This window comes from Primulina tabacum, chromosome 3 (genome assembly GCF_025594145.1).
Source record: "Primulina tabacum isolate GXHZ01 chromosome 3, ASM2559414v2, whole genome shotgun sequence".
NCBI classification, from domain to species: Eukaryota; Viridiplantae; Streptophyta; class Magnoliopsida; order Lamiales; family Gesneriaceae; genus Primulina; species Primulina tabacum.
Window position 1 is genome coordinate 27,417,125 of NC_134552.1, and position 72,089 is coordinate 27,489,213.

Consider the following 72,089-nt stretch of genomic DNA (forward strand, 5'->3'; position numbering starts at 1 on the left):
AGTGACTCTAATTTATATCTATCTATTTGATCTAGCTATTATTTTTTGGCCCTTTCTAAATTCAACTTACAAATTTTTGCTCGATTAATTACTCTAATTTTTCTCAATTTCCCCCCTTCTAAATTGAATTTTTTGGCTTCGTGCCTGGTTTTAATAAAATAAGCATATATAATTATATATCATCTAACCTAAGAGGCATCCAAACCCAAAATCCAGACCTAGATAAGAAACGTCTCCTACTTAAAATATTACTAGGATTTTTTTAAAAAAACTCATTCTCGAAAATTTGGTCTCTATGCATGCATGCAATAGTATCTGAAAATTTCACATTTTAAAATAAAAATAATCAACTAACAGATAAAAATACTACGATTTAAAAATAGATAAATCATCACCCTATTCTTACGTTTAAAATAATGCAAATATGAAACATGTGAAAATCCTGTCAAACCCCAACATAATAAAAAGACATAGCATGAAAATATCCAAAAATACCTCCATCTCATAAGCATGATGTGCGAAAAATACGGTCATCGGGTTCGTGTGCGCACAACCAACTCTGTCTACTCAGTTTTCGGCACCTCTAATCTCCTGATCAATAGGCTCACATGTATCATTCACACCTAGTGAGTCTAAATACTCAACACACCTGTAAAGTTATAACGAGTACGTATACATAACATGCAACAATGAAAATTATTGTAATAAAAATATATTTCATGATCTTAAAAGCGTAAACATGAACATAATAAATCATACGTGTTAAAACATGTTTCAACATCTCATCATATACATGTTCATTTTATTTAATTGAATTTTGTTCCTTAGTTGTGACTTTCGTATCAGCTCTATCGTATCAAATATATTCGAAGGATCCATCTACGTATAACTGTGATACCCGGCGACGGAGACATCAGTGACACTATTACCCATCCACTGAGCCTTGGCCTTACACCTCATCGTATACATATACATATTACTCACAACCAACTCTCTTCCTTTAAAACGTGTCATCATTTTCGTCACTTATCAAAATCATGCATATACATAATTTTCCTTAAAATCAAGCATGTAACATATTTTTTTTCATAATTACATAAAAAGTCATACTCATGATAGCATAAACATTTAAAACATGAAAAATCGTGTTTAGGGCGCTGTCAGGACTGCTAACTCGAACCGGGTGCAAAAAATTACCATTTTGCCCCTCGAAACCCTAATTGACCATTTTACCCCTAGACCTCAAAGTTTCGACCAGAATCTTACCAAAATCCTCAAAACACCTCAAAACATATTAATAAGTATTTCTTAGACGTAAACTCGAGCCTGTTTCAATACTTATATGATTCGTTTTAAAACTTTGACTGGGTCTCGGTTTTAACCCGAAACCTAACCAAATTTTTCCCAACTTAAACCGTTAATCGAACCTATACGACCAGCTACTAATCCAATAATTTCAGACCCTAGGACCTTCTAGCCACGCTTGAAAGTTGCTGGAAATTTCCAGCGCACCTACCATGAAACCGTAGCTTTACCCTAGCCGCAATTTTTCGACTCTAGCCCAAACCGACAAGGACCAGCTCCGAGCCAACCCTTCCTAGACCACCCTTAGACCCTCCTGGACCTACATGACCCAAATTTATAGCCCCATGAACGCTGCAAGACGTGAACGCCCGAGAGTCACCAAAGAAGACTCCACCCGCATCCAACCTACTCTCAACTCGATCGATCGATTTCGTGGCCAGGTGCAACAGCTTTCGAGCCATCCTAAGCTACGTCTTAGACCCACCACGGTCTGGTTCAGGACTTGGATCGTCCCTTGCACTGTAGGCTCAGTCACATCAGCCGATCATCCCTCAACCGAGCCATACACCCAAGGAAAACGTTCGGCCCTCTCAATACCTCGCACCCTAACCGACTCCAGCACTTAGGTCCCTCAATCCCTTGACAAGTTCAGCCCTCTAGCAACACCAAACGGCAGCCCCCTTGCACATTAATAACAAAAAAGTGAGTATGAGTCAAGAAAATGCATATTTCATATCAAACCTTTGCAAAAACGATACCACACGATGAATCAAAGCATTCTACATGGAAATACATGCACAATAGCATATAAATTGTGTAAATGATGAGAAAAAGAGATACATGGCGGGCCTTAAAGTCTATGTGCTCAACAACTTGAAGATAAGCGCGTAGGGCTTGCACCAGAGAGGCGGGGAAGAAGCTTTCTTGAAAACCTAGGGAGAAAAGTCGAGGTGCTGCTGTATTTTCTTTCGAAAAGCTGCGGAATGAGAGGGAGGGGCCGGCCGTGGGGTAGGTTTAGGGTTAAGGTTTGATGGGGTAGAGTTTAAGTAGAAAATTAACGCACTAATGGGTCCATAATTAAAATTTAATAAGGTTAAAAGGGTTTTGGGCCCATTAAGCACTAAAATAAACCCATCAATCCCAATAGCACTCCCAAAAAATATTTTGTTTTGGTATGTTTTTAAAATTATTGTCCGAACCCTCAACAAGTGTTCCGAATCTTTAAAATTTCCATACCAGTTTAAAATACGACTCGGCGAGTAAAAATACCCGACCGAGACCCATTTTCAAAATTCTCCCTTAAAGACGCCATATATTAAATAATTAAAATATTTATTTAATAATAACATTTTTTTTCTGATTATTCCCGATCTCTGTTACTCGTACAGGCGCGAAATGCAACTTAAAACCTCAATGCATGAAAATTTTATATAACAATGAAATATACATTTATGTTGGAAACTTAATTTCGGTGGTTTGACAAACTAAAAGATTAAATCTATTGAACTAACTGATCACGTCTTGACAGTTGTCTAACTGAAGATTAATGTGCAGATTATCGAAGGCAACTGAAGCCAGCTGAGCTGAAATTACAACTGACTGATCAGTTGGAAACTGATCAGTTGAGCAGAACTGAACTTTCGAAGACAACTGACTGATCAGTTGGAAACTAATCAGTTGATATATTTAGTTATGAGCTTACCAGCGAGTGCCTATCAGCTGTACACGTCATCAGTTGAAAAGGACATTCAACCGACAATAGTACAAAGCAGACTGTGACTCGTAGTGGAACGCCGCATTTTTGAGACTACACTGTACGAATGTCAGAAGTATTTTGACGTGGCAATCAACGGATATAAAGATTCAAATTATATTTAATGTTACCGTTGGAAGGAAACCTATAAATAGGCGAGAAGAGCAGTTGAGAAACAACTCTTATCAATACGATTCACCTATTCTCTCAAGCTTGCTGTTACTCTGCTAAATTTATTACTCTCATTTGAGATTCAAAAAGCTCACACTTATCATAATTATTCGTAGCATTTGAGGCTACTTTTCGAGCTTACTAGCACAAACTATTGTATTATTTATTTGATCTAAGTTAGATCAGTCGTGCTAAGTCCAGTCGAAGAACTGTGAAAATTGTTGTTAAACTAAGAGTTTCAGTTTTGGCAGTGTTAAGTCTAAACTGAAGTGGGTCTATACTAGTTTTGTATTGATCAAAATCTTTTAGTGCATATCTTATCCTTGTGATAGAATGGGTGACGTAGGAGTTATTCAATCTCCGAACATCCATAAATCTTTGCGTTATTATTTCAGTAAGTTATTCTATCTTTCAGTCAGTTTATTTCCGCAACTATATTCAGTTAAACTGATTTTCATCGACTGACAAGATTCCTAAGTTTTAGTTTATCACAAAACTGATACTTCATTCGAAAAGGTTATGAAAATCGTGAGTGTTTATTCAACCCCCCTCCCCTTCTAAACACTTTTATACCTATTAACCGATCCTATCAAGTGGTATCAGAGCAGTTGAATCTTGTCTCAGAATATTCTTACTTATAACTGTTCAATATGTCTTCATTCAACAAGATACCGATGTTTTCCAAAGAAGACTTTGACGAGTGGAAAATAAGAATGCAGGCTCATTTAGCTGCACAAGATGATGACATGTGGTATGTCATCACTGATGGTCCCATGAATATTCTGAAAGCAAGAACTGCAGTTGCCATTACAGACGGGTCACCTCATCGAATAGAAAAGCCTGGAGATGAATGGACAACTGAGGACAAAAGGAAAGCCAATCTAGACAACGTGGACAAGGACATCTTATAAAAACACTTGACAAAGTCACGTTCAGCAAAATCAAAATATGCAAAACGGCCAAAGAGATATGGGAAAAACTTATCCAGCTGTGTGAAGGAAATGAACAAACCAAGGAGAACAAGCTATCAGTTGATGTTCAAAAATTTGATAATATTAAGATGAAAGCTGGAGAAGGGGAACCTTCTACTCCAGCTGCCACAACGGATTTAACTGCTGTGAGACAGGAACAAACTGGTTCAACTGACAGATCTGCTGATCAACTTAGCAATGATGTCATGTCATTGTTTGTCAAAAAATTTGGAAGGTTTATGAGGAAGAATTAAGGAAACTTTCAAAAGCAATACTAGAAGAACCAATCCAAAGAAGAATCCTATGTTTGCTACAACTGTGGCAAATCAGGTCATTTTATAGCAGACTATCCTAAGTCAAAGGACAGTTGAGGATCAATTGAAAAAGCAAAGAAGCCCTATGAGCACAGGAGAAGGACTAAGGATGACAAGAGATCATCCAAAAAGAAGCATGAAGTGCTCCTGGATGAGGAGAGCAAGTCAAAGTGGGCTGAAACTGACAGTGATGAGTCAGAACCAGAAAGCCCAAGCAGCTCAAGTGATGATGAAGAGGAAGTCAAGTGCTTGATGGCAGATGATGCTGAACTGGATTCAGCAAGTGAACAGGTATTTGACTTTAGCTCCACTAATTTCACTCGTGAGGAACTCATTACCACATTGCATGACATGGTAAATGAGTATCATAAACTTGCTCGATCATTTTAAAATGTCAAAGCTGAGCAAAATGATCCCAATGATAACAAAACTGAAGCTGATAAGTCAGTTGAAGTGTTAAATTTAAAAGGGGAGATTGCAAAGCAAAATGCTGAACTGATCGAGAACCCATTCAAGTTTGGAACAAGTCTTCAGTTACATTAACTGAAATGCAGAAGGCTCAGAAATCAGTTGCTGATAAAACTGGTTTAGGTTTTAACAGTCATGTTTCAAACTCTGCAAGTGATACTCAGCCAAGGTTCAATAATAACAAAGGAAATTACATTACCTTTGCAAAATCAACCATGGTAAATGAACATTCAGAACCAAGTAAACCAACTGTTCAATCTACTGAAAGTAAGAACAAAGGCAAACGATATGGTATTGGATATAGCTCAGAGAGTTCAACTGATACAAGAAACAGGTCTCCTAAACGATTCAGTTACAAATATCAGTACTCAAGGAATGGCTATTACAATTATCAGAACTGTAAGCCAGTTCAAAAACGGTATCAAAAGAATAGTCAGTTGAATAAGGAAATAATTCATACTGTTTCATCCTCATATCACACACACTGCTAAAAATTCGAGAAAAACCATTTGGAACACAGCAACTGGGAAATCAGTTAGATTGATTCAAGTCTGGGTTCCTAAAGGACTAATCAGTTTAGGACCCAAATAAATATGGGTACCAAGATTATATACTGTGTGTGATTGCAGGTAACAGGTACAACAAAAGAATCAACTTGGTATCTAGACAGTGGATGTTCGCGACATATGACAGGAGATGCAAATTTGTTATCTCAACTGATCAAGTATACTGGACCAAACATCAGTTTTGGAGGTAAAACTATGGGTAAGGGTAAGCTTATCCATGGTAACTTTACAATTAAAGATGTTTTACTTGTTGAGAATTTGAAGTATAACTTGATTAGCATTAGTCAGTTATGCGACAATAATTTCTCAGTTCAGTTTGATAGACACGCGTGTTCAGTTAGAGACTCAACTGATGAGGTCACACTAACTGGAAATCGTTGTGGTAATACTTACAAAGTCAGTTAGACTGAACAACCTTATGCACCAGTTTGGTTTATTGCTTCCAAATCTTCTAAAAACTGATTGTGGCATAAGAGAATAAACCACTTAAATTTTAAATCTATTGCCTATCTGAGTAACCACGATCTTGTAACTACTTTGCCCAAAATAGATTTTTCAAAAGATAAAATTTGTTCAGCATGTCAGTTTGGAAAACAATTAAAATCTTCATTCAAAAACCAAGGTTGTAAATCATCTTCCCGATGCTTAGAACTGTTGCACATGGATCTTTTTGGTCCAATACCAGTCATGAATTTAGGGAGAATGAAATACACCCTAGTAGTTGTGGATGACTTTTCAAGATTTACTTGGGTAATTTTTCTCAAATCAAAAGACTAAACTGCTGCACAACTGATTAAGCTCTTCAAAAGACTTTTAAATGAAAAATCAGTTGGGATTGATATAATAAGGTCTGACAGAGGGACTGAATTCATCAATCAAAATCTTTCTACTTTTCTAGAAAATACTGGAATCAAGCATGAGCTCTCAGCAGCTAGAACACCTCAGCAAAATGGTGTAGCTGAGATAAGAAATCGGACCCTCAAAGAAGCTGCTAGAACAATGCTTGTTGATTCTGGTATTTCTCAAAGGTTTTGGGCTGAAGAAGTAAACACTGCGTGTTATACTCAGAACAGATCAATGATTAATAAGAATCATGTGAAAACACTATATGAGATCTGGCATGGAAGAAAAAGTGTGGTTTCCTATTTCAAAATATTTGGCTGCAGATGTTTTATTCTTGATAATAGTAAAAATAATTTAAAAGCCTTTGATGCTAAATCTGCAGAGGGAATATTTCTTGGATATTCTTCAGTTAGCAAAGCATATAGAGTTTTTAATAAAAATTCTGTAAATGTTGAAGAATCTATCCATGTTGTTTTTAATGAAACTGTATTAACTGATAAGCCAACTGATCCAATTGAGCTAGTTAATTGATTTACAGAGATCAGTTTGGAGGATGAAGATGAAGAAGAAAATCATATCAATCAAAACATCCATCAGACACCTGAACCAGAAATCTTAGATCAATCAGTTGAACAGGAACCTACTCCTGATAATCAGTTGGTGGAGCAAACAGATGATATTCAGTTACCAACTGAAACAGCTCCAACTGAAACTGAAAACATTAAGTTGCCAACAGAAGCAGTTGCTGATATGGAAACAACACATAATGAGCTCAGATGGAAGAAATCACATCCACCAGAATTGGTGATAGGTAATCCATCTAACATGGTAAGAACAAGAAATCAAATGCTTAAATTGTTTATTCATTCTGCTTTTGTCTCACAACTGGAACCAAAGAAAGCTGATGAAGCTCTTGCTGATCATAACTGGATAAATGCAATGCAAGAAGAGCTAAATCAGTTTACCCATAACAATATATGGGACTTAGTTCCAAGACCAGTTTGTAAAACAATTATAGGTACAAAATGGGTATTCAGAAATAAACTGAACGAAGATGGTTCAGTTGCACGCAACAAAGCAAGATTGGTAGCACAAGGATATAGGCAGGAAGAAGGAATTGATTATGATGAAACGTATGCACCAGTTGCAAGACTTGAAGCAATCAGAATATTCCTTGCCTATTCATCATTCAAGAACTTCAAAGTCTATCAAATTGATGTAAAAAGTGCATTTCTGAATGGTCAGTTGCAAGAAGAAGTGTATGTTGAATAACCTCCAGGTTTTATCAATCACTCTTTTCTTGATCATGTCTATCATTTGAACAAAGCTTTATATGGTCTTAAACAAGCTCCTAGAGCTTGGTATGAGACACTTTCAAATTCGTAACTGGTCATGATTTTACTGTTGGATCAGTTGACAAGACCTTGTTAAAATTTTCTAAAAATGATCATATTTTACTAGTGCAAATTTATATTGATGATATCATATTTGGGTCAACTAACCCCAAATTATGTGAGAAATTTGCAAAGTTAATGCATGACAAATTTGAGATGAGCATGATGGGTGAACTGACATTTTTCCTTGGTATGCAAGTGAAACAACTGGAAACTGGTATCTTTATCAGTCAGACCAAATACATGAAGGAATTGCTCAAGAAATTTGGCATGGAAACTTGTTCAGCTGCAAGCACTCCCATGAGTTCATCAGTTAAAATGGACAATAATCAAAGGGGAATATCAGTTGAGACGTCACTCTACAGAGGTTTAATAGGTTCATTATTGTACCTAACTGCTAGTCGTCCTGATATTGTGTTTGCTGTTTACATGTGTGCTAGATTTCAAGCAAATCCTAAGCAATCGCATTTTACTGTTGCCAAAAGAATTTTAAAATATTTAAAAGGCACTCAAAATGTGGGATTATGGTACGCTAAAGACTATTATTTCAATTTAGTTGGATATTCAGATGCAGATTATGCAGGATGTAAGATAGATCGTAAAAGCACCAGTGGATCGTGTCAGTTTCTAGGAGACAGACTGATCTCTTGGTTCAGCAAGAAGAAACATCCATAGCCACTTCCACAAGTGAAGAAGAATACCTTGCTGCTGGAAGCTGCTGTGCCCAACTGCTCTAGATTCAGCAACAACTGAAAGATTATGGAGTTGATGCTAAAGAATCTCCCATATTTTGTGACAATACAAGTACAATTGCAATTACATATAATCTAGTTCTTCACTCAAGGAATAAGCACATTGATGTCAGACATCACTTCATCAGAGATCATGCTATGAAGAAGGCTATCGGACTGGAATATGTTTCAACTGAACAACAAGCCGCTGACATCTTCACCAAACCATTGGCTGAGACTAAGTTTTCTCACTTTCGCAATATACTTGGTTTAATTGATTTATCTTAATCAGTTTTATTGATGTTTTGTCAGTTGTTGTTCATTCAGTTTGTTATTTAAATGATTATCAATTGATTTCAGTTAACTCACTCATCATTTCACATGTTCAATTCTTTAACTGTTTGAGTCATTTATTAGTTATGATATTAAGTTAGTTCTCCGTCTATCAACTTATGGCAGTTATTAATTAATCAGTTATTTATCAACTTATGTAATGTAAGTGCAGTTCTTGCAGAAAGTAAAGAAACAACAATGAAGCAAAAACAGGATTTTATTAAGCTTCAAATTGAATCCATACAACATTACTCAGTTGCCTCCCTATAGCTTCTTGCCAATCAATTAACCAATTTACAAGTTCTTGGCTATGGAATTCTCTGACAAATTCAAAATTAGAGACCTTCTCAAGCTGATGTCATTCTTTCCACAGCATCACATGCCACAGAACTATATCAGTGACAAGCTGTGAAACGTGTCGGACTTTAAAACGCCTGAAATACTTTCTGGCTACAGCTCTTTGTTGAGTAGAAGGAACTGGACCGTGTCTCCGAATAGACTGAAGTTTGTGAACTTTAATCCAAGAAGACATCACCTTCAACCAAACGAACTCTTGAATATATTTCTTCACATCTTCCAGTTCTCATGCCCTTTGTGTCAAAAAGTGATGATTGCTGCTACAAGCATCTGAAATGATTGAACCAGACTCACTGGACAAACAAGACTCACTCGACATATTGAATTGTTATAATCTAACATTGTTTTCATCTTACTTATAGACATGTCTCATTTCAAATTGAAGAAGATGAAGAGACTCAAGTGAACCGAACCTTCTTTTGACTCAAACAGACTGAGTTTCTCTTACCCTTACTTTTAATTATATGCATTTATTAAGGGTGAATTTTGATTTGAAAAGTTAACTGAGAAGACAATGGTCAATTGGTCCTCAACTGAACTGACTAAGTTCTCAACTGGTCATTCAGCTGCTGACCTAACTGATCTTCTCCTTATGTTAACTGATAAATCGAATAATATTCTATATAAATGATGTGATTATTTTTCGAAGCATTAAATGATGTCTTTCAATGAATAATATTTTGAAACGTGGACCCACGTAATCCATTAGTAATTTACACACGTTTTTACCACACGTATACACGTTTTTAATTCAAAACTTCCTGGACTGACACGTGTCCAATAATTTGAACAGTCACTTACATATGTACAATACCCCGCTTCATTTCAGTTTTTTTTACGCGCACATTCAAGCATCCAGAGCAAAATTCTACTCAAGCAAATTTGTTTCGCAGATTTCAAGCTATTCAAATGGCCAACCAAATTCCTGCTCATATGATGAACGCAATGGCGATTGATTTTGACTCTATCTTCATCGTGAAAGACGAAGAAGTCAAAAATGTCTTTCTGGAACTGGAAGCAGCTGGTTTGAAACCATTCTTGGGATTATCTTCTCAAGAAATTTACACCAAAGAGATTCAGGATATATACTCCAGCGGCTATGTTACACAAGACGGCAGCATATCATCTACTGTAAATGTTCAGTTGCTGATCATTGAGGAGGAGTTCTTCTGCAACCTCTTCCAACTGCCTACTGATGGGCTAATCAAACTTTCTGAAGTGAAGGCCTCCGTTATTGAGGAGATGCAAACTACCCTTTCTGCTGATGATCGGAAAATCAAGGTTTCTTATCCAAAGAAAGAACTAAAGCCAGAAGTGCAACTGCTAGCTGATATTGTAGCAAAGGGACTTTTGGCAAAGGCTGGATCCTTTGCTGCTCTGACTTTGGAGAAGTTTCAGGCCATGACTGCTATCATGGCTGAACGGAAGATGAACTGGAGAAACATCATATTCAACATCCTGAGAAACATGTTCCAATCTTCCAAGCAGTCAAAAGGTTTTGTTGTGCAGCTCAGCCATGTGCTGAATGTGAAAGGGGTGATAACTGATGATTCTGAGAAATCATCAAAACTGAAGATTTTCAATGCCAAGAATGTCCAGCCTCCCAAGAAAAAATTGGACATGACTCCTGAGAAGTTTATTGAAGTCAAGAAGGAAATTGGGATGAAAGGAGCTCCCAAGTCAGTCAAGAAGGCTCGGAAGGAGACTTAGAAGAAGACAATCAAGCGCAAACTGATTGTCAGTGAAACTGATTTTGAGAGGACTCCATCTCCCAAGGTCGTCAAAAAGCCAAGGACCTTGAAGACCAAGCCAGTTGCTGCAGTTGGAACCATCCAAACTGAAAGACTGTTGCAGTCAGGAGCTCAACGGCCTATCAAGGTTGTTCCTTTGAAAACAGTCCCAACTGAACCCTCAACTGACGACCAGTTGCCTCTATTTGCAATCCTACCAAAGAAGAAGTTCACCGAATCTGGTGACAAGAAGAAACTTGCTGGAGTTAAGGCTCCACTGATCACTATTTCTGGGTACTCTTCCCTACCTCCTCTCAGACCTAAGGGAATAGTGATCAAAGAGAAGATCGACGCAACAACAACAGGGTTGAGCATTCCCCATATCCTAACTGACTCCAAGGGCAAAGGGAAGATGCAAGAAGAACCCAGACCATCTAATGCGATTCAAACTCACATTGATCTCATCTGGCAAGAGATCAATGAATTTGCTGCAAACAAACTCAAAACCTACAATGAGTTGGTGAGATTCAGGACTGAAGTATTTTCCAAACAGCTTCAGTCGAAGTCTAAACTGAAGAAGTATATTGATCTGGAGGCTGTTGTTCTAAGAGTAGTCAAAGCTTCCACAATTGTTCAGGCTCTGGAACGAAAGAGTTATTTCTTCGATCAGTTGAGAGCCAAGAAGCTTCAAAAGACAGTTGCTGAGTTGCGACAGAATTTTGATCATACAAGTCCAACAGCATTAAACGATACAGCTGTTCATAATCAACTGGACTCGGATCTTCTCTGTTTGCATATGCAAATCAAAAATTGGGAAACGGATCAAGAACTGATCATTCCAGCGGCTTCAAAAGATTTACCAAGTGCAGAAGATCCAGCTGAAGTTGGTTCAAAAGCCACCCAAAGGCTCAGCTACTGAAGCTACTCTACAAGCAGCTGAACCCTCCACATCAGTTGCTCAACCATCTTCATCTTCAGCAACTCAATCATCGAATGCTGATCCAACGCCATATTCTGAAGCTGAATTATCTCTGGCCAATCTCGATGAGGTCATCAAATCAATAACCTCAGACATTCAGCTGAACAATTCAAAATCAGTCGAAGATGTGGTTGTGACTGAAGAACCAGCTATTCAAGCTGTCAATTTTGAAGAAACGGCCGAGGAGCCTATTTTTGAACAAACTAGAGAACCAGTTCAGTTACCAGCTGTGACTGAATTAGAAGTTTTAGAACAAACTGAACAGGCAGTACCTCAACCAACTGAAGAGGCTCAGCTGCATTAAGTCCCAACTGAAAAAATACAAGCTGAAGAGCCAGTTCTACAACCAACTGAAGAACCAGTTGTTGAACCAACCGAAGAACCTTCTAATACTTCCGCTCTTCTAACTGTCTCGTCTCTTCCCCAGGACCCTCCAACTGAAGATATTTCAGAAATAGCTGCGCATGAAACAGAACCAACTGACAGTGCAATGGTTGTATTTACTCAACCAAAAAAGGGAACAGATTCCTGAAACTTCTTGAGCCATGTCTCCTAGAATTTCAGCCACTGATGCTCTATTTGAAGAACTTCAAACCGTTCAGTCAAACCTAGTCAGTATGATGAATGCTATTTCTGCAATACAGTCTACTCAGCTCGCACACACTTTGAAGCTCAACTCGACCAATGAGTTTACTACGAACAGGTTGAATCTACTCAATCAAAGTGTGACTTCTCTATACCTCCAGATGGAAGAAATAAAGAAAGACAGACTGTCGACTGAATCCCATTTCCAAACTCAAGCTTTAGTCGGCAGACTTTTTGACTTTCTGGAGAGTAAAGTCACTAAGAAATTTGATATGCTGCAGAATATTGTGATCAATGCCATATCAGATATTGCAGCAGATGTTCGTATATTAACAAAGAAAGTGGATGTGCTTGAAAAAAAGGGGAAATTATTCGAGGAGACGGAAGAAGACAAAGGGAAAAAGAAGATATGAAGATCAATTGACTGACTTTAGTTAATGGTTGAAGATCTGAAGATTCTTTATTCTTTATTCTTTGTACGAATCTGTACTTATTATTTGTACGAATGTGTACATCAGATAGTTATTTTATCTACAATGAAATCGAAGTTTATCTTTAGTTCAGTTGATCAGTTCATATCTTATAAGTTTTGTCAAACACCAAAAAGGGGAAAATTATTGGAAACTTAATTTCGCTGGTTTGACAAACTAAAAGATTAAATCTATTGAACTAACTGATCACGTATTGACAGTTGCCTAACTGAAGATTAATGTGCAGATTATCGAAGGCAACTTGAAGCCAGCTGAACTGAAATTACAACTGGCTGATCAGTTGGAAACTGATCAGTTGAGCAGAACTGAACTTTCGAAGACAACTGACTGATCAGTTGGAAACTAATCAATTGATATATTCAGTTATGAGCTTACCAGTGAGTGCCTATCAGCTGATCCTTCAGCTGTACACGTCATCAGTTGAAAAGGACATTCAACCGACAATAGTACAAAGCAGGTTGTGACTCATAGTGGAACGCCGCATTTCAGAGACTACAGTGTACGAATGTCAGAAGTATTTTGACGTGGCAATCAACGGATATAAAGATTCAAATTATATTTAATGTTACCGTTGGAAGGAAACCTATAAATAGGCGAGAAGAGCAGTTGAGAAACAACTCTTATCAATACGATTCACCTATTCTCTCAAGCTTGCTGTTACTCTGTTAAATTTATTACTCTCATTTGAGATTCAAAAAGCTCACACTTATCAGAATTATTCATAGCATTTGAGGCTACTTTTCGAGCTTACTAGCACAAACTATTGTATTATTTATTTGATCTAAGTTAGATCAGTCGTGCTAAGTCCAGTCGAAGAACTGTGAAAATTGTTGTTAAACTAAGAGTTTTAGTTTTGCCAGTGTTAAGTCCAAACTGAAGTGGTCTGTACAAGTTTAGTATTGATCAAAGTCTTTTAGTGCATATCCCATCGTTGTGATAGAAGGGGTGACGTATAAGTTATTCAATCTCCGAACATCCATAAATCTTTGCGTTATTATTTCAGTAATTTATTCTATCTTTCAGTCAGTTTATTTCCGCAACTATATTCAGTTAAACTAATTTTCATCGACTGACAAGATTCCTAAGTTTCAATTTATCACAAAACCGATACTTCATTCGAAAAGTTTATAAAAATCGTGAGTGTTTATTCAACCCCCTTCTAAAACACTTTTCTACCTATTAACTGATCTTATCACTATCCATGCAATACTCATGCAATAAATGCATAAAAATCATTAAACACATATTTTAAATAAAACCTTATATTGCACGCGGTCAGGTTACGTATTTCAAATTTCCTAGACCTTACGAGATAGATCTCTCACAATCCCTGGTCATCACCCCAATTCAAGGAAAAAAGTTCCACAAGGATTTGTTTTTGGCCTGAAAGCACTATTCATCAGCTTTTTTTTGTCCCACTTTTGTAATAGAGTTAAAGAACGAATATATAAAAAAGACAACATACATACGATAAGTCATTATATTGTCATTTATGTACTAAATATTAAATGAGAGCCATGACTTATAGAAATAATTACTTATGATCATTTGGTACAGAAGAATGTATACTTATTTACTCCAACAAACATTATGTAGCAAGATAGTATAAAATTTTGATATATATACAAGCATAAATATATTAAAATTCGGTAATCATTAAATTATGTAAATTAAAAGAAAAAATCAGATAAATTTTCCTCAAAAAAATTTACAATTCTCATCATATAACTTGCATTATTTCTATTTTTTTCATGTCATCAGACAATTTACAATTGTAGTACACTTCATCTGATTACTGACGTGTTACCTGAACTTGATGACGCATTGATCTCACATCATCACTCCGGTGAAAAGTGATTCAAATCGGGAGAAAAAATGCAAGTTAGTAGCCTAACAATGTGAATTGACGATATCATAATCAAAAATAAAAAGACGTGCAAACTGTTGGGACATCGTATTCTCGCACCCAAGACGCAGCGGAAATTTAAAATATTTTTGCTTGGGCGTCGTGTGTTTAAAACATTCATATGATGTTTAGAATTATACATTTGCGTTCTAAACACTTGGACTTTAAACTATTACGATTTTTACACGGAGATAGTCTTTCTTGTAAATTCCTACGAGCGGCTCTCCTTCTTGATCGTCTAATTAGTTCCACGATCAGATACTGTTTTCCTCGTTTGATTTGCACTAGAAAATTCAAACGATTTGTGCGTTGAGACTGTAGTTTTTGAATTTCCAAAATTCGGAGACGAAGCGGCGCAGCGGTGGAAGAAGAAAAGGAGGCCGAAATTAGTTTTCCCCAAAACCTTGTGTTGGCCGAGAATTGCAAGAATGATGGAGAGAAATTTTCAAGTGAGAATCCTAATTGATTCTTAATTAATAAATATGGATTCTTAATCCATATTTATGCAAATCTAATTTGCTCATTCTTGCAAAATTTTCTTCGAACTCTTTTTTTTTTGTTGGCCAAGAGTTTTTTTCTTCATAAAGATGTGAAGATTTTGTTTTTAATCTTAATTGATTCTTAATCAATTATTATGGAAATTAATTAACTCAATAATCCAAGAATCAAATGACTTGATTTCTTCCCATTCAAGCTTGGCCGTGACTTTGCAATTGGGGAAGAAAAATTTTCATGATATTTAAATTCCCATTTTATTAATATATAATATATTTATCAACTTTTGATAATACATGATATATTAATACCATATATACATATATTTCATTCACCACAAAAATTGTATGTATACATTTATTAATTAAATTAAATAATCATTATTTAATTTATATAATTAACTCACATGTTAATTCAATTCTAGACTCCTCTGGAATATGTATGGGAATTTGTACACGTTAGCAGCCACTACTACTAGTACAATCATTTAATGAGTAAATTCTCAATCCACTAAATAAATGATTTCGATCTCATTATAACCCGATCGACGATCCGAGAGCGCCAATGTGTCAAGGATACAAATCTTGTTCATATAATGAAAAATGAAAGTTTCGAAGATCAAAATTTTCATTTACCATATTGGGCAGCAGCTAATTTTAGTTAACTCCTTCACAAAACAGGCAGTTACACTCTCCTTCCTTAATTAGCAATCATGATAACTTCCATTTCTTCCATCCTGTTGAATTAGCTCATAAACTCCTTTATAAGCTTTCTGTTTGATCTCCATCAAACTATAGTCGCAAAATTCCAACACCTTGAAATTTGACTATCTCAACAGGAACACAGAATCCGATACTTGTGTGACCCTCAATGGTTCAGGGATACAACTAGCCGTGGGTTCACATCTCCATGTGATTCAAAATAACATTTATTTTTATTCGGGTTTACCCTAGTTAACCTCATTCTTTTCATCCAACTCCTTGATCAAGAATGTCAGAACTCATTTTTGATTGCACCCATCGGATCATGGTAAGAGCGTCTAGTGGCATCGCTCCATGATCCCCTGGGTATTAATGATAGTGCCTAACCTTTAGTCATGGTTATCATATAGTACGGTCCCTTCAACACATATATCCCGATCGAATCTGCAACTATTGGTATATCGAGAGTTGCATATGAATTCAATAACGATGCGATTTAACTTTGAGTACTAATAGTGGCATGGTATGTGTAACTAGGAAAACACCTTTTCCTACAGCACATTTGTTGCTCTGGCCAGAGACTCCTTGTACTATTAACTTATCAGATTACATAAGATATCTTCACCCGTAGGCAAACAGTGAATCCCCGACTACAATGCATTTGCTCCTACGTATTTTGAAACTACACCCAACTTCACCACATGATGACCCTCGATGGAGTCGGTAAACGGATCAAAGTGCATGCTAGTACGTTAGCCCCAACATTGTCCCGGGTCAAAGGACTAATAGTGTACAACCATAACTACGGACTATTCCACTCGATAATTGAGAACCACTTGGACAGTTCGAAGGAGGGTTGTTCAGTGCATCATCACATGATCACCTATCTGTGTGAATGGACATCTCCATGCCATTGCCAATGAAACATGACGTTTACATCACAGATGCTAGTCTCAAGCTCGAGCGACCTTTATCCTTGTTTTAGACGGCTGATTCGACTAAGAACCTGTTTAGAATATATAATACACTTCATAATGAGTTTCATGATCTTACATTACGACACAGAGCTCATGGTACTTATTGTATATTCAGGGACTTTATCTATGGAGCTTTCATGGGTATACAGATAAAGTATAATGTTATAATCGAATAAAATCGTAAAATATTATTAAAATAAAGATTGTTTTACATTAGAGTCAATAAAGCCCGAGCCACAAGTTGGCTTGCCGGGCACCTACTCTAATAATCTCTCACTTGCCCTATAGCCAACTACCCATAGATCTTAGACCCATTGCTTCGCGATGCTTCTAAAACAATGGTCTTGGCAGGGGCTTCGTCAGTGGATCAGCAACGTTATCTACGGAGGCGACTGTCTCTACCGAAATGTCTCCTCTTCCTACTATCTCCCGGATTATGTGGAACTTCCTCATTATATGTTTGGATCGCTGATGAGACCTCGGTTCCTTTGCTTGCGCAACGGCACCGGTATTGTCACAGTAGACCGGGACTGGATAAACTAATTGAGGAATGACACCCAACTCTTGGATGAAATTCCTCATCCAAACACCCTCTTTTGCTGCAGCCGATGCAGCTATGTATTCGGTCTCAGTGGTTGAATCCGCTTTGTTGTCTTGCTTGGAACTCTTCCAAGAGACAGCACCACAATTGAGCTTGAATACAAATCCAGAGGTCAATTTCGAATCATCCACATCTGATTGGAAGCTAGAATCAGTGTAGCATTCCAATTTTAGTTATCCACTCCCGTATACCAAGAACAAATTCTTAGTTTTCTCAAGTACTTAAGAATGTCCTCACTGCTTTCCAATGCAGTAGACTGGGACTCGACTGATATATGCTTGCAACACTCAGTGCATATGCAATATCAGGTCGAGTAGATATCATACCATACATAATACTGCCTATGGCAGACGCATATGGAATGCGGCTCATGGTTTCCATCTCTTCATCAGTCTTAGGGCACATAGACTTGGATAGATTCACACCATGAGACATTAAGAGATATCCTCTCTTGGACTCCTCCATAGAGAATATCTTCAATATGGTATCGATATATGTGGATTGGGTGAGCCCTAGCATTCTCTTTAATCTATCCCATAGATCTGTATTCCTAATAAATATGATGCTTCACTCATATCCTTCATGGAAAACTTACCAGCTAACCATATTTTAGTTGATTGCAACATCCACATATCATTTCCAATGAGTAGTATGTCATCAACATAAAGTACTAGGAATGTCACTGCACTCCCACGAAGCTTCTTGTATACACAAGGTTCCTCAGGATTTTTGGCAAAATCAAACTCTTTGATAGTGTTGTCAAATCTGATATTCCAGCTCCTTGATGCCCTTTTGAGACCATAAATAGATCTCTGAAGTTTGCATACTTTATGCTCACTTCCTACCTTCTCATCTGCTCCAAGTTTCCTTTTGTAAATCCATTTGCATCCTATGAGAACAATTCCCTCATGTGGATCTACTAAGGACCATACTTGGTTCGAATATATGGTGTCCATCTCGGACTGAATGGCTTCAAGCCATCTAGATGAATCGGTATCAGACAATGCTTCCGTGAAATTTCTTGGATCATATCCAGGAATGGGCTCATCTTAGCCCTCTTCAAGAAGCAGGCTCAACCTATTAGGCGGTCCTGGGATCTTTTCGGATCTCCTAGGAGCTTGTGTTTCTTTGATTGGCTGTTGGGGTGTGGATTCTACTACTTGTGTAGTGGGTGGTTTTCGAATCTCATCGAGTTTTATCATCCTGCATTTTCTATCTAATAGAAACTCCTTCTCTAAGAAGGTGACATTCTTTGAAACAAACACCTTTGTTTCACTAAGATAATAATATCCAACAGAGTTCTTTAGATATCCCATAAAGTAGCACAAATTGATATTACTAACCAATTTGTCTCCCACTGCCTGCTTCACGTAAGCAGGGCATCCCCATATTCTTAGATAAGAATATTTGGGTGGTTTTCCAGTCCATATCTCATATGGACTTTTGTTTTTACGAATTACCTCCCACTATTTTGACATTTTCAACACCCTCTGATGAAAAACGAGAAATCCAATTTCCTTAGTGAGTACACAAGGCCAAATCGCAAAATTATGATCCCGAATAATATCAGCCAATCATAATTTCCAAAAGGTAGAGCCCAATTGCAACTCCTTGCAACCCTTATGTAATTTTGCGTCACGTTTGAGGAGGGTCCAATAATATGATCTCATTTCTCTTCACGTGTCGAGCCCGGCCCATCAATGTTGAACCTTAATGGACGGTCGCCATGAGATCTCCCAATAATATGAGCCGAAGTCATGGGAGTTCCACGTAGTTCACATCGAATATGTCAGTGGAAGTCACAGCTTTCCGGCGTCCAGGCCTCCCCAATAATATGAGTCAGACACTGATCGCGGGTAGCGTTCATCATGCAACCACCGTTGATGGAAGGCAAGGAATTATTAAACTTTCTTTTATTATCCTTTTAATGAGCTTGATTTAAATTTTTGATCTCATCCAAAATGAGGGATTTTAATTTTAAAAATTTGTCTCATCATTAATTTTAAAACTCGTGTCATGATTGTTTGTATGATTGACGAATTCATGCAACTCTTGTCATTATATTAATAATAACGCACATACTGATTATTTATAATATATCACATATACATCATAAATAATCAAGGATGATCGATAACCGAGAGCTAATTGATCAGTACGAGCCACATACGGATCCATGTCCATAACCTAGGTAAATGCAGGGATGCAAATGCAATATTACATAAGCTTCCAATATTTTACATGTCTTCGATCTTCAAAACTCCTTCCGAGGATCTGGCCCACCATCTTCAAATCTTGATATCCCATTAATTCTAATATTTACATTAAATATACATGGCACACTGGGATACAAACTTAGGGGGTGGGAACGGACCATAAACCAGGTCCATTTTTAATTATCAAATAATCAAATATTACAACATGTAAAAATATCCTAACATACACCTAGTACATTAGTCATGGCTCTCGATCACCTTTTTACCATATAATATCATATATTATATAAATCCGATAGTATCACATATTATAAATAAATCGTGTATCTCGTAAATTATCACTAACCGCCATAATTATCAAATTAAATAAACTCAAATAATTAAATTTTTTGTAAAACACCTTTTACCATAAATAATTAAAATCATATTTCAATTATTTATTTTGTAAGAAATTGATTTTATCAAAATTATTGTAGTGATAAAATCGTCCGTATTTTCATAAAATATTAATTTAACCCAAAATTTTAAAAAATCAGAAAATTGTCCCTGGCCCTAACAATTCAAGCCCACGACACAGCGCGGTGCCCGAGACGTTCCCGGGCACCCGCCTGTGCCGCCCGCCCGCTGTCTGATCCGAATGGGCTGTGGCGCACAGCCGCGCGGACAGACGCGCAGGAAGTGCATGCGCCGCGCGCCTGCCGTGCGGCGCCGCGCGCGTCTGCCCAGAACAGTTCCGGGTAGACCAGATTTTTTTTTTCAAAAATAATTTTTAGGGGCGTTTTTCATAAAAAAATTCTTACGCGATTAGTTATAATAAACTCAACACAATTTAATTAAAACACACAATTGAGAATTACCGGCTCTGATACCACTGTTGGGACATCGTATTCTCGCATCCAAGACGCAGCGAAAGTTTAAAATATTTTTGCTTGGGCGTCGTGTGTTCAAAACATTCATAGGATGTTTAGAATTATACATTTGAGTTCTAAACGCTTGGACTCCAAACTATTCTGGTTTTACGCGGAGATAGTCCTTCTTGTAAATTCCTACGAATGGCTCTCCTCATTTGATCTTCTAATTAGGTCTACGATCAGATACTGTTTTCCTCGTTTGATTTGCACTAGAAAATCCAAACTATTTGTGCGTTGAGACTGTAGTTTCCGAATTTTCAAAATCTGGAGACGAAGCGGCGCAGCGATGGAAGAAGAAAGGGAGGCCGAAATTAGTTTTCCCCAAAACCTTGTGTTGGCCTAGAATTGCAAGAATGATGGAGAGAAATTTTCAAGTGAGAATCCTAATTGATTCTTAATTAATAAATATGGATTCTTAATCCATATTTATGCAAATCTAATTTGCTCATTCTTGCAAAATTTTCTTCGAACTCTTTTTTTTTGTTGGCCAAGAGTTTTTTTTCTTCATAAAGATGTGAAGATTTTGTTTTTAATCTAATTGATTCTTAATCAATTATTATGGAAATTAATTAACTCAATAATCCAAGAATCAAATGACTTGATTTCTTCCCATTCAAGCTTGGCCGTGACTTTGCAATTGGGGAAGAAAATTTTCATGATATTTAAATTCCCATTTTATTAATATATAATATATTTATCAACTTTTGATAATACATGATATATTAATACCATATATACATATATTTCATTCACCATAAAAAATGTATGTATACATTTATTAATTAAATTAAATAATCATTATTTAATTTATATAATTAACTCACATGTTAATTCAATTCTAGACTGCTCTAGAATATGTATGAGAATTTGTACATATTAGCAGCCACTACTACTAGTACAATCATTTAATGAGTAAATTCTTAATCCACTAAATAAATGATTTCGATCTCATTATAACCCCGATCGACGATCCGAGAGCGCCAATGTGTCAAGGATACAAATCTTGTTCATATAATGAAAAATGAAAGTTTCGAATATCAAAATTTTCATTTACCATATTGGGCAGCTGTCAGTTTTAGTGAACTTCTTCACAAAACAGACAGTTACACTCTCTTTCCTTAATTTGAAATCATGCTAACTTCCATTTCTTCCATCATGAGGAATCAGCTCATAAACTCCTTTATAAGCTTCCTGTTTGATCTCCATCAAACTATAGTCGTCAAATTCCAACACCTTGAAATTTGACTATCTCAACGGGAACACAGAATCCGATTCTTGTGTGACCCCACTACAAGAAAAATGCCATACGACAACGGTTAAAAAACCGTTGTCGTCGCTACTTAACAACTGTTTATACATGAATTCCGTCGCTAATATTTTAGGTAAAATAAAAAAAATAATAATAATTTAAAAAATCTGTGTTGTGAATTGGTACAATCGTGTAAGAGATAAAAAAAATTTAAGTGTCGTGAAGTGATAAAATCGTGTAAGAGATAAAAATTTTAATTGTTTTGAAGTGGTAAAATCGTGTAAGAGATAAAAATTTTAAGTGTTGTGAAGTTGTAAAATCGTGTAAGTAAGAAAAATTTTAAGTGTTGTGAAGTGAAGTGGAAGAAAATGGAGCGAATTTGTAGGTATTTATAGAGAGTGGTGGAAGAAAATGGAGGGAATTTTAGGAGGTATCGAATTTTTGAAATTAGCGACGATTCTCCTAAAACCGTCACTAATGTTAGCGACGGTTATAGCTAAATCGTCGCTAATTTCAAATTAGCGACGGTTTTACTTGATTCTGTTGCTAATGTTAGTGACGATTGAAATTAAACTGTCGCTAATTTGAAATTAGCGACGTTTTAGATATAACTGTCGCTAACATTAGCGACGGTTATAGGAAAATCGTCGTTAAATACCGTTGTGTTTTATTCTAAACTTACGCTAATCGATAAACTGTTGTCATAAACGTTCAAAGACAACGATTTTACAGAACCGTTGTCATTGACCCTAAAAACCGTTGTCTTTGACCCCCAAAAGACAACGGTTTTATAAAAATCGTTGTCTTTTGCTTAAAAAATGATCCACAACAACGGTTTTAACTAAAATCGTTGTGGAATAACATTTATTCTTATTTGGGTTTACCCTAGTTAACCTCATTCTTTTTATCAACTCTTTGATCAAGAATGTCAAACTCATTTATGATTGCACTCATCGGATCATGGTAAGAGCGTCTAGTAGCATCGCCCCATGATCCCCTAGGTATCACTGATAGTGCCTACAAGAGCCTTTAGTCATGGTTAGCGTACAGTACGGTCCCTTCAACACATATATCCCGATCGAATCTGCAACTATTGGTATATCGAGAGTTGCATATGAATTCGATAACGATACGATTTATCTTTGAGTACTAATAGTGGCATGGTATGTGCAACTAGAAAAACACCTTTTCCTACAGCACATTTCTTGCTCTGGTCAGAGACTCATTGCACTATTAACTCATCAGATCACATAGGATATCTTCACCCGTAGGCGAACGGTGAATCCCCGACTACAATGCATTTGCTCCTACGTATTTCGAAACTACACCCAACCTCGCCATTTGATGACCCTCGATGGAGTCGGTAAACGGATCAAAGTGCATGCTAGTACGTATAACCCCTACATTGTCCCCGGTCAAAGGACTAATGGTGTACAACCATAACTGCGGATTATTCCACTCGATAAGTGAGAACCACTTGGATAGTCCGAGGGAGGGTTGTTCAGTGCATCATCACATGATCACTCATTTGTGTGAATGGACATCTCCATGCTCTTGCCAATGAAACATGACGTTTACACCACATATGCTAGTCTCAAGCTTGAGCGACCTTTATCCTTGTTTTAGGCGGCTGATTCGACTAGGAACCTGTTTAGAATATACAACACACTTCCTAATGAGTTTCATGATCTTATGTTGTGACGCAGACCTCATGGTACCTATTGTATATTCTAGGATTATAATGCAGCTTGCATGGATATACAGATAAAGTATAATGTCATAATCGAATAAAATCGTAAAATATTATTAAAATAAAGATTGTTTTACATTAGAGTCAATAAAGTTCGAGCCACAAATTGGCTTGCCGGGCACCTACCACAAACTACATTATCAAATATATAATTTCTCCGGATAATGGTGCATTTATTAAAAAAAAAAAAATTTACACGGATATCCAATTATTATTATTATTATTATTATTATTATAAGAACTAGTTAATCAAAAAGAAAAAAAAAGAGAAAGATGGAGGGAGTGGAAACAAACAAAAGGCTTACTCAACCCCCACAAGTATAAAATACTCTTACTTGACAAAGACAGGAGGGGGTTTCTTCAAACCTCTTCCCAGAAAGCAAACACAGTTCTGAAAGCTTCAACAAAGGCTCCGTTCAATTAGGTGCGCAAACAAATTAGAAAGGTCTGAAAGAAACAAGAAATGAATTTGGGAAAAAACCTTGCTACGAAAGCGAGAGATCTACCGGGAAAAAGCTTTGTTTTCTTGTTATATATCAAGGGTTGAGAGTGATTTTTGGTGCAGAATTTCATCTAAATTATTTTCGGATTTTAGTGTGACAAATTATGATGGCTGGAAACCCTAACTGGTGGAGCATGAATAGCATGCATCCACAATTTTCTTCTCAATTTGTATTTGGTTCCAGTCCTAATTCACTTTCTTCAAACCCTTCTGAATCTGATCATCATACTTACCATCACCAAGATTTCCCCGCTCGTTCATGGAGCCAACTTCTTCTGTAAGTTTCTGTCTTCTCTCACACACAAATAAATAATTCCGTCACAAACCCTTTGTTCTTTATCAGATTGTTTTGGTATAAATTAAATATGTTTATCAAATTGGTATTCTGTTGTTTAATTATCATATCCATAGTTAACTTCAATTCTTAGCTGCTTTTGGCTTCTGTCTACCTTTTTTTTACTTGCTTATCAAACTGTTTGTTCTGCTTCGTTAATTTATATCTCTTAATTTATCTAATCAAAGCTTAAGTTTAACAGCTTTTTATATGTGAATCTTAGCAGCCTTATATCCACACATATACATGCATGCTGACAGTATATATATATATATACTTTTCGCTAATAGATTGTAGTTTTTATGAGATCATTTACTCTATTCTTTTCGCTAAAATATTTGATTTTATGCGTAATTAAACATTTTATTATCAGAGGTGGCTTGGCTGTTGATGAAGAAGAAAGCAGGTTTGGTAGTTTTCACCAACATAGTAAGCTGGAAGAGAATTGGTATCAAGACCTGCGAGATTTGAATCTGAACCCGAGTTATACTAGGGATTCTGTTGTCGATATCAAGCAAGATCATGATTTAGATTATGATCATCACCATCAATTTCAAGCCAACAGATCATCTCAGCCCTCCGATGTTCATTCTAGTTGGCCGAATCAACTCTTGCCAGTCTCTTCTCCCACTTCTTGTACCACAAATTTGAGACACAGATCGCTGAATTTCTCCGGCGGAAAGGCCTCGGCCACTGGCGCCGCCGAACGGAAGAATCATCTGCATAATCAGGAGCATTCGTATGAGGTAAACGACGAAGAATTTCAAATCCAAGAATTTTAGAAATTATTATAAAAATCATAAAGGGGAATGGGGAATTAATCATTTTCTATGATGAGACTTTAATTATTAATGTATTGTTACTTTATTGGTTTTTCTTGGCATGCAATTATAAGCTGAATTCATGATTGAAAATGTGCTCGAAATAAAACCAAACATTTTTTAAAAAAATTATGTTCTTTTTAAACAAATTATTTATTTAACTCTGATTTTGAGATACTCAGATTCTTTTTCATGATTTAATCCGTTGATTAATAATTTTTTTATTGGATTAAAAGTGCAACGACAGTGGGAATGGTGGGGTACCAAAGAAAGCTAGGGTTCAGCAGTCGTCACCTCAACCAGCTCTGAAGGTGAGGAATATTCTTTCTTTTACAAATTAAATCAAATAATTATACAAATATAGTTCCATTTCATAATATTGTCTGCGATAACATGGAAATTACAAATTTTGTTCGATATATTTGTTCGTAATTTTGCTCTTTTTATATTATCAAATTTAAGTCATAATCCTCTATCTTTGTTTGTCTACAATTTTGGTAACTTTTTTGAGATGAAGCTCATCGGACACTGATGTGGTCTCGTGTTTAAAATTTCATATCTGTCGCTCCAAAAAAAAATTGAATAAAAATTGAAATATACAAGACTAAAAAATCAATTTCGATAATATAGAATTCCAAAATTGTAAATAAGGAAACATACATGACGAAAAATGAAATTTTTGGATGATAATTTAATAAATAGATATCAATGAATGAATTGTTAATTTAGAAAAATAAATGAATATATTATCATAGTGACAAATTAAGAATATTCCAATCAACACTAAAATTCCCAGAAACAGTTTATACCCATTTTGCCTCGCATTTTTTTCTTTTCACTGGAAACCAGATTTAATAGTGAAATTACATTTCAAATAATTAAATCACATGATTTTTCACAGCATTTATTTGGTGCAGCTGAGAAAAGAGAAGTTAGGAGATAGAATTTCAGCTCTTCACCAAATTGTTTCCCCCTTCGGAAAGGTATGCAAAAACTATGAAATCTCTAGCTATTGATAAGATATTTAAAAAAAAAAAAACTACAGAAACTGCAGTAGTTGGTAATGACATAGTAAAGATTATTAATTTACCCTAATTAAAATGTTAAAGTATTAAATATTTTAAATTTTAAATTGAGTCATCAGATCTAATATCAAATTAATACAAAGTTAATATATAGAAAATTTAAATTGACCACTGGGAGGCCATACATTTGGTTCCGCAACTAGTCGTCAGGTTTAAGTGCATACTGAATAAACTACTATATATGATTATAGCACGAGAGTAACGTAGATTTTGGAAATTTTAAAACATAAAACCCATAAATAAATTAAAATGGGTAAAACTAAAAGACCGATATTTATTTATTTTAAGTAACAGAGATTTAAGAAATTTTTAAACATAAAACCCATAATTAAATGAAATGGATTGAATTAAAAGAAAATTATTATTTTTTTAAGGAAAAAAAATAATTCACTTTATTTATAGCTCTCCCATGCATAATTATCTTTTGAAAATAAAAAAAGTAGAGTTTGATAAAAATAGCTTTGAAGGTGTAATGGGATGTTTCTCTTTTGTAGACTGATACCGCTTCTGTCTTGTCAGAAGCCATTCGCCACATTATATTCCTTCAGGCTCGAATTCAGGTCATTTTCTTTCTGATTTTATATCATTCTTCTAAACATAATTTAAATATTATTTCATTATTACTAACACCATTAAATTTCATGATACATAAATACAAATTATTTCATATTTAAGATATTTCAATCGTTATGAAAAAACCAATTACATTTTTTACAAATATCCCAATTCCCATCAACTTTTAAAATTTTATTAAAAACATATTTTTGAATTTTTTTCCTAGAAATTCTTGATTTATTTTCCTTTCCCATTTTAATTTACTTCATAAAATGAATAAGAGGAAATTCAAATAAATACTTTAAGGAGTGAAAGGAAAGCAGAGAGTTGGTGTGAAACGCAAAGAGATAATTATTCTTTTCTTAAATAAAAGTAGTTTAATTTTATTTTTAATTGTTTAAATATAATTGTATAATTTATTATATGTACTAAATTACGCACTTCTTTACTTTTTTTATATTAAAAAAACCCAGTTTGTTCTAATAAATATATAATGAAATTAAGGCACAGAGCGGGCCATACACGAGAATTCCACTGCACAATAGTAGCACACGCGCAATTTTAGTTTCGCATTTTCCAATGTAAGACCAAAATGTTTACAGGGAAATGTGAATTGAATAATCTATTTTTATTACCAAAAATAAGACTGTAAATTTAATTTTTCAAGAAAATTAAATATTTCTCCAGGTTCAAGAAAAGAATACTTTTCCCCACGAAGAACATGGTCAGGTATGCTTTGTTGGATCCATAAATTCATATACCCTTGTCTTTTAATTAGTAATTAATTTATAAAATCAATATATTTTTTTTATGTTTTTAATAAAAAGGAAAAATAGTCTAAGAAAAAGCGAATATTAATACATTTTAATACAATGTATTATCAACTATAAAATAGCAATATCTCACAGACAACTAAAAAGGAATTAATCCTTAATTTACCCTACTTCTTCAGGGGATATACTATAATATAGTTAATTAAACTTGGTTTTGAGGTTTGGTGTAATTATAATCCAATGAATATTACATTTCTTCTCTGTCTAACATAAAAATCTATTTTAGTGCAAGTTTTATAGCAAACACAATATTCATCCGAGCCTTTTTACTTGAAATCTTACACCAATTTTTTTTACATACATTATTTCCCATCGTGTATTTAATATCTATTTATAAATTTTAAAATATAATTATTTTTAATATTTGTATGATATAAAAAAATATTATATTTATCAATTTTTATTTATTAAAAAAAGAATAAAAAGTTTTTGAAAAAATAAAACTTTTGCCCCAAAGGTTTTTTTTGGAGCAAAAGATAGGGCCCCATTGGGGCTATCCACCCTGCACCAAAATGACAGGGTTGGAGAATGGAGATGCCCTATGACAGTTTCAGACTAGGGTTTGTTTTCCTTTTTAATGGAAAAAAAAAATGTTTTCTTGTTTGTTGTAAGATTTTTCATTTTTTTCTCTCGAGTCATTGAGTATTAATATTTATTTAAACTCGATATCCTTATTTCCACCTTTTTCTATAATAAATGTAATTTAGTAAATGGTAGGATAGTTCTTGATAGTAAATTTTGGATAATAGCCAAAATGATCTCGTAAGATTTTTCGTTTTTTATTTTGGTGATGCAAATATTTTATTTTGAGTTTTGGTCCGACAAATTAAGTTGTTTATTGATTTTTACTTTTTAGTCATATTTTTATGGAATGCTAACGAATAAAATATCTTCTAACGGTATATAAAATGTATTGTTTCACACACATGCTCTACCTCTGCTCACCTTAGACTGATCAACAAACTAAAAGAAAATTTAGTAAGAAAAATATTCAAAAACTAAATAAAATTTTATGCGTAATATATTTCAGACCATATGTATAAATGGATTAACGGTTCCATTCAAACTAATCTTATTTTAAATCATTAACTACCAAGCAGAACTCCAATGGTTCCCGACGAGTACTCAAGGACTTGAGAAGTAGAGGTCTTTGCTTGGTACCGATATTTTACACTCAACATGTGGGAAACGACAATGACGGAGTCGATTGCTCGGCTCCTCCGCCGGCTCTTGGCAGAGCCTTTTGAATCCTGTGGGAACAATATGTCGCCTCCACAGCCACCACAATCTTAGGAGTCATGTTAGGTTTCGTGTTGCTGTAACATCAAAAACAGTCATTCTCTAAAACTCAAGGAGAGAATGACTGTCACTGATGCTATCTGCTCGTGTATTCATGTTGGAAGCTTGTTCCTAGGAGAATGAGATCCAATGAATTTAAATCAAGATATTATGACTCGTTTTTATTATTAATTGATATTATTATGAGTTTAATTTTCATATGATTGAATGGAATATGTAACAGTTTGTTGTTTACTTTATGGGGAAAAATTGCGATTTAGTTTAGTTTTGTAAGTTAACTTTTTTTAGATTTAGTCCAGTAATTTATTAACGTTTAATTTTTATCCAGTAACTTGGATTTTTTTCAAAAAATAACTTTTGGTCCAGTAACTTATCATTTTTTTTTGGTCAACTAACTGTTCAGATTTTTGGTCCTGGTAGAATAATTTCTTAGTTTAGACTATTTTGATCTATCTACCATTGGAAAGTTCAATTTTCGTCAAAAAATGCTAGTTTTAATGTCTCTAAAGGTGACGTGGCAAAAAATTTGTGGATTTCTTTATTTTGAAGGGAAATCAATTTACTTGGAAGCAACTTAACATACAAAGTCAAACAAATCAATTTTTTTTAAAGTTCTGTCCATTCCACCAGTAAAAGATCAACGGCTATGACACTAAAATATGCTTTAACCACCGACCAATCAACGTTTTTTTTTACGAAAACTGAATATTTTTGTGACAGATGACCAAAGTTCAGAAGTTATTGTACCAAAACCAAAATTCAAAAGTTAATGGATTAAAAAAAAAACAAATAAGTTACTGAACCCAAAAAAATATATCCTTTTTTTTTTGGTTTTTGTCTTTTTTCTCCGTTCGAAAACACAAAATATGATTAACATTACTTATTTGGTATTGATGCTCTCTTATGTGAGTCATGTTGCGAGAATGAAACATATTTACACATATTAAAATTTACTTAAGGAAAAATAAAAGAATAAAGTTTTTTCCTCGTATTTTGAAATATTGAGTCTTTTTGTTCATGCTTTCCCTTAATTTTTACTTCGATGAATTTTAATTTGTGTAACAGACTAAAATGTGTTTTATTCACGCCATATAAGCCACGTATAAGAGAAACAATGCCAAATAGCATATTCGATATGTTTAGTGGCTTCCACTGAAAAAAGATCAAAACTGGAAAAAAAAAAAAAAGGCAAAAACAAAAATCAAATAACATGATAAACACCAAACTTTGACAAGTTATCAGCCAAAAATCCAAAACAAACCAATTTACATGACTAAAATCACATTTATGCATTTACTTATTTATCATTTTTGTCGAGCATAAACTTAAAATTTCTACAATGTAATTTCAAAAAAATAAAAATAATTTTACAATGTTTTTGTCGGATTACCCCGCACTGACCCGCCACACAATTTAATTGAGTTGTTCAACCCATTTAAAGGCGGGTCTAGATGGGCCAATAACGCGGGTCGTAGCCCGAGACGGGCTTGAGTTGGCCTGCGAGCCTTGAAAGAAAATTAATTTTTTTTTTTTTTTTTACATTATGAATTTATGATGATATATGTATTTTTAACTGAAAGTTGTGAATATATTGTATTAATTACTTTGTAGAAATGTAGCCGTGTGAATTTAATAATTAGAAATTTTATTGATATTTTTCTAAATATTTATTTATTTATTTAATGAAAATTTTAATTAATTATAAAGATTTTTTATTTTTCTTTATGTATTTTTATTTTTTGAAGACTGACCCGCAGGCAGCCTAGCCTAACCTGTCGGCCCACCACATTTCGCCAAATGACAAGTTTTTGGCGGACTGGCCTGTTCCACCATGAGATGGCCCGTTTAACAGCTATATTTAAGGGTGGGCAATGGTCGGTTTTGTTCGTTTAACTCTACAACGGTTCGATTTTTCGGTAATAGGAATGATAACAAGGTGTCAACCAGCTCGAATGAAACATCAATCATCTAACGAAAAAATTAAAGAAACATATACAAAAAAGAAAAGAAAATGTCGACTAGTGAGTGATGAGAAAGAAGAGAAAACGATCGGATTGAAAATTGAGGGTTAATGATACCAAGTTCCTAAATCCTAGTAGACTCATTATACATAAAAATCTTATACTTAACAATAATATGACTCATTATATATAAAAACACTATACTTAACAATAATATTTCCGATTCGGTTTTTCGGTTTTTAGGGGATTAAAACCGAAAAACCGAATTTCATAAATTTTAAAACTATAACCGACCGAAAACCGATAAAACCAAACCATTTAAACCGAATTATTCGGTTCGGATCGGTTTTTTCGATTTTTCGGATTTTATGCCCACCCCTAACTATATTTACAATGTATGTGACATTATTATTATCTTGCTAATTAATCTTATGACATTATCTCAACGTTTCCAAAATTTTAAATGTTTCATGTTGTGCTAAATATTTTGAAATGTAGTGATTTTCAATCTTGTTTATTTGTAATTAATTTAAGATTTTGAATTTATGTGTTACAAAATTTTAGTTTCAGTTTATTATATTTTTCCTCCAATTTTAATCTTTTTCTGATATGACATGACTAATATGATACCGGTACAACTCTAATGTGGAACCACCATGGTGTTTATGCGTTCGAGTTCAACCAATATTTTAATAAACAAACCGGTAATCGATTCGATCCATCTTAAAATAGTGGCTCAACTCATCGGACCGTTCAACAAGACGATCGGACCAAAACAACGTTATATCACACACACACACACACACACACACACACACACATATATATATATATATGTGTGTGTGTGTATATTTCGGTGGTTCTGTCTGATTCTCAAAACACCATATTCAACAACACCACTACAGATAAAATTTAGTAAAATTGTCAAAAACTAAAATATACAAAATTAAAATCGAAATTTAACAACAAATAAGATTAAAATCAGAAAGATATAAAATGTATCATTCAAACTTCGATTCAAAAATTCCTAATAAAAATCTAAATTTAAATGATATATACAAACGATGATCTTACCTAGGTCTCGCTAAAGTTATATGACTTTCGAATGATATAAACATTCAATGATGTATCTCTAATGATCTATAATGTTAGTCCCTCTCTCGAGTTGTAGAATTAATCAGATAACAAACAATTTAAGGCCAGTAAATTGCAAGCGATTAAAAACAAATAAACATAATTTAACAAAAAAGAATTCAATCATATAAACAACCGAGTCAAAATTATCGTATCAAGAAAGCTACATCATCCTCTAGAATGGAAAAATTATTGCATAATGAAATCTAAACAAAAAACACCCATGTTTGAAAGTTTAGACATTGCAACACAAAAAAATAAAAAAAACAGAAAGATTTAGATCACAATCAGAAGTGGCGTCTCTGTCCCCAGATTCGTCGTTCTTCGTTTTCGTGATCAATCCTTGCGCTCCAGATTGTTTCCAAGTGTGTGCTCTTGTTCTCTCACGGTTTTCTTTCACAAAAACGGCTATGTCCCTTTTGTCCTATGTTTTTCCCTTTTATTCCTCGCGTGGTCGCTAAAATTTGGATTATGCATGCCTCTTGCGCGTGGATGCGCGTGATTCGGCGCTACCGCGCGCAAGCTTATGGAGTGTACGTGTCTGCCCTGCTTGGGCTTCTGCACGTGTTCTGGCGCGGCCGCGCGCGCCCTTCTCTGCTTGTCTGCTGCACATCCGCGCGCACACTTCTGTATGCATATTGATTTCCTGTGTGCGCGGCTGCGTGTGTTCTCACGCGGTCGTGCACGAGCCTCTGCCATTCTTGCATCAATGTGGCTTCTTGTACACATTTTTTCTCCATTCCTGTTTTGACATTCAACACAACTCAAAAACACATAATTTCATTCGAAACTGACATAATTCAAATGGATTCTTGTATAAATTAAGTGCAATTCTTGCATTTATCACTCAATAATGACTTCTGGCTCTGTATGTCGAGAAGACTCCTATCGTATCTTTTATTATCAATCAATGTGCCCAATCATCGAATTGGATTGTCTGCTTTTGTGAAAGAACCGCTAACCATGTTGCTCATTCACTAACAACTTACGGTTTTCATCTGAATATTTCTAAGGATTTTATGGACTGTTGCCCCATATTTGTAAGCTTTTTTATATATAAATTATGACTTGGGTAGAGTTATTATATGAATGAATAATGTTTTATCATATAAAAAAATCTTTTATTTTTTTATAAATTAATATTATTATTTGATGAAAGTCTAAGCATCAAAACTTTTCATCTTTTTTTTCTCAATTTTTTATTGATAAATTATAAACTAAATACACTTAATTTTTAATGGTATGACTCAGCAAAGCTTCTTATGAATTATTTTATTTGAATATGGATTATTACTAAAACAGAACTTAATATGATAAACAAAAAAAAAAAAAAAAAAACTAATTATGGTGTTTGGATTGTGCTTTAAGAAAAGTATTAAATTATTACAAAAAAATTTATGAGACATGCTCACGATTTAATTTTGTGAGATGAATCTTCTATAGACCCGACCCATTAAAAAAATCATTTTTATGTCAAAATAATTATTTTTCATTTTAAATATGGATCAGATCGATCAGTCTGACAGACATGGATCCGTAAAACCGTCTCAAGACACATACTCTTTAAATATATGTTTCTTATATATTTTTAGTAATTGTGATTTCACTTTTAAATAAATTATATTTTCCACAAATAAGGATTAAATCCCAAAATAATCTAATGTATAAGACCAAAATGACCATTATTCTAAGATATTTACGGGAAATTTAGGGTCCGATTTCAGCAAGTGTCACTAGTACAGACGCAGGTTTCAAAATTGTCTCGAGCCTGAAATCACGAATAAGACCGTTAGAAAGGGGTCAGGAGGGTGTCCTGGCGTAGCCCCTCCGATGCTCAAGTCAGAAACTGAGGATAAAAGTGGAGAACAGCTAAGGATGCTAGTGAAAAACAATATATGGAATGAATTAATTAAACACTCAAACATGATATCTATAGTAGAATACCTAGCCCCTTGATGGGCCTGTCCTCCATTTGGACTAAGGATGAGCCAGGGATAATGGGCCCATCCTTGGGGTATCACCAGTCCCAAGTGATACTCACGGAAAATTTAGAGTCCGATTCCAACAAGTGTCACTAGTACAGACGCAGGTTTCAAAATTGTCCCGAGCCTGAAGTCACGAATAAGACCGTTAGAAGGGGGCTAGGAGGGTGTTCTGGCGTAGCCCTCCGACGCTCAAGTCCAGAGACTAAGGATAAAAGTGAAGAGCAGCTAAGGGTGCTGATGAAAAACAATATATAAAATGAATAAATTAAACACTCAAACCTGATATTTATAGGAGAATGACTGGACCCTTGATGGGCCTGTCCTCCATTTGGGCTATTGATGAGTTACGGATAATAAGCCCATCCTTGTGGTATCATTCTACTTTTTTCTTAGATAATTGTCATGAGAAATTAAAGTAACGTAGGGTAAAGACTGTGCTACATCAGGTGATTTCACCCGTGTAACATTAACTCACACAAAATGTGGAGGTCTCATGCCCAATGAATTATCCAGATCCATCGGCTGAAATACTCTCGATGAATGATAGCCTTTTCCCTAATATCTGACATCACAGCGCCGCCATCATCCATCATCTGGATTCCATTTTTTTTTAAAATCCAAATTGTTTGGCCACCAGCACAGTTTTGTAATGGCAAAAAGTGGGGTTAAAAATTATTACTAGCAAACTAAATAAGCTACAATAAATTTTTGTTATGATATCATATCTATTTTCTCAATCAAAACTCATTTGGTAGTGCTACGTACAAAGCAGACAATCGAAACTACTTTTTTTTATGTATCTATCTGTCTGCATTTTGCCCGTCCTTTCATACAAAAGAATCATCTCCGTATCGAGAGCACTATGTTGAGATGGTTCCCACAACAGATCCTGGAAAACTACATTAGGCAGCAACAGCCTCCTCTTTTGCAGCAAGCTGATTCTGAATGTGCAATGGAACCAAGTCAAATTTGGCCAACTGCATGGTGTAGGAAGCACGGCCTTTTGTCATGCCTCGGAGAGTACTGAAGTATTGGAACATTTCAGCAAGAGGAACCAGTGCATCTACCACCTGCAATCATCGGTTGTCACTTTAAAGAGATTGAATAAGTTGAGAAATTTCATACTGTAAAGTAGTGTGAAACGTTCTGTCACGTACTTCCAATCCACCGGGCTTGTCCCCAAAGTTGTTGATCTGACCTCTCCTCGAGTTAAGATCACCGATCACGTCTCCCAAATGTTCTTCAGGGGTGACAACTTCGACTTTCATAATTGGTTCAAGCAGCTGTGGGCCTGCTTTCCTTATCCCTTCTCTGAAAGCTCCTCGAGCAGCCAACTGGAATGCCAACACACTCGAATCCACATCATGGTAAGAACCATCCACTAATACTGCACGGACATCAACTACAGGATAGCCAGCCAACACCCCATTGGACATGCTTTCTTCCAATCCTTTCATTACACCAGGTATGTATTCTCTTGGAACAGCACCTCCCTTGATCTCACTCTTGAACTCGTACCCATTACCTGCTTTCATTGGCGCAAACCGAACGGTAATATCAGCAAACTCACCAGCACCACCGGATTGTTTCTTGTGAACATACTTCACTTCTGTGACCTTGGAAATGCTTTCCCGTTAGTTGACTTGGGGTGCTCCAACATTGGCTTCCACCTTTTTCCAACAGGCAAAATTATTCGTCAAAACTTAGCTATGAATTAAATCGAAAATGGCAAGGAAGGGAGTCCAGAACAGCAACTTTTGAATTTCACATGTTAATGGAGATATTAATGGTAATATGGTATTTGAGGCAGTTAACACTTGTGCCACTTGTAAAAACATCATATGCAATAAAATTTCTGTATTTTTCATTCATGTTATTGAACATGACTATAATTCTCTTTTCATTTATATGATTGGATTACGTGTGAGATTTTGTGAGAGGAAGTATTGAAAACATTGTTTTTGGCATACATATGGATAAATGAGTAACGGCAAATTCAAACCTTAAATTCTCTTTTGAGCCTGTCAACGATAATTTCAAGGTGTAATTCTCCCATTCCTTCGATAACTGTCTGGCTTATCTCTTCGTCTCGTGAAAAGTGAAAGGATGGATCTTCTTGAGCAAGCTTGATCAAGCCAACCGCCATCTTATCAACATCAGCTTTAGTCTTCGGTTCAATAGCAACCTTAATAACAGGATCAGGGAAATCCATCGTTCAAGTACAATAGGCTTATCTGGATCACACCAGGTTTCTCCTGTAATTGTGTCCTTTAGACCCGCAAGAGCTACAATATCACCAGTTAAAGCTATTTTGATGTCATCTCTGCTGTTAGCATGCATTTCAAGGAGTCTACCGATCCTCTCTTTCTTTCCTTTGTTTGCATTTAGCACATAAGATCCAGCAGCAAGCTTCCCAGCATATATTCGAACGAACGTAAGAGAGCCAACGAAAGGATCATTCATGATCTTGAAAGCTAATCCAGCAAATGGTTCGTCATCATTTGCATTCCTTTCAGTTATCAACTCGGGGTCATCAGGGTCGGTTCCCTTCATTGCTGGCAACTCAATGGGAGATGGCAAATAATCAACAACCGCATCAAGTAGCGGCTGAACGCCTTTGATTTTAAAGGCGGAGCCACATAAAACTGGAACAAAACTGCCTGAAATAGTTCCTAGCCTGATTAATCTCTTTACTGTTTCCTCATCAGGCTCAATTCCTTCCAGATAGCTCTCCATAGCTGCATCATCCAGCTCCACAACAGTTTCAATCATCAATCCTCTGTATTCTTGAGCCAAGTCCTCAAGATCACCAGGAATGTCCTCGTACGTAAATTTTGCACCCAATTCCTCTCCAGACCATAGTATTGCTTGCATCTTCACAAGATCAATAACCCCTTTAAAAGTATCCTCCACATCAATTGGGAGTTGAAGAACAAGTGGTTTAGCACCAAGATTTGATACAATCATGTCCCTTGTTCGGAAAAAAATTGCTCCTAGACGATCCATTTTATTTATGAAACAAATTCTTGGAACACCATATTTATCAGCCTGCCTCCAATCAGTTTCAGACTGTGGCTCCACACCAGCAACACTGTCAAACAAGCATATTGCACCATCTAAAACCCTGAGGGCTTCGCTCCACTTCAAGGGTGAAATCGACATGCCCCGGAGTATCAATTATGTTAATCCGATGCTTGTTCCAAAATGTGGTAGTTGCAGCAGAAGTAATGGTAATCCCTCTTTCTTGTTCTTGCTCCATCCAGTCCATGGTAGCTGTTCCCTCATGTACCTCACCAATTTTGTAGTTTCTACCAGTGTAATACAGAATTCGTTCAGTTGTGGTGGTCTTCCCTGTGTCTATATGGGCCATAATTCCGATGTTGCGATAGTCCTTTAATGGAACTGTTCTCTTCTCCTCTGCATAAAATTTAAGCCAAAATCTTGTTCTTAAGAGTTCCAATACCAATCAGCTTTAGAAATAAAATGGCTTAGTATTAACCAGACAAGTCATGTTCCAACAGCTAGTAAATCATCAGATAGTTTCAGGATTGGTATTTTTAATCATATAAAGAATAAGAGAAGCTGATGATGAAAGGTGAAAGGCCATTTCTTTTCAGAAGAAAAGGATAAAAGATAATGACAAGTTCACAGAAATTAAACTGTGAGTAATAAGCATTCCATAGATGTCCAATGATCTTGAGCTAAGAAGAGTGGTTATCTAAAAATTAATGAAGAAAGTTGCGATCAATTAAATATAATCATATTTAATCAAAAAACTATTCCAATAATTACTGGATCAACAACGTGATTGACAACTATCACGAAACAAGAACCAGAAACAAAAGGTACCAAAAAAAAAAAAAAAAACCATAAAAGTGCCAAATCCTAGTAGATTAACACCTAAAAGGGCACCACACAAAAAGTCATCTGATGCTCAAAAAACAAAATTAAAAACTATTTGTACAAAAACAATTCGATAAATAACACTCCAAATGGGAATACAGAGATAAAGAATTCACCAGAAGCCATAGCAAAGACAGAGAAGTTCTTCTTCTGCTGTTTCTGTCGCAAAGGCGACATCTTCGCAGGTTCAGGGCTGAACCTCATGCTCCCCAGAAACAAAGAAGTGAGGGCGCGAACTCTGAAAGTAGAATCGGTCTAACGACGTCGAGTGGATTGAGAAACAGGCGGCGCCGGCCTTACGGAAGGCCCATTACAGTTGCAGAGGGAAGAAGCATCAGAAGTCGCGGCCATTGACATTTTCAACAACGATTCAGCTGATGCTGCCTCCATATTTATTGGGCACCAGCACTTGGAGCAGAGGGGGCGAGGGGATAATGCAACGATCGGAGTGGTTTCTGTGTGGAGTAAAAAGAATTTCCGAGCTTCAATTCAATGAGAATTTTGGCCATACGATTTTTAAATTTTTTTTTTTTTGTTTTTTTATTTTTTGCAACTCCCTATTTCGTTTTCTATATTTTGTTTCCAACATAGATCGAAAGCATTTAAATATTCATGTGCACATTTTTTAACATAATAATTTTTTAAAAAAATTGAAGTTTTTTTAATTAAGATTTAACAAATTATTTAGTTATTTTTAGATTTTACTAGATTAATGGATAATTTTTTTTCCATCAACTAAAATAACCAAAATAGTTAATCACATTTGTGAGGACACATTCACATATAATTAAACATATTAAAATTGTTTAACTGATATATGAGTGTCATAACTGGTTTTCACATAAACAGACAAATAAAACAAACAATATATCAAAACTGTCTATATATGGATGAAACTGAGATAACATCTTTATTTCACTTTTGTATTCAAAGAGTTAAATTTTACTAGTTCGATTTTTTTTTATTATTAATAGTAATATCGACAAAAAAGGATATTAGTTGAGTGAATATTATACATTATTAAATTAAATTTTCAGTGGCTTTTTATTATATTAGATATAGCATGGTATATATACGAATGTTTTTTTTAAAATTATTAAATTTGAATTGAAAATATTTATTATGTATATGATACGTAAATAGTGCTTTTTAATTTTAAAATTTTAAAATAAACTTTTAACTAATGGTTTCATGATGAGATCATGCTGAAATGGGTGAGCCGGATAAGAAGCTTCAACGGATCAGATCAACAATTTATAATGTTTGGGAATTTTGAGTGAGAATAATGGCTATGATAGCACCTGCAAACAATGAAAAGAACTCGTGAATGAGCGTCGGTGGGGTGTCCGGCGTAGCCACTCCGATGCTAAAGTCAGCAGGTTGAAGATGAACACAAGCAATATTTGAGAGAAAATATGTGTAACGCTTTTTAGTTCAAAGTATTCAGAATCTATAAATGACATTAATACCTGCTATTTATAGTAGAAAATGGGTAGGTACCTCGATTCCAGTGCCACCAACTAAGTATGGCAAGTCGGTTGCCAATAATCTAGCTTCTGATGGCTTCTAGGACACTCCAAGCCCAAGTTGTTCTGACAGATTTAGACTGCCTGTATTAATCATACTCGAGTGTGGTGCAATTCTCGAGGTTGCCCAAGTGGTAATCTACCCGGGAACTCAAAAGACAGCATGGGCTCTTGCTTGTCCGGGAAGGTGAGAAGCGCCCGGTTAGTAGAGTGCATGGGTGGTTCCGTGAGGGCCCGGGCTGTTGGTAGAGAGCCCGGGCAGAGCCGCAATGCCCGGGAAGAGAAGACTTGCCCGGGTCTTTTAGGAAACTTACCCTGCACACGGGTCATGATCTCGGCCATCCAAGTAACAAATCGGGTTAATGCTGACCCGGATCCTAATGGGGGTATCACCACCCATCCCTAAAATTGTCGGGCTAGAGCTTGACTCGCTGTCCTGATCAGTCATACTTGTTATTTTGTTGAAACATCATTCAGAGTGAGTGAGAACATTGGGGGCTTCAAATATCTTATAGATGGGATAAAATACCGGAGCCTCATACCTCCCGGGCTTTGAATAAGATGTCGGGGCCTCATATCTCCCGGGCTTTGAATAAGATGCCGGGGCCTCATATCTCCTGGGCTTTAGAAATAGTGCCGGGGCCTCATATCTCCCGGGTAGTCCAAAGGGTTTCATTATTACCCATGTTTTAGCATTTATGCCGCTGAAAATCGTTTCACATTTCGAGGCAATTATGATCATGTCTCCTCGATATCCTCATAGGTCCTTTCATATGCTCGTTTCGATTTACGAGGTGCATCTCAATCATCCACGTGTATCCAGATCAATGGCCGAGATTTCTTCCCTCCGCCTATATATATTAACCCTCCTATTTTCAAAAATCACTTTCGAATTTCAAAACTTCGGCGAAGCCCTTGCAAAATTCCTTCTCGAAGCTCTTTAGTGCAAAGCATTCAACCTCCGACGATCTTCCACCGTATTTTACCCTACAAATTTGTAAGTTTTTTCCTTCTTTAACCTATGTCTAACTCTACCTCTTCAACCTCAGGAGCCAATGCGCGAGGCTCGCCTAGTGCAGAGTTCACCGCGCTGCGCTCTGACTCCTCACCGTCTCCCCCTCGTCGTTCTATTACCTAGCCTTCTAAACAACCAGTAGCCTATCAAACCAAACCAACCTCTTCAAAACCTCCTTCTAGCTATTCCCGAGCTCCTACAAAGAGCAAGGGTAAGGGCAAAGCCCGAGTCTCGAGCCCTCCTCCAACCGAGACCGCGGGAGCTCCCTGGTTCTCCTCTATGAGCAGCACCCTGCGCTCGGGGGCAGACGAGGAGCTCCGGGTTCTGGGGTCTATCCCTTCTGATTTTCCCATTTTGATTCCCGGTCCTTCTGATCGGGCAGATCACCCTCCTCCTGGATACACCACTTTCTTTTGGGACCAAGTTAGGAATGGTCTTCGATTTCTCGTCCATCCTTTTTATATCGATGTTGCTAAGTTTTTTGGCGTACCTTTCAATTAAATTCATCCCAATTCTTTCAGGATTATGGCCTCGGCCTATGTCCTTTTTAAAATGAATAATCTTCTCATCACCCCCCTCATCCTTCATTATTACTTTTCTTGCCGGCTTGGGGTTAATGCATTTTCCTTGACTTCCTGGCTAAACGCCCGATTCCTTGACGACATCCCTTCCTCTCAAAAGGGATGGAAAGGAAATTTTTTTTATGTCCAACTCCCGGGTCCTCTTCCCTGTCTAACCGGGTTTCTCCCTTCCCTTCCCCAACAACCTACCCTTCCCCAATCATACAAATTTGAGGAGCCTTTTCTGGTGAGTCAAACATTAGTAGAGGGGCGTAAGTACTCCTCTTCAGCCCTCACCTCGGAAGAAAATTTAATAGCCTATGGGTTGAGCTCCCGGGCTGAGGACCCCTTGGACCGGGTTATTGACGAGGTGGCAGGCTCGGGCTCTCAACCCGGTACATCTTTTCTCTACTTTGTTTTCTTATTCCCTTATCTTGCTTGTTTAATTTGCCATAACCCTGTCTCTTCTTTATGCAGATAATCCGAGATGCAGGCAGCTTTTGCTAAAAGGCGAGCAGCTGAGAAGGCAGCCCGAGAGAAGGAATTGGCGGCTCGCCGAGCAGCTGCTGAAGAAGAGCAGCAACAGGCTGCAGAGGCGGCAGCCCGGAGAGCTGAAGCTTCCCGGGAAGACCCTCCCCGGGATAACACTTCCCGGGCGATGACTGAGACCTCGGAGGAATCTGAAGATCTCATTCCTCTCAGTCAGAGGAAACGAAAAGCTACTGCGGAACCTGAGCTGGTCATTCTTGAAGACCTCCCCGAGGGTGGCCAGGGCACCTCCTGATCAGCTCCATCTCCTCCCCTCCCCCCTCAGTCCAATGAAGAACGCGGCCAAGAGCTCCCTTCAACCGATCAGCTCTCCCAGGCTAATATCTTCTTTGAGGGAGCTACTGCCACTGGTGTAAGCGCCTCAAGAAGATACTCAGCCCTGCTGAGGCGGTAATCTTGAAGAGTACTCCTGCCTGTGTTAAGTTTCTGGAGGGATCCAACCGACTTTTGTCTGTAAGTTTTATGCTTTTATCTTCTTCCCTTTCTCTCTCCTCTTTTTTTTTTCTTTTTTAATTCTTTCTTATTCAAGCTGCCCAGATGATAGTCTCGGCCTTTGAAGAGGTGGCAGCGGTGGCCACAAAGAAAGGTCAGCAAGCCCGGGCAACTCAGGATATTCACGACCATCTTCAAGGAGAGATTGCCCGGGTTCAGAAGTTTCATGAGGAGAAAACCGCCGGTCTCCAAGCTTCCCTGGAAGCGGCTAATCAACAACTGGCCTCGGCTCAGCTCGCCCGAGATGACAGCATAGCCCGGGAGGAGGCTTCTCAGAGGCGAACTGTGTTTCTGGCATCTCGGATTAGCTATCTCGAGGATGAGGCCAGTACTCAGCAACATCAGGCTGAGATTGCTGAGGATAAGCTCAGACTCTTACAGCTGATCCATGAGGAATGGAGGACTGTTTTCCTACAATCGGCGGAATTCCAAGCAGCTGTTGAAGATAGGGCGTATAAATACTTCACAGTTGGCTTTGAGAAGTGCCAGGAGCAGTTTGAGGAAGAAGGTCTTATTCCAGCAGGTAGGGAGGGCTTTCCTGATATTGACAGGGCCATTGATTCCCTTCCCAAGGATGATGCTGCTGAGAAAGAGGCTGAGAAGACTCCCGAGGAGGCCGGGGAACCATCAATGCAGCAGACTTAGAATAGGATTGTAATTTACTCTGTACTTTTTCTTTTGTAGTTCTTGCCTCCGGGCTTTGTAATGAAATGATATTTCTTTCCATTGCTGTACCTTTTTAATATTGCTTTGACAAATTTTCCACAACCCGGGTAATATAATAACTCATGAAACTTTCTAAGTGTTGAGAAGCCGGTAACTCCAAACCAATACCCGGGGTCCGGTCCATATGATAAATAAATAACCCCATACTTTAACCGACACTTGAGATGTAGAGATTTAAACCTGAACTTCAAGAGGGTATATCTAAGGTTCCCCGAGCCAGGGTGTAGTGCCCTGGGCTTTTAAGAACCAAGGTGCGTAGCCTTGGGCCGGGGAGCATGTCCCGGGACTTTTGAATGGTCGAGGTGTGATTCCCCGAGCCAGGGTGTAATGCCCTGGGCTTTTAAGAGCCAAGGTGCGGAGCCTTGGGCCAGGGAGCATGTCCCGGGACTTGTGAATTGTAACGCCCCGAAAATTTGAAGGTCCACGCGAACCACATGCATTCGATTTATTAAATTCTTTGTGTATTTTAATTAGATGTTTTAATTGCATAAATTAATTATGTTGTGCATATTGACATATTTAAAATTTTATTTTCTACATTGTTGCATTAAAATGTATTTTTAAAAGGTTATTCGAGTTGCGATCGAGGAACGGAGACCGATGGCTAAAAAATAGAAAATGTTTTTATTAAATAATTATTTTCAATTATTTCAATTATGATTGTGGGTTTTTCACTTTTTTGAAAATATGAGGTTTTGAGATGATTTAATACGCCGGGACGAAAATTTTATCGATGTTGGTTTTTCATAAAAAATGCGAACTTTTTAGCAACCCGACTATTTAATCTACAAACTATTTTACCAAAAACTATTTTAATATTCTATTTAAATCCTAATTAAACTAATGGGCCTAATTGATGACTTAATAGGCCTAAAAGCCTTGTTAGTGTTAATTAGTATATAATATGTAAATCACCCACAAACCACACACAACCTACACGCCTCAAAATCAGAATTTTTCCCTCACCAAACTCCTCATCATACACGACACACACACATAAAAAAACTCAAGGAGAAAGTTCAAAAGTTTGCTAGGAAAATTCAAGTCGTCGTCTCCTCGTCGCCGTTTTTCAAATCGTCAACGATAATTCGTGCGTTTTACACGCAAAGGCACGCCATATTCTCCTTTTACTCATCATCACACCATATTATTTAATTATGTTTGAAATTGCATGAAAAACAAGTTGCAACATGAAATATTTTCGGTTTTGTGTAATATGCCAATTTTTAAGGCTTAAATTTGAGGAAAAATCATGTTTGTTATGTTGTTAAAAGGGGCTGCCATGATTAGGGATGGTTAAGGGATGTTTTTACATGTTTTAAAGGGTCCTAAAACACACCAAAAACGTTGCAAAAACTAAAAGAAAAAAAAGCTGGAACCGTGGGTGGTTAATTAAGTAGGACCGATGTGCTTGTTGGCCTTCATGAGTTTGGTTGGTTGTGCATGGGGCTTAGGGGTTCGACCAGGCCTCGAGGAGGGCTATCTGGGGCTCAAGTAGGGTCAGGGGTGAGGGCCTGGTAGGGTCCTAGGGGGTCTGGGCTCGCGCTAAGTTGGGTGGAGAAGAGTCCTCACGAGAAGGGACTCTTCACGCGCAGAAGCTGTTCGGGACAAAAAAGAGGGGCTCGCTGTTGGGGCTGGGGCAAACCAGGAGGGTCCTAGGATGATGGGAATGGGTCGAGTCAGGGGCTGGAGTGGTTGGGCTGTCCGCTGGTTCAGGTTGGCGTGAAGAAGCACAAGCGCGCAGATTGTGTCTTCTGGTTTCAAGTGGTTCGATGCAGATGTTTAAGGGGTTGGGCTGGTCTGGGCTGGGTCTGGGCGTGGTCCAGGGTCGGTTAGGGTCATAGTGGTTCGGTGGTGGCTCGGCTGGAATAGCCCTAGGCTAGCAAGGATTCCTAGTGCAATTAGAACACCTCACGTACACCCACATGCAATTGGGTTTCAGTTCCAGCTGAGTTTCCAGCAAGTTTGAAGCGGGCCAGGGCTGGTTCTTTGGGCTGGGCTTGGTCAGTAGGATCCCTAGGTGGGTTGGCTAGGTTTTGGCTCAAGGTGGCTCGGGCGTGGCTCGAGTAAATTAGGAGATGGCTCGGTGTGTTCGATAGGGTGTCAAAAACGAAAATTAAAGAACTAAAATTGAATCCATGGGTCCATGGGTGTGGTTCACGACTTGGAAGGGTAGAATAAATAATAAAAATGCTAAGTTTAAAATTTGGGATCAAAATAATGAGTTTTGGATTTATTCAGGATTTAATCGCCGCACGAAACTCTAATTAAAGAGTTAATTGAAAAGCCTAGTTTTAAGTTTTATAAAATTATGGAAAATTAGGTTTAAGCTTAAATAATTATTAGAAGTCTAAGTTTTTAATTTGGGAATTTTATATTAATGTTTGGTTTAATTCGGGATTAAAACGCATTAATATGTTATATTTATAGATTAATTTAAAAACCAGCGATTTAAGCTAAATAAAAATATGAAAAAATTCATGTAGGCTTAAATAATTATTTGGGACATGTTAGAGTCAAAGAACTTAAGAAAAAGTCAAAAACGGGAAATTATACGTCCAGGGTAAAACGGTCATTTTACACCTAGAAATTAGTAAACGTCATGGCAGTGCCCTGAATACTGTTTTATATGCTAATATGATTATTTTCAATGATTATGGATGTTGATTGAATTTTTATATGTTAAAATGTTATTTTTAAAACGTTTATGAATTTTATGGTTTAATTGGACATTTAAAAGACATGTTGCATGCTTGGTTTAAAAGAAAAAAACGTTATATGCATGTTTAAAATTTATGAAGTGATGAGAATATGAAACGTTGAAGGAAGTAAAGTAATTGTGACTAATACGATGATATGTTGGAAATTTCGTGAGGGTTATGGTCCCAGTGGGAGTCCGACGATCGTATTTCCTTGGATACGGACATGTAGATGTATATGATGATATGTTAATACGTAAGGCCCAGGCCCAGTTGACCGGTGAGAGTGTTGCTGGTGTCCCCGCCGCCCAGTACATTGGTTACATGTAGATGGATCCATCGTCCAACACGTAGACGTAGACGTAGATGAACACGAAAGTCACAATTAACGATCTTAATTCAACGAAAGGAAAAAATAATACGTATATGTTGATGATAATATGAATATGAATATGTTGAGGATGATATGATTAAGTTTATGAAAATGTTTATGTTTAAAGTTCATGCATCATTATGAAAATGTTTATGTTTAAAGTTCATGCATCATGAAAATGTTTACGAAAATGTTATTGTTTAAAGTTTATGCATCTTCATGAAAACGATATTTTAAGTATAAATATTTTTCACTGTTATATGTTAACTGTATTACGTATTACTTGTTATCAAGGATATGACGTGTTGAGTCTTTAGACTCACTAGGTGTGATTGATGCAAGTGATTATGATAATAATGTTTATGGAGATCTTGATGGTTGATCTGACTGGACTGAAGGTGCACATAAGCCGAGGACCGACGCTAGTTTTCCGCACTAGTTATTATTTATGATTTTAAGTAATGTTAACGATATTTTTACGTCTTTTATTTATGTTATGAGAGATTTTTGAGAGGTTATAGTATGGGCTATACTTTTCAAATAATGTTTTTAGGTTGGTAAAATGTTTGACGATTTTATGCTTTAAAATATTTTCCTTTGGATTTTTAAATGGCAGTTGGATGTTTATTTTTAAAATGATGTCAAAAATATTTTATGGTTCGGCCGAATACTACGTGAGGTTTTAAAAAAAAAATTCTAGTACATTTTAAGAAAACGAATAAGCAGACGTTTAATGAATGGTCGAGGTGTGATTCCCCGAGCCAGGGTGTAAGGCCCTGGGCTTTTAAGAGCCAAGGTGCAGAGCCTTGGGTCGGGGAGCATGTCCCGGGACTTGTGAATGGTCGATGTGTGATTCCCCGAACCAGGGTGTAATGCCCTGGGCTTTTAAATTAACCGGTGTTTGATATCTCCCGAGTTTAAGATACAAGAAACAATATATAACACTTCTCTGAGAAAAATAGATCTTTCATTATATCTTCCACCAATCAATTACACCTGTTAGGCATAATACTGCTTTAAATTAAATACATTCCACGGCCTTTTGAGAGAGCCTCCTTGCGCATCTTCTAAATAAAAAGATTCCGAGCTGACCCTCCGGGTAATTTTATAAGGTCCTTCCCACCGAGCTTCCAGCTTCCCAACATCCCCAGCAGGGTTGACTTTCTTCATGACTAGATCCCCTACTTGGAAGTCTCGGATTCGGACCTTTTTGTTATATGATTTCATAACCCGGCTCCTGTATGCCTCCATGCGAATGAATGCCCGGTCTCTCTTTTCTTTTACCAAGTCCAATTCCATGGTCCGGCTTTGGTCATTGTCTTCCGGGTAAGATTCTACCCGGGAAGAAGTTTGCCTGATCTCAACTGGGAGGACTGCTTCAGAACCATATTCCAAGTTGAAAGGAGTTTCTTGGGTAGATGCCTGAGGAGTAGTTCTGTAAGCCCAGAGAACACTGGGTAATTCTTCCACCCAATCCTTTCCTTTGCCTTGTAGCCTTGTCTTTAGTGCTTGTACAATAATTCTATTGACAGCTTCTGTCTGGCCATTAGCTTGAGGATGTGCAACAGAGGTAAAAGATTGAGTGATCTTCATTTCCCTGCACCATGACGTAATTCCTTTGCCCTGAAACTGTCTCCCATTGTCCGAGATCAGTCTTCTGGGCACTCAAACCGGCACACAATATTTTTCCACAGAAATTTCAATATCTCCTGCTCAGTGATTTTTGCCAAGGGCTCAGTTTCTACCCATTTGAAAAAGTAATCAATAGCCACTAACAAAAATTTTTTCTGAGCCCGGGCAATTGTGAAAGGACCCACAATATCCATGCCCCATTGATCAAAGGGGCAATGAAACATCTGCCTATTCGTTTTCTTAAAATGTACTAGAATTTTTTTTTCTTTAAAACCTCACGTAGTATTCGGCCTAACCATAAAATATTTTTGACATCATTTTAAAAATAAATCAACCAACTCACATTTAAAAATCCAAAGGAAAATATTTTAAAGCATAAAATCGTCAAACATTTTACCAAACCTAAAAAGCAATAATTTGAAAAGAATAGCCCATACTAAACCTCTCAAAAATCTCTCAAATGCATAAATAAATAAACTTAAAAATTTAATCGTAAATCATGAGTCAAAAGTCATAATGCGGAAAAAGTAGAAGCGCTGGTCCTCGGGTTGTGTGCGCCTTCAATCCAGTCAAATCACTCATCAAGTCCTCCCTCAATACCACCTGCATCCATCACACCTAGTGAGTATAAAGACTCAACACACCATAATCTTTATAACGAGTAATACGTAATACAGTCAACATATAACGGTGAAAAATATTTGTACTTAAAATATCGTTTTCATGAAGATGCATAAACTTAAACATTTTCGTAAACATTTTCATGATGCATAAAAACATTTTCATAAAAACGTTTTCATATAAACATAAACATATCACATAAACATATTCATATTCATATCCATATTCATGTCCATATTCATATTCATATTCATGTTCATGTTCGTGTTTGTTGAATTCAGATCGTGATTGTGACTCGTATTCTTAAACGTATTGGGCGATTGATCCATCTACATGTAACCATAGTACTGGGCGGCGGGGGACACCAGCAACACTCTCACCGATCAACTGGGCCCTGGCCTACGTATTAACATATCATGGGATTGGAAATACGATCGTCGGGGCTCCCTCTAGGGCCTTTTCTCATAAATGGGCTCCCTCTGGGGCCTTCTCCCCTCACGACATCTCCAATCATATTCATCATATTCGTATTCGTATTCGTATCCGTATCCAAGGAAACACGATCGTCGGCCTCCCACTGGGACCATAACCCTCACGATATTTCCAACATGCAGTAGTCACAATCCCTTCACGTCCTTCAACATGTTATCATCACTTAATAAAAACATGCATATAATATCATTTTATTTTGAAATCAAGCATGCGACATATCTTTTAAATGCCCATATTTAAATCATAAATTTCATAAAAATTAAAATAAACGTTTTAACATATTACATCATAAAACATTTAAACATATTAACATCTTAAAAATCCATAAACATTTAAAATTGACATATTAACATATAAAAATTCCATAAACATCCATAACCATGGAAAATAATCATATTATCACATAAAACAGCATTCAGGACACTGCCATGACGTTTACTAACTTTTGGGTGTAAAAAGACCGTTTTACCCCTGAACGTATAATTTCTCAACTTTGAATTTTTCTTAAATCCATTGACTCTAACATGTCCCAAATCATTATTTAAGCTTAGATGAATTTTCTCATATTTTTTTATTTAGCTTAAATCGAGGATTTTTAAATTAATCTTTAAATGTGACGTATTAATGCGTTTTAATCCCGAATTAAACCAAACCTTAATATAAAATTCCCAAATTTAAAACTTAGACTTATAATAATTATTTAAGCTTAAACCTAATTTTCATAATTTTATAAAGCATAAAACTAGGCGTTTCCCCATTCGTTTTTAAACTGAGACGTACTTCCTAGTTTTGACTCGTATGGACTCGAAACTTAACCAAACTTTACCAAAATTGAACCAAAGCTTAATAACACCTAACTAACCCATATACAACCAAATTCCAGCCCATTAAGTCCCTTGGATATGCCTAGGAAGCTATTGAATTTTTCTGCACAAGAGTCCTAGTCCTAATATGATTCGAACCTAGGCTAGCTTCGCCTCCAACCCTTAACCACCATGTCCAGCCTCTACCCATCCCTCCTATGCAGCCCAATTAAGTCTAGTGGACCCTCCCTAACCGCATCTAGCGGCCGTGACCCTCAAACACTTCTAGTCGAAGAGTCCTTTCCCTTAAGGAGTCTATTTTCGTTTTTATTCTTTCTCTATTTTTTTCAGCCTTTAAACATACACCTAGGGACCCTTAAACATGTGGAAAAACATCCCTTCAAGTACCCCTACCATGGCAGCCCCTTTGTGCATCATTATGAAGAGTTTTAAAAAAGAAAAACTCTTGTTTTGTGCATGTATAACCATAAAAACGAAAATATAAAAGTTGTATCATGTTTTTCATGCAATAATATATCAAACACATAATATGGTGTGAAAGATGAGTAAAAGGAGAATATGGCGTGCCTTTGCGTATTTAACGCACGAATAATCGTTGACGAATCGAAGAACGGCGACGAGAAACTTTGGGTGAATTTTCCCTTGAACCTTCAAAGCTTTTCTCTTGATTTTTTTATTGTGTGTGTCGTGTAAATTTGGGGTGTTTTGGGGGAGACAAATTCTGAAAAACTTGGGCGTGAGTTTCCTTGTGAATGGTTTGGTGTGTTTTTACATAATTTATACTAATTAAACTTTTAATTAAACTTAAGCCCATTAAGCCCTCAAATTAGGCCCACTAGTTCTTGATTAGGATTTAATTAATATAAAAAAAGTTTTGTTAAAATAAGATTGTGAATTTAATAGCCGGGTTGCCAAAAAGTTTGCATTTCTGTTGAAAAACCAAAACCGATAAAAAATTATGTCTCAGCGTATAAAATCACCTCAAAAACCCCATATTTTCAAAAATAAGAAAAAATATCACTCATAATTAAAATAATTAAAAAATATTATTTAATAAAAACATTTTCTATTTTTCAGCCCTCGGTCTCCGTTCCTCGATCGCAACTTGAATATCCTTTAAAAATATAATTTTATGCAATCATGTAGAAAAATATATTTTAAATATGTAAATATGCACAACATAATTAATTAATGCAATTAAAATAATTAATTAAAATACAAAAGAATTTAATAAATCGCATGCATGTGGTTCGCGTGGACTCTTAAATTTTCGGGGCGTTACAGGCAAGATGCCCAGATAGACTTCATGAGAGTGGCCGGGCTGTGCTTAAAATTCGAGTGATGTTGACAGCCCTCACAAGCTTCGACCACTCGAGCAGAATCTTGACTTAAGGTTGGCCATCAGAAACCAGCAAGCATTGTTTTTCGAGCCAAAGACATTCCTCCGAGGTGCTCGGCACAACATCCTGAATGAATTTCACGGAGGACATATTCCACCTCTTTCTCAGATAAGCATTTTCAAAGAGGTCCCTGGAATGATCTCCTGTACAACATATTATTTAAGAGAACAAACCTGGGAGCTTGTCTCTTAGTCTTCTGAGCTTGGGTTCTGTCCTTGGGCAGTTTATTATTTACAATGAACTTGATCAGAGGTGTCATCCAGGAGTCACCGGGTACTGGTAATATTTGTTCCTCAGTGGAAAGGATCAACCGGAAAACATGCAAGACTTCCCGGGTGCTAACTTCCGATAAGGAAGCAGCCATTTTTGCCAGGGTATCTGCCTCTCCATTCTCCTCCCGTGGTATTTGTTCAATACCCCAATCCGCAAAGACTTCTGCTCGGGCTTTGATGAGCTGTAAGTATTTTAGCATCCTGTCATCCTTAGCTTCATATACGCCCTTTATCTGTTGAGTAATGAGTTACGAATCAGAATATAGAATAATCCTGGAGGCTCCGACTTCCCGGACAGCTTGGATACCAGCCAGAACGGTTTCGTACTCGGCTTCATTGTTGGTTACCCGAGAGTCAATCCTCAGTGCCAATTTTATCTTCTCTCCAGGGGGAGATATTATCACAAATCCTACTCCACACCCAGCAAGGCTAGATGCCCCATCCACGAATACTCTCCATACTTCCTCCTCATTAGGTTGTACCATCTTGGATAAAAAATCTGACAGAGCTTGCGCTTTGATGGCAACCCGGGATCTGTATTCAATGTCATACTCCCCCAATTCTACCGTCCACTTGATCATTCGCCTGGACACTTTTGAGTGAGTCATAATCCTTCCGAGAGGACTATTGGTAAGAACAACTATTTGATGTGATAGGAAGTAGGGCCTTAGCTTCCAGGCGGTCATGATCAAGGCCAAAGCAATTTTCTCCACTTCGCTGTACCGGAGCTCGGGTCCTCTTAGAGCATGGCTGACATAATAGACAGGCTTTTGATTAGAGCCTTCTTCTTTTATTAGAACTGAGCTGACATCATACTCTGTAGTAGATAGATAAACAAATAACTTCTCCCCGGGCTCCGGCTTCACCAACACAGGGAGCTCTGCGAGATGAATCTTCAAGTCTTGGAAGGTCTGTTCACATTTCTCATCCCATCCAAATTGCTGGGCCTTCCTCAAGACTTGAAAGAAAGGATAACTCCTGTGCGCTGACTAGGAAATAAATCGAGAAAGGGAAGCAATCCTTCCGGTCAGCTTCTGTACTTCTTTGACAGATCGAGGAGATGGCATGCACAGCACAGATTTGACTTTCTCCTGATTCACCTCGATCCCCCGATCTGTCACTATGAATCCCAAGAATTTTCCACTCTTTACGCCAAAAATACACTTGGCAGGGTTAAGCTTGATCCCGTAATGCATGAGAGTGGCAAAGATTTCCTCTAGATCGACAATAAAGATCGCAACCTCCTTGGTCTTGCCCAGAATATCATCCACATAGACTTCCACATTTCGTCGTAGCTGTTTCTCGAAGACTTTGTTCATCAGACGCTGGTAGGTAGCCCCTGCATTCTTCAACCCGAAAGGCATTACAATATAACAAAAAGTACATCCCGAGGTGATGAAACTGGCCTTGTCTTGATCACTCTTGGCCAGGGGGATTTGATGATACCCCTGGTATGTATCCATGAAACTCAGCAATTCAAAGCCTGAGGTGGAATCTACCAGATGATCAATCCTGGGTAGGGGATAATGATCCTTGGGACAAGCTTTATTTAGATCGCGAAAGTCTACACACATGCGCCACTTCCCAGTAGATTTGGGCACCAATACCACATTCGAGAGCCATGTGGGGAATTGAATTTTCCGAATGTGGCCGGCCTCCAGAAGCTCTTTTACTTGATCATCAATAACTTTGTCCTTTTCAAGACCAAAGTGTCTCTTTTTCTGCTTCACCGGGTGAGATCCCGAAAGAATGTTCAGTTGGTGCTCCGATATCAGGGGAGAAATCCCTGTCAACTCCTATTGGGACCAGGCAAACACATGAATATTAGCTTTAAAACAGTTAATCAAACTAACCCGGGTGGATGCACTGAGGTCCCGAGCCACCCGGATTTGCCGGCTTGGTCTGACTTCTATCATCTCCTGCTCCTCCTCTGCTACAAAATGCATTTCCCCTTTCTCCATCACTCTTCCTCCCACTTCATTCACCCTCGCTTTCTTTCCTTCCCTCTTATTTTTGCTTTGATCAGCTCGGACCGCCTCCGCATAGTACTTCCGAGAAGATGGCTGATCCCCCAAGACTTCTCCTACCCGGGCCCCAACAGGAAATTTTATCTTTTGATGATAAGTGGATGCCACGGCTCTTAATTCATTCATGGTCGGCCTCCCTAGAATGATATTATATGAAGATGGGGAGTCCACTACAGTGAAAGAGGTCATCACTGTCTTCTTGAGATCCTGAGATCCCAGGGTTAGTGATAAGACAATCTCCCCTTCCGGGTAAACCACATGGCCAGCAAAGCCAAAGAGAGCAGTTTCCACAGCTTCCAAGTGAAAACCCTGCAAATCCATCTGTACAAAGGCATCTTTAAAAATTACATTTACAGAACTGCCCGAGTCAATAAAGACCCTCAAAATGTCATAATTTGCCACTCCGGCTTGGATAACCAATGGATCATTGTGGGGCAGATTCACCCCCCTCAAATCCTCCGGGCCAAAACTGATGACCGCCTCACTTTTCCTCATCCCATCTATCTCCAGACATTCCTTCCTACTTCTTGATTTCCTCGTTTGATTGGAGTCTCCATCAGTGGAGCCTCCTGATATCATTTTAATCAACCCCATGGCAGGAGGCGAATTATTTTTTCTCTCGGGCTCGGGCTCTCTTCTTCTCCCGAGATCACTCCTTGGATTACTCCTCATACCTCCTCCTCGGGCACTGGATCCTGGCTGCCGAGATGTCCAAGGCGGTAATCTCGGTTTCTTGTTATCGTGACTGGGTCTCGGGGGAGGGGGGGAGGTAAGACATAATCTCCCTTCAATGTCTTGCAATCCTCGGTGTTATGATAACACACCTTGTGGAGAGTGCAAAATCCTCTCCTCTCTGGCCGAGATAATTGATGGTCCGGAGCCAGGTCTCTACTGCATTCTTGCACTTCCCTATCCCAAGTAATCTTCAGAGGCACGTGCTGAGAAAAGTGCTCGGGATTACTCCTCTTCTGTCCCCTCTCCTCGGGCTTAGACACCCGGTCTCCTCTCTCCTTTTTTACAGCCTCCCTCTTCTGCTTCTGAGCTTCTTCCATATTGATGTACTTCTCTGCCCGGGACAATAAGTCCTCGAAATCCCCGGGCACCTTCTTGGTCAGTGATTTGAAAAACTCACCCTCCCTTAAGCCCTGGGTGAATGCGGTAGTCTTTGTTTCAGTGACACAAGTGGGAACGTCCAAAGCCACTCTGTTGAATCTTCTGATATAAGCCCTTAAACTTTCTTCCGGGCTATGCTTGACCTCGAAAAGACTGAAAGGAGTCTATTTGTACTTTTTGCTGCTGCTGAAATGGTGTGAGAACACCTTCTGGAAATCTTTGAAAGAACTAATACTCTGAGGGACCAGACCCTCAAACCATATCTGAGCCGAATCCACCAATGTTGTTAGGAACACTTTACAATTTATTCTATCAGTGTAACAGTTCAGCATAGTCATGTTCTCAAATCTGGCCAAGTGTTCCTCAGGGTCTGCGTTGCCATCATAGTCTTTTATTTTGGCAGACTTGAAATTTCCGGGCAGGGGTTCCCGGACAATAATGTCAGCAAATGGGCATCCTCTAGCCATTGCCCGGGAAGTGCTCCGGTTCTCCAATTGTCCTTCCAGGACCTTCATCTTCTGCCTCAGCTCCAGCAACTCTTCTGCCACGGTTGGAGATTTGGACCCGACACTGGACTCCTCAGCCTCCTGTCTCTTCTCCTCCTCCTCCTCCCCCAACTCCTGCTCTTGCTCCTGGTCACGCTTTTATCTATTTCCGGGCGGTGTAACATGATGAGAAACTTCTTTCCTGGCCATAGCTTGCTTTATGGCATCAGATACAATCTTTTGCAGCTCTTCCGGGGTCAGAGTAATGAGATTTGGTCCGGTGTTATTAACACCAACTTATCTTGAAGTTTGCCCTCCATCATCCTGGGCGCAAGAATTATCTTGGTTGGTTCTTCTCGTATGAGCCATATCAACGTCTTGAACTCAAGTTCCCACAGACGGCGCCAATGATGAGATCACGCTGAAATGGGTGAGCCGGGTAAGAAGCTTCAACGGATCAGATCAACAATTTATAATGTTTGGGAATTTTGAGTGAGGATAATGGCTATGATAGCACCTGCAAACAATGAAAAGAACTCGTGAATGGGCGCCGGAGGGGTGTCCGGCATAGCCACTCCGATGCTAAAGTCAGCAGGTTGAAGATGAACACGAGCAATATTTGAGAGAAAATATGTGTAATGCTTTTTAGTTCAAAGATTTCAGAATCTATAAATGACATTAATACCTGCTATTTATAGTAGAAAATGGGTTGGTACCTCGATTCCAGTACCACCTACTAAGTATGGCAAGTCAGTTGCCCATAATCTAGCTTCTGATGGCTTCTAGGACACTCCAAGCCCAAGTTGTTCTGACAGATTTAGACTGCCTGTATTAATCATACTCGAGTGTGGTGCAATTCTCGAGGTTGCGCAAGTTGTAATCTACCCGGGAACTCATAAGACAGACTGGGCTCTTGGCTGCCCGGGAATGTGAGAAGCGCCTGGTTAGTAGAGTGCCTGAGTGGTTCCGTGAGGGCCCGGGCTGTTGGTAGAGAGCCCGGGCAGAGCCGCAATGCCCGGGAAGAGAAGACTTGCCCGGGTCTTTTAGAAAACTTACCCGGCACACGGGTCATGATCTCGGCCATCCAAGTAACAAACCGGGTTAATGCTGATCCGGATCCTAATGGGGGTATCACCAGTTTCCTCGAAAGTATTTAAAAAAAACAAAAAAGAATTGTCACTTACTAGTTCGAGAAGTATTGTTGATATAGAAGATAATAAGTCATTTAAAATCTATCTTCTTCCACATTCGGGCCATGGCCAAAGGATCAACAATGCTGGATTCCTATAAAAATGAAATTTTTGTCCAAATAATTTGAAGTTGCATTTAGATTAATTAATTTAAAATTCAGGGATTTCAAAAGTATTTTCGTTGTTCAGAAAAATAAAATCATAAACTTCAAATTACCCTTACATGTTTACATAGTATTTTCAAAATTATGATGAATTTCAAGTTCACTCGATAACAATGTCATTCATGATATTTTATATTATTAATGTGTGAATAAATAAGATTTGAATTTATGATTTGATATATTGTTTTATTATATATAATAAAATTATAATCCAATTCATATTGCACCTTTGAAAAATAAAAATATATTTATATCTTTAAACAAATGAATTGGTTATTGAATTGCAACGAATGAAGCGTTTATTAGCCCCAAAAATAATAGTACAGATATAAAGAGATGAAAATATTGGGAACTCAACTCAAGCAGTTCTTACAAGAGTATGTCTTTTTTGAGAGGTTTTCACAAATATTTATCTGTGAGACGGTCAACCCTATCGATTATCACAATAAAAAATAATATTATTAACATAAAAAGTAATATTTTTTCATGGATGACCCAAATAAAAGACACGTCTCACAAAATACGACCCGTGAGACCGTCTAACACAAATTTTTGTCTTGTTTCTAATATGCACCTCTTTTCGAGCAACCCAACAACGAACCTTTCACGCTTTTATAAAGAAAATAGGCAAGTGAGCTTATATATATTTTAAAAAGTACATGCACATATGGTTTTGGGCAAGCATTATTCCACGACATTCATTCCTTTTTTTCCCAATTTTTTTTACTATGAGCATCATTCACAATTAAAATTAACTACTCAGACATAATATTTACAGAATTATTCTTTATTGTCTAATTATTTTTCTGACTGTTATTAGACGATTTTACCTCTTTATATACTCAATCATATGCTACAACTTTTTATGTCACATCAGCTTTCATAGTCCATATCTATCTCAAAATTTAATAGTAATATGAACCATCATATCAATTTCATAATATTATCTTAATTATCTTGCGACGCCTTTTTATTTCTTAAAATACCATTTTTGTACTTAAAAAATCCTATATGTAAAGGAATAATGAAACCAGTTATTGCACTCAATAGAAGGGAGTCATCTTTCCCTTTTCATTTCTATCTGCCCCATCATTCCATTTATTATTTTTCTCACCCATTGTTTTTCTAACCCATTTAGGCCATTTTTATACTAACGTTGGTAGATGGCCGGAGGGAAATTGTTGGATCTCGATTTTCTCGTGCCTAAATGCAGCGGAAGTTTTAAAATTTTTATTTTATTTTGACAATCAAAATATTTGTTTGAGCACTCGTATGGTTTTAAGATTAAACATTCATAGGACGTTAGAATTTTATACCTTTGGTGAAAAAAATTCACACGGCTCCAACTATTCCGTGGTTAGCGGATATAGCTCTTGATGAATTCCCTACGAACTTTTTTCAAGAACTCTTTCCTTCAGTCCTTCTAGCTAATCAGGTCCACGACTAGAAGATTTGTTCCTCTTCTAATTTGCACTAGAAAAATTAGAAGAGATTTACGTTAGAGATCAAAATATCGAGAGACGGCTCAACCCTAAATCTAATCAAGGTGGCCGAAATATTGAGGAAGAGAGGAGAGTGATTTTCGAAAATTAAAATGGAGAGGGAGACTAGGGTTATAGCTTGCTTACTCCTATTTATAATTAAGCTATGACCTTATATTCATAATTAACATTAATGAGATTGATTAATTAATTGGGCTAGTCCAACTAGTTTAATTAATTAATTAAAGTCCATTAAGAACTTTAATTATTTGGTATATTGGACTTGTACTCCTACAAGCCCATTAATTAAATAAAATACTTAATGAGCTTAATTAATTACTTTAGTCCAATTAGTTTAATTAATTAATTAATTATTCTTTTAAAATTAAATTAAGAACCTTAATAATTTGTATATTGGTCATGTACTCCTACAAGCCTATAATACATACATTCATTACATTTAATTTAATATTTAATAAACTCAACTTTTGAATTTAATAAATTAAATTCTCAAATTTTATAAATTCAATTCTTTGAATTTATTCTCTCCAAATTTCATAAACTCAACTTCTTGAATTTACTATCCCATAAATTCAAATCCTTGAATTTATTTTCTCAAAATTTAATTATCATAAATTCAACTCCTTGAATTTATTATCTCAACGAGGACAAAATAATCAGTAATTGTGTGACCCTCAATGGTTTAGGGATAAAGCTAGCCATGAGTTCACAACTCTTTGTGATTCAGGACATAATCCTTTATTCGGGCTTACATAATTTGCCCCATTCTATGTATCAATAATTGATCATGAGAATGTCAGAAATCATATTTCTAATTAAACTCATCGAATCATGGTAAGAGCATCTAGTAGCATCACCCCATGATTCCCTAGGTATCACTTATGATTAACGTACAGTACGGTCCCTTCATCTCATATATCACAATCGAATCTGCAACCATTGGTTCATCGAGGGTTGCATATTAATTCGATAACTATGTGACTCATATAAATAGTGGCATCGCATGTACTATTGGAGAACGGTTTCTCTAACGTACATTTCATACTCTGGCCAGAGGTTCCATGCACTATTATTTCATTAGATCACATAGGATATCCACACCCGTAGGTGAGCGGTGAATTCCCGACTACAATGCACTGGTTCCTACATGTGTCGCAACTATACCCAATCTCGCCACCTGATGACTCTCCTGGAGCCGGTAAACGAGTCAAAGCACAACCCTAGCATATAGAGCCTCAGTGTTGTCCCGGGTCGTAAGGACTAATGATGTACAATCATAACCACAGACTTATCCTATCGATGAATGATAACCACTTGGAAAGTCCGAGGGAGAGTTGTTCGGTATAATCATCATATGACTACCCATCTGCATGTTTGGACATCTCTATGCCCTTACCAAGAAACGTGGTACACAACATCACATATGCTAGTCACGAGCTCAAGCGATCTTTATTTTTAGGCCGCTGAATCGACTAGGAACGATTTTAGATCATATAGTGTTTACAAATGAGTTTCAACATCGAATTACGATTCATTTGTATTAAAATATAATCAATGACTTTATCTTTGCTGATCGCATGTGTATACAGATAAAGTAAAACAAGACCATAAAAAGTTAAATTATATTAAAATAAAGATAGTTTTATTAAATTTGAGTCAATAAATTCAATAGCCAACCGTTGGCTTGCAGGGCATCTACTCTAACAGAAACTTGGATTTATTTTTTTGGAAAAAACACGGAAAAAACCATACTGATGCAGGTGAGAAGCTATGAAGCGATGAGCTCATGTTTTAATGTGACTAACAAGGCTGAGTCCACAGCTTGTTTTTTTAAAATATACTAATTTTTTTTGCTTTCCTTCCTATACTAATTGGCCGTAACATATCTATACATACATATATATTTTGACACTATTTAAAAATAAATCAACCAACTATTATTTGAAAATCCAGAAGGAAGTGATTTCAAAACATAAAATCGTAATAGTCAACCAAACCTAACTTTAACATTTTCAAAAATAACTTAACTTCTAACATCCTCTCAAAATCTCTCAAAATCATCATAAGTCATAAAATCTTAAAAGTTACTCAAATCATTTAGCATAAGTCATAAACATAAGTGCATAAAAACTAGCGCTGGTCCTCGGGTTGTGTGCACCTTCAGTCCAACAAGATCAACCATCAAGTCCATCATTAACATCTCATGCTCACCTGCATCAATCACACCTAGTGAGTTTATTTGAAACGTCTGCTTTTCGTTTTATTAAATCGTGCTAGAAATTTTTCATATTTTTTTTCAAACCTCACATAGCATTCGGCCGAATCATAAAATATTTTGGAACCATTTTAAAAGAAAACAACCAACTATTTTATCACCCTAAAAACATTATTTGAAAAGTATAGCCCATACTATAACCTCTCAAAAACCACTCATAAATAAATTGTCGTAAAAATATCTTTAATATCACTTAAAATCATAAATCATAACTAGTGCGAAAAACTAGCGTCGGTCCTCGGGTTATGTACACCTTCAGTCTAGCAAAATCAACCATCAAGACCTCCATTAACATAATCACCTGCATCAATCACACCTAGTGAGTCTAAAGACATAATCTTGATTACAAGTAATACATATACAAATCACATGCAATTGTGAAAAATACTTTTACTTAAAATATCGTTTTCATGAAGATGCATAAACTTTAAACATAATCATTTTCATGAACATTTTCATGACGCACAACTTTAAACAAAACACTTTTCAAAATGATGCATCAACTTTCAACATAAACATTTTCGTAAACCTTTCCATATCATCCTCAACATATTCATATGAACATGCATAACATGAACCTCAACATTTTTCTTTTCCTCATTTCATAACATAAATCCTTTCATCATGATCATAAACATTTTTTCTTTTATTGAATTCAGATCGTTAATTGTGATTTTCCTCAATCCTCAAAAATCGATGGATCCATTTACATGAACCCACAATACTGGGCGGCGGGAACATCAGCGACATAAGATCGTCAACTGAGCCTTGGCCTATCCTCAATCATATCCTCATTTGTCGATGGATCCATCTACATGAAACCACAGTACTGGGCGGCGGGGACATCAGTGACATAAGATCGTCAACTGAGCCTTGGCCTATCCTCATAGTCACAATTACTTCACTTCCTTCAACGTTTTACATTTTCATCACTTTATAAAAATCACTCCTTTAATATCATTTTTCTTTTAAAAACAAGCATGCAACATTTCTTTTAACGTTAACGTTTCCTCATAAAAATCCGTAAACATTTTAAAAGAAACCTTTTAACATATAAAATCCATAAATATTTTAAATAAACATTTCAACATCATAAACATTTAAAATATGCATTTAAATCATAAGCATTTAAAAACATATTAACATATTAAATCATAACCTTTTAAAATAACATTTTTGACATAATAAATCGTAAACATTTAAAATGTCAATTTGACATAATAAATCATAACATTAAAAATCAATGTCATAAAAATTCCTGAACATTTGGAATAATCATATTAGCATATAAAATAGCATTCAAGATACTGTCGTGACCTTTAAAAATTTTTAGGTGTAAAAAGACCGTTTTACCCCTGGACGTGACATTTTAAGTTTTTGACTTTTTATTAATTTCATTGACTCTAACATGTCTGAAATAATTATTTAAGCTCACAAGAATTTTCTCATATTTTTATTTAGCTTAAATCGAGGACTTTTAAATTAATCTTTAAATAAGACGTATTACTGCGTTTTAATCCCGAATTAAACCATACGTTGATATAAAATTCCCAAATTGAAAGTTAGGCTTTTAATAATTATTTGAGCTTAAATACAATTTTTCATAATTTTTTAAACCTTAAAACTAGGCGTTTCAATTAATACGTTAATTAGCGTTTCGTGCGGCGATTAAATCCCGGATAAATCCAAAACTCGTTATTTTGATCCCAGATTTTAAACATAACATTTTTAATATTTATTCTACCCTTCCAAGTCATGAGTCACACCCGTGGACCCATGGCTCAATTTTTCCTTCTTTAATTTTCGTTTTTGACACACTAACGAACCCACCGAGCCATCTCCCAATTTACTCGAGCCACGCCCGAGCCACCTTGAGCCAAAACCTAGCCAACCCACTTAGGGACCCTACTGACCAAGCCCAACCCGAAAAACAAGTCCTGGCCCGCTCAAAAACCTCCTGGAACTCGCCCTAAAATTCTGCACGTGTGTGTGTTTGTAGTGTCCTTGTTGCATTGGGACCCCTAGCCGCCTAGGACTCTACCAGACCTTAACCACCGACTACCCATGACCCTAACCTCCCTTGGACCATGTCCAGACCATGCCCAGACCATGCCAATGCCTAAAACCCAACAGCGACGCTTCTGAATCCAAGGAAAGAACCTGCGCGTTCCCTTGCTGCTACACTCTCTATTCCCACGTTTTTGCTGCTAGGGCCCCAACCACCGAGCCAACCTTGAACCAACCCCTCAAGCACCCTCCTAGGACCCTAACCACTTGACCTAGCCCAGCCCAAGCCCTCAGACCGAGCCTTTTTCTTCCTGCACAACAGCAACAACCTGCGCTGCCCCATAGAAGCTTTCGGGTGTAGTCCTTGTTGGCAAGGACTCCTCCAAGCCCCTGCTTCTCGAGTCCTAGCATGGCTTCCCCTGACTCACACATGACCCTAGCCCAGCCTGGTCCAGCCCCAGCCAAGCCAAGCCAAAAGCACCCATCAATCGAGCCCTCAAGACACACATATACGTGAATGGATTCCAGCTTCTGTTATTTTTTGTGCAGCTTATTGTGCATGTTTCTAGGCCCTTAAAATTGTATAAAACGACCCTTAATCCATACCCTAATCATGGCAGCCCCTTAGATACATGTTTTTCATGATTTTTGGATCAAAACCCATGCTTTAAAAATCACCCTAGATGCATATACGAAAATATGTCAAGGTGTTCTTGTTTTTTCATGCAATTTCAAACATAAATATATAATATGATGTGATGATGAGTAAAGGAATAATATGACGTGCCTTTGCGTAATTTACGCACGAATAAGCATTGACGATTGCGAAGAACGGCGACGAGAAAACGACGGCTTGAAACCCTTGCAAACTTTCAACTTTTTCTTCAAAATTGTGGTGTGTGTGTCGTGTATATTGGCTGATGGGGAGAGTTTCTGAATTTTAAAAGTGTGTGGCCGTGTATTTGAGGTGCAAGGTGTAGGGTTTGAAGTGGTTTAAACATATTATATGCTAATTAAATTACTAACTAGGGCTAGGCCTATTAAGCCACTAAATTAGGTCCATTAGTCTTAATTAGGATTTAATAAAATATTAACAAAGTTTTTGTTTAAATAAATTTGTGAATTTATTAACCAGGGTTGCCAAAAAGCTCGTATTTTAATTGAAAAACCAACACCGATAAAATTTACATCCCGGCGTATAAAATTACCTCAAAAACCATTTATTTTAAAAAATAAGAAAAAACATCACCCTTATTTTAAAAAATTAAAAGCGATTATTTAATAAAAACATTTTCCATTTTCAGCCCTCGGTCTCCGTTCCTCGATCGCAACTCGAATAACCTTTTAAAAATACATTTTAATTCAACCATGTAGAAAAATATATTTAAACATGTCATATGCGCAACATAATTAATTAATTCATGCCATTAAAATATTTAATTAAAATACAAGGGAATTTAATAATTGCATGCATGTGGTTTGCGTGAACTTAAAATTTTCGAGGCGTTACACTATTAACTCGGCAAACATTAACCATGATCACAAGTAATACATATACAATCACATGCAATAGAGAAAATACTTTTAATTAAATAGTTTTTCATGAACATGCATAAACTTAAACAATTTTTCCTTTCACCATATACGTATACGTTTTCCTTTTATTGAATTCAGATCGTTAATTGTGACTTTTGTATCAGCTGAAGGTCGATGGATCCATCTATGTGTAACCACAGTACTGGTCGGCGGATACATCAGCGACACTCTCACCCGTCAACTGAGCCTTGGCCTATCATATCATCATATCATGTCGATGGAAATACGATCGTCGGGCTCGCTTTGGGGCCTTCTCCTGTAACCTGGCTCTATCTGGGGCCTTTTCCCTCACGATATCTCCAATCATATCATCGTATTAGTCACAATCACTTCACCTCCTTCAACTTTTCAAATTTCATCACTTATAAAAATTCATGCATATAGAAATCATTTTTCTTTTAAACCAGATATGAAACATATCTTTTAACATTAACTTTTTTCATCATAATATTCCATAAACATTTAAAATAAACATATTACCATTATTTACAACATTCAGGGCAATACCAGGACGTCTAAAACTTTTCAGGTGTAAAATGACTGTTTTACCCTCGGACTTAGAATTTATTGATTTTGATTTTTTTCTTACTTTCATTGACTCTAGACCATCCCAAATAATTATTTAAGTTTAACTTAAATTTTTAATATTTTTATTTAGCTTAAATTCGAGACTTTTGATTTAATTTCATATTTATTAATTCGTAAAGCGTTTAATTCCAGAATTAACTCAACTTTAATATTCTAATCCCAAACTTTTATCATGAATTTTCATACCTAAATTACCCTCATGACCCATGAATCGAACCCCGTGGACCATGGTTCGATCCCTTAACCCTTCAACTTCAAGAACCCGAACCCTAGCTAGTTCCCTTCGAGCCATCTCATGTTTTCTTCGAACAATCCCCGAGCCACTTCGAGCCAACCCCTGACCAGACCACCTAGGACTCTATTGACCAGCCCTGACCCATTTAACCAGCCCCTAGCCCACACAACAAGTCAAGAACAAGCCGCGGCATATAATGCAAGCTAGGACTCTTAACTCGCCAAGGACCCTTCACCCGAGCCACCACCCAAGCCCGAACCCTCATTACCCTCACTGGACCACCCTCAGACCTCTCCTAGACCCATTGTCCAAGCCGTGACATCCCTCGCACAGCTGCTGCCCTCGGTTTGCATGGGAAGAGTCCTATCTCGCGTGGGCTCTTCCCTAGCCGTGTGAACGAGTCCTAGCCATGCTAGGATTATTCCTCACACCTAACCACGTCTAGCCCGAGCCCTGGTCAAGCCGCATGCTGAGCTTTCTCCTAGCCGAATTCTTCTGCACAAACATGCAATTTTCATTACTCCATGGCTCAACTACGGTGCCGCTCTTGTGTAGCCTTGCCTAGGCTCCTAACCATCCGAAATTCATCCCTTTTTATTTACCTAGAATGAAAGCCCCTTTATGCATCATGTACATGAGTTTTATATCATCCAGACATAGGTTTTTTTTATCATGACATGTCAAAAAACGGAAATAAAATATTTTATTCATGTTTTTCATGCAAGAATGATTAAATACACATAATATGGTGTGAAAGATAGAAAGTTAATGCGTGCCTCTGCGTTTATTAAGTACGAAAATGATTTGACGATACGAAGAACGACAATGTAGAAACCCTAGGCTGAATTCTTCCTCAAAACTGTGGCTTTCTCTCCCAAGTTGCGTGTGGTGTGTGTGCTTGTAGGATGCTAGGAGAGTCCTTATGTTTTAGAGGGGTTGGGGCGTGGGGTTATGTGAATTTTAATGGGGTTTGGGGCTTTAAAATTTAATATATAACAAGTGGTGTAAGCTTAGGCCCATTAACATGATATACTAGGTTCATTAAGCCCATTAAGTATCATTTTAAAATATTTTGTTTAGGAAAGTTCGCTAAAAATTTTAGCCGAATTCTCAAAAAGTTCATATTTTCGTCGAAAATATGATACCATTTAAAAAATACATCTCGATGTATAAAATCACATCAAAACATCTCATTTTAGAAAATACCACACAACACATACCATATTTTAAATAGTTAAAAGTAGGGCAAACTTTCAATAATTCCCTACATCCCTTCTCAACTTTATCCTTACTCCATATCCCTTCAATTCTTTGTTTTAACTCCCCAATATTTTAAATTTTCCAAAAATACCCTTACTTGTTTATGTTTGGTACGTGGCATTGTTATACCTATCGAGCCCGTTCTTGAAGCATATAGCCTCAAGACATACATTTACGCAAGATTTCCAGCCTATATACCCTGCTCAAATGATCGATTTTTTTTATAAAAGGCCCATCATGCTTCCGTATAATAAATTAAATCTTTTACCTCTTTGACCGGAGTGCCACTGGGTTATATCCACCGTATTTTACAGACTGCTCTTCACAGCCTAACCACGCAGTCGCAACAGATGGTTACCGACATAGATTCGTTCAGCAGCACTTAGCACAACCCTAATTCGTTTCATACCTTAGGGCGTACAATAAAATATAAAATTTTGAAAATAATAAATGAGAGGGGCTAGAGCAAGGGATTATTTTATTCAAACAAAAACATTTATTATTACATAGTAACCTCCTGTAGAGGAGGAGAAACTTGTTTAGCTACCTACAGTAGCCGAACTTGAAACACACGTAAACTTGAAAGAAAATATTACAACTTAATTTTTAAAGAAATTGAGGAAATGTTCGATGATCCCAACTTCCTTCTTCCTTCTTTATTTATAGAAGGATTCTTCGGATTTGAAACTCGGATTTCAAATCTTGGTAAACCTTTACAGCTTGCATCTGGACCACTTTCTGTAGTGGTTGAGTGGTCCCTCCACTTTTCTTGTATTTTTCCTAGATCATAAATCTGGAAATAATTTGTTCTTCTGATTCTCCTGGCTTAAATAATATATATGCGTCTGGATCATATTAGCTGATATCTCGTTCACTGCTTCTTTCAGCACATGATATAGCTCTTTGAAAACCTTCAATGATTTTCTTGTAGCTTTTATTCTTCATTTGGAAACTTTGAAAATTGTTTTGTACATATTCATTGTTTCCAGATTTGTTTTAAATCTTGTGTGATCTTTTACCTTGTTTTTTCTCCTTTTTGTAGATGAAATTTAAGGGTTAAAGGTCTTTGTTTGTTTATTGGATTTCCTTTATCTTTAAAGATAGGGAATCCAATGTTCTTTGTTTTTTTCCATCGATTATTGGTGGTCCTTGTGTTCCACTCACATGGTGGTCCTTTATTTTGTTAGTGGGATGGGCATCTGTCCACTTTAGTTTTGTCGGGGAATCTTTGTCTTTCTGTGTCCCCGAGGAAAATGTGCTTGTGGTCCTTCCCCCTTTGTACTGGTTTCGGTAAAGTGTTTTCGATGAGATCTCGGCTTGAATCCTTTACCAAACTCCAGTTCCTTCTAGTTCTTGCATTCTGGGCAGATGTTTTCCAATCATCTTCCCACATGTGCCATATTACAGAATTTTCTGCGAGTCTCTTTACTTGCCTGCAGCTTGCTGTTCCATAGAAGATTTCTTTTCTTTTCGAACAGATCTTCTGCAAAGCTTGTTGTTTTCCCCGTCATTGCATTCAACAGGAAAGATCCATTTACAGAGTTTTGGTAAAACTTAAATGGATACTTGACTTTATCCATCTTTGTTAGACAGACCCAAACTCCCCATGTTCTCCTGGTAGATATATCATCTTCATTGATTGAAGAGACTAGGGGTGTTTCATTTGTAGGAGGATCCTTGATGAATTTCTGGACATTCATGTCTGGCCTCCTTAGCTTGATAAAATGAAAGGCTTCGTGTGAGACTTTCCCCGCTGATTCTGGTGTTGTACTGAAAAAATACAGTTCCAGAATATCTCCTCTGGACAAATGATCATTGTTTGTCCAAGTTTCATATACTGCTTCCTGTATCCACTTTGGTAAGGGTGAAATCTCCGGGAAGCTGGGTGAAGTAGTATAAACTGAGGCAAGAGCCCCAAATTCATACCAACCTTTGACCTCCTTTGGATATGAATTTTGTTTCATCCATACCCTAGGATATTTTCCTGCAACATCAACTCGAACCATGGCTGGGTTGATGCCAATTCTTGTGTTTAATTTCTCCCAAGTCTGTTGGTAAACCTGGAATGGAAAAATTAGAGTTTCATTATTACCAACCTTAGCTTTGCCCCTGTCAGTATTGGGTCTAAGGTTGATCTCTCCCTCTTCAATCCCCGAGGTGAAGGGTTGACTTAAAGACTCGAGATTAAAATCTGGAGTTTCAATTTTTGTTTTGGCCGACTCATCAGAAGATGATTCCGGCTTCACACTTGTGCTAGGGGTACTTGAATCCCCTGCTCCAGGTATAGAGTCCTGTACTTGAAAACTCTCCATTCGGGAAACCAATGGCTTCTCGATGCCTTGGAGGATAGACCTTTGTGTTACAGACCATAACTGAGTATATGCCTGTAAACATCCTGTAATTCGGTCAGAGACAATTCTCTTATCCGCTTGTTGAAGCCTTCCCGCAATTTCTGCGTTCAGTGCTAACTTGTTGAACTCGGTTTGAAGCATTTCAAGGTGTTCCCTCAAATGCCTCTGCATCTTGATAATAGTATCAATGTCAATGCTGTCCATCTCTTGTTAAAAAATATGCAAGAATATTTTCATGAGATTTAATAATAATTATATCAAAAATATAATTCTGAAAGCTTTCCATATTAAAAGTCTAGCTTTTTCTGGTTTGGATTCTATCTTGTTTCTCAGAAAAGCTTTCACCTGTGTATTATCAACCTTCAAAATAAATTTCTTTGCAAGTAAAAATAATGGCCATTTTTCAAAAGCCCTTTTTAGTACATAAAATCCCTTTTTGTTGATATGTCATCTGATGGCTTCTGCATCTGAGAATAAACCACTACAATATCTGCATGGTTGTTCTCCGTTGGATGTGAGCTTAGTAAGAACTGCTGCCCACCAACGATCATTGGCATCTGTGTATAATACCAAATCATCTTCATCTTGAGGAATAGCCATTTTCGGAAGATTTTTACAAATCTCTTTTAATTGACTTAGTCCCTTTGTGTGTTCTTCATTCCATATAAATCTAGAATTTTTTTTAATAATGAACTAAACACCTTTCTATGTTTTGCTAAGTTTTTAATACACATCCCAGCAAATTAACAACTCCTAAGAAACTTTGAAGTTGCTTCTTGTCTTTGAGACTATCTGAAAAATTCTGCACCTTTTCGATTATGTGTTCTTGCAGAATTATTCCTGACTCATCGATTTCAATTCCGAGGAATTCAATCTTTCTTGTTGCAATGACTGCTTTATTTTCAGATAAAATCAGTCCTTCTTTTTTGCAAACATTAGAGAAAATCTCCAAGTGTTTAACATGTTCATCCATATCTTTAGATGCTATCAAAATATCGTCAATATAAACAAACATAAATTTAAAATAATCTTTAAAAAGATTATCCATTTTTCTTTGAAATATCTGAGGTGAATTAGCCAATCCCATTGGTAATACCTCTCAAATATAATGTCCTTGGGGTGTGAAGAAAGCTGTAAAGTTCTTGCTTTCATCCTGCATTCGAATATGATAAAAACCAGACTTACAATCGAATTTAGAGAAGAGCTTGGCATCGCGTAGGCAACTAATTAGATTTTCTATGCTCGGTATAAAATACCCATCAAATTCCAGAATCTTATTAATTTCTTGATAATTAATAATCAATCTGAGTTTACCTTGTTTTATCTCACCATGATTTCTTACCAGAAATCCTGGACTGCTATGTGGCGACATTCCTACTTTGATTAAACCAAGGTCCAGATTTTCCTTGATTATAATCTGCATATCTCTTTGATCAATTATATTCATTGGGATAGGCTTGCAACGGACAAATTCATACTCTTTGCCTTTCTTAATTTTAAGGCGAGCTTTGAGTTGATTTATATCCCACCATGCCAAGGGATCTTCATTGTAATTTTCTTTGATGTTTTTTTACATTTTCTAATGATACCTTAGATTCAAACTCTACTTCATTCCTATGTAGAGTTATCTTAAGGCGTTCTATATCTTCTGGTTGAAGTTTTTATCTGCTCTTAACTGGAGCATTTTTTCTCCAAACCTTCTTGAATCTTTCATTTTTGGGTTCAGAAGTTTCCTTCATCACCATGCTGGCTGCGAAACTGGATCGGCAATTTTCTGTAAAATTCCTCTCGTAGTCTCTGGACTATGATTTTGTGATCACATAGCATTGTGAACACTAGTCTTCTAGTCTCATTTTCTTGAGTATATGACTTGACATTTGTAGGAAATTATTTCCTAACAATATGTCAGCTCCTGTATCATGAAAATAAATTGGTGGTGTCTTTACCTTGTACCAAGGTGTTTGTCCAGCACCGCCAATTATGATTTCAGTCATCTTAATCCCTTTGCATAAGATTAAGATTCTTCTGGAAAAATCTCTTCCAGCAATCTTTGGTAATTCTGCTTCCAAATTATTTGAAAAAACTCCTCACTTTACTGTACAGATTCCAGCACCTGAATCAATATAAGCAGCAAAATATTCTGCGTTATATTGTTCATTTAACATTCCTACTGGAATGTATATAGAGAATGAGCTTGTGGTCATTGAATTTTCCACATTTTATCATCTGCCATAAACTCCATTCCATACTCTAGACGTTTCCAAGTTTTGTGTTCCTCAAGAAACTCTAGTCCAAGAATCAGTCGATCTGATTCTTTCCTTGGAATTCCTTTAATATGAACTTCCAATTCTTTGATGTTGATCATTCTTTGGTAAGTTCCTATCATAGGTTGTTCCAAATAGTATATTGTATTACAAGAAAAATGATTTCTTTGCTTCGTAATATCAAATACTATTTCTACTTCCTTCCACCCTTCTGGGCATCTGAGCTTTCCTATTGTAGAAAATTTTTTAGCTCCTGTTGGGTTTCTTGGACAGGCCTTTTTCCCCAGCTGTAACTTGTAATTCTATCTACTGAAAAGATAGTCTTTTTGATTTCAATCTAAGACTTTGATTCCTTTGTAGAATCGGTTTGTCTTGTATTTGGATATCCGTTTCCTGTATTAAAGGAAACTCAACTCTTTCCGGATAAATTTTCTGGGCAAAATTTTCAAATATCTCAGGTATTTCAATGAACTCATTTCTAATAAACAACGCTAAATGATGTGTATTAGATAGAGCATATGAAATTTGATAGGTAATAGAATATGGTCTATTACCTTAGTTCATCAGCCTTTTTTCCTTGAAATTTTGGTGCAATGTCAAGGCTTGGCTAAAATCTCGATCTGCCAGGTTGTAGCCTATTCTTGGATAGATTACTCCTACAATCTTTCATGAGCAGAGATTTTCTGAGATGGTTCCCAGTACTGAATCTTGAAGGTTCCCTGTTCTTTTATCGCATATAGCAATATCAATGGGTGAATCTTTTCCTTCTTTTAAAGTAGCTTTTATCATAATCTGGATTGCTCCAATATGAATCCAGGACATAGTCCTTGCTACTTCTATCTTGAGTTTTTGTAATTCCTCCTTATTTCTTCGGAAGGAATTAACTGCATGTCCATTTTATTTCCTGTAAGTTCCATCGGGATTGTCATTTCCCTTCTAGAAACTTTATATATTAGATGATGCTTTCTGTTTTTTAGGCCAAGACTTCCTAAGAACTTTTTCTATCTATCGTGCATAGAATCCTTGATATCTCCGAAGACTAGGATTTTCTCTCATGATCTTTTGAACCATGTTATGAAATATTGTTGTCTAGCTAAAGAAACCAGACAAATCTTCATGTGTTTCATGTCGAAACACCTCGTCTTCAGTCAGATTCCGATTCAGTTCCATCAGATTCTCCTTGACTTAAGACTTCTTCTTCTTCATATATACTTTCATCTGAGGCAATATCCTCGAATCGGTGTACCTGAATAAGATCTTGGTAATAAACTGCTTCTTCAATGTCCGGAGTTGGATCGAAGCGTTTAATACCCTTTTTTTCATTTTCTGGACAGTTAGTCGAAATATGACCTCTTGCTCCACATATCCAGCAATTACACTCCTTGAAACTTTCATTAGCTTGAGTATTAGCTCTTCTAAAAGTCTTCTTTGTAGGTGTTGTTCCTGTGCTCCGCGATGTACTCGATACTTGGGATGATATCCTATTTCTTGATGGTTCACTTCTTTACCCAGATTTATAAGATCTGGCTTTGTGTCTAGACCATACTGTTCTCGGTTTCCAAGAATTTTTTCCACTTCGAGCATAAGGATGAGTCCTACAATTTTTCCTCTTATGCTTATGTGGTTTACTTCCAATAATTGT

The 72,089-nt window shown here is 36.9% G+C and overlaps 2 protein-coding genes and 1 pseudogene across 2 annotated transcripts; 1 reads left to right on the forward strand and 2 right to left on the reverse strand.

The window, feature by feature from the left end:
- Nucleotides 1–24,132: 24,132 nt before the first annotated feature.
- On the forward strand, nucleotides 24,133–29,466 carry LOC142539104 (uncharacterized). Its single transcript, XM_075644392.1, has 7 exons — nucleotides 24,133–24,576; nucleotides 25,007–25,379; nucleotides 25,691–25,765; nucleotides 26,372–26,437; nucleotides 27,034–27,099; nucleotides 27,782–27,823; nucleotides 29,028–29,466. Exons 1-7 carry the CDS (start codon nucleotides 24,404–24,406, stop codon nucleotides 29,172–29,174), a joined length of 942 nt encoding a protein of 313 aa, XP_075500507.1. The 5' UTR covers nucleotides 24,133–24,403; the 3' UTR covers nucleotides 29,175–29,466.
- Nucleotides 29,467–35,065: 5,599 nt separating this feature from the next.
- On the reverse strand, nucleotides 35,066–38,684 carry LOC142541038 (elongation factor G-2, chloroplastic-like; annotated as a pseudogene).
- Nucleotides 38,685–51,106: 12,422 nt separating this feature from the next.
- Nucleotides 51,107–54,011, reverse strand: LOC142538627 (uncharacterized). Its single transcript, XM_075643939.1, has 5 exons — nucleotides 53,244–54,011; nucleotides 52,491–53,186; nucleotides 51,738–52,379; nucleotides 51,292–51,623; nucleotides 51,107–51,248 (listed from the first exon to the last, which is right to left on the reverse strand). Exons 1-5 carry the CDS (start codon nucleotides 54,009–54,011, stop codon nucleotides 51,107–51,109), a joined length of 2,580 nt encoding a protein of 859 aa, XP_075500054.1.
- Between the last annotated feature and the right edge of the window lie 18,078 nt (nucleotides 54,012–72,089).

Excerpts from the sequence above, each read along its gene's own strand:
- LOC142539104 (XM_075644392.1), top strand. The coding sequence starts at position 24,404 with ATGATGGCTGGAAACCCTAACTGGTGGAGCATGAATAGCATGCATCCA. Across the intron at positions 25,766-26,371 it reads CACCTCAACCAGCTCTGAAG|CTGAGAAAAGAGAAGTTAGG; the intron begins GTGAGGAATATT and ends TATTTGGTGCAG. Across the intron at positions 26,438-27,033 it reads TTGTTTCCCCCTTCGGAAAG|ACTGATACCGCTTCTGTCTT; the intron begins GTATGCAAAAAC and ends TCTCTTTTGTAG.
- LOC142538627 (XM_075643939.1), bottom strand. The coding sequence starts at position 54,011 with ATGGGGTTGATTAAAATGATATCAGGAGGCTCCACTGATGGAGACTCC. Across the intron at positions 51,624-51,737 it reads CACTGAGGATTGACTCTCGG|ATAAAGGGCGTATATGAAGC; the intron begins GTAACCAACAAT and ends ATTACTCAACAG. Across the intron at positions 51,249-51,291 it reads ACTAAGAGACAAGCTCCCAG|GGACCTCTTTGAAAATGCTT; the intron begins GTTTGTTCTCTT and ends AGATCATTCCAG.